At 33.1% G+C, this 60,948-nt stretch overlaps 5 protein-coding genes and 1 long non-coding RNA gene across 6 annotated transcripts; 3 read left to right on the top strand and 3 right to left on the bottom strand.

Moving 5' to 3' along the window:
* The first annotated feature begins 1,539 nt into the window (after nucleotides 1–1,539).
* LOC133312296 (ABC transporter G family member 11-like) lies at nucleotides 1,540–7,072 on the top strand. The gene is made up of 10 exons (XM_061513464.1): nucleotides 1,540–1,926; nucleotides 2,441–2,730; nucleotides 4,623–4,794; nucleotides 4,906–5,028; nucleotides 5,274–5,402; nucleotides 5,554–5,748; nucleotides 5,884–5,970; nucleotides 6,058–6,330; nucleotides 6,520–6,627; nucleotides 6,716–7,072. Exons 1-10 carry the CDS (start codon nucleotides 1,540–1,542, stop codon nucleotides 7,070–7,072), a joined length of 2,121 nt encoding a protein of 706 aa, XP_061369448.1.
* Nucleotides 7,073–9,621: 2,549 nt separating this feature from the next.
* LOC133312309 (probable mitochondrial import inner membrane translocase subunit TIM21) lies at nucleotides 9,622–13,346 on the top strand. The gene is made up of 7 exons (XM_061513483.1): nucleotides 9,622–9,905; nucleotides 9,984–10,069; nucleotides 10,435–10,613; nucleotides 10,933–10,981; nucleotides 11,760–11,879; nucleotides 12,200–12,387; nucleotides 12,877–13,346. Exons 1-6 carry the CDS (start codon nucleotides 9,764–9,766, stop codon nucleotides 12,371–12,373), a joined length of 750 nt encoding a protein of 249 aa, XP_061369467.1. The 5' UTR covers nucleotides 9,622–9,763; the 3' UTR covers nucleotides 12,374–12,387; nucleotides 12,877–13,346.
* A 2,592-nt stretch (nucleotides 13,347–15,938) lies between these two features.
* LOC133312294 (F-box/LRR-repeat protein 13-like) lies at nucleotides 15,939–16,769 on the bottom strand. Its single transcript, XM_061513463.1, has one exon. It carries the CDS (start codon nucleotides 16,767–16,769, stop codon nucleotides 15,939–15,941), a length of 831 nt encoding a protein of 276 aa, XP_061369447.1.
* A 4,399-nt stretch (nucleotides 16,770–21,168) lies between these two features.
* Nucleotides 21,169–23,335, bottom strand: LOC133312291 (uncharacterized). Its single transcript, XR_009751661.1, has 3 exons — nucleotides 23,255–23,335; nucleotides 21,600–22,465; nucleotides 21,169–21,249 (listed from the first exon to the last, which is right to left on the bottom strand). It is a non-coding gene; the product is annotated as an uncharacterized LOC133312291 (long non-coding RNA).
* Nucleotides 23,336–26,424: 3,089 nt separating this feature from the next.
* LOC133312293 (putative F-box/FBD/LRR-repeat protein At4g13965) lies at nucleotides 26,425–27,258 on the bottom strand. The gene has a single exon (XM_061513462.1). It carries the CDS (start codon nucleotides 27,256–27,258, stop codon nucleotides 26,425–26,427), a length of 834 nt encoding a protein of 277 aa, XP_061369446.1.
* Nucleotides 27,259–33,106: 5,848 nt separating this feature from the next.
* On the top strand, nucleotides 33,107–34,467 carry LOC133312316 (uncharacterized). Its single transcript, XM_061513490.1, has 2 exons — nucleotides 33,107–33,274; nucleotides 33,934–34,467. Exons 1-2 carry the CDS (start codon nucleotides 33,107–33,109, stop codon nucleotides 34,465–34,467), a joined length of 702 nt encoding a protein of 233 aa, XP_061369474.1.
* Nucleotides 34,468–60,948: the final 26,481 nt, after the last annotated feature.

Below are 60,948 nucleotides of genomic sequence, written 5' to 3'. Positions count from 1 at the left end.
TAGTGCATCTCGACTATATGAAAAGCATGTATAGGTGTCATCGCCTCTCACATGTTCTGCATGTGTGGATCTGCACCGAGAAACTCATAACCAACGTCTTTATATGGCTCTACATAACCTGTTTTAAGAAATGAAGTGTAAGCATGTGCGCACGTTTTAGTACGATGTAAAACACAAACATTGAAGATATATTACGCTTATAAAAGGGACAAACATCAATATTTTATTAAAAAATAAAAAAATTCAGAAAGTCAACCAATTTCATAATAAGTTCAACCCATTTAAACAGGCTCTCAAGCGAGATATAATTAAACGGGTTGACGGGTAAGATTGTCCCAACCCATCATATATGACGGATTAAATAGGCTATTATGCCACTTATAAGTCCCAACTCCTTCCAATCCAAATGTTAAAATTAAAATAAATTAATAAAACAAAAATAAAGGGTTCGGTGATTCGGTCCTAGTAGCGGTTGGAACCGAACGACAACTATGCCCGTTCGTTCAAACTACTTGTATTAATTGGTCGAACCTTGACATCACGTAGATAGCCATCTCTCAATCAAATCTTCTTTCAGAGGTGGTTAGTTTTTTTATTTTATTTTAAAGTGAGATTTTTTTTAAAATAAACGAATAAAGTATATAAGTTTTTAAATTTTAATAAAATAATATTGTAAATTAAATAAAAAATTAATACATCCTTAATTAATTAAAAGAAAGAGATAGCTAGGTATATGTTAAACCATACAGTCCTAGGTAGAGGTGGCAAAGTGGGCGGCCCGCCCCGCCGCCTCATCCCGCCATCAACCTGCCAAAAAATGAGCCAGCCCGCCCTGCCCCGCTTTTGAAAGTGGGCTGAAAAACTCAGCCCACACTGCTCCACTTTTCAGATAGGTTGAAAAACTCAGCCCGCCCCGCCCCGTTTGACGGGTTGGACGGGTTGGCCCGTCGAGCCGAGCCCGTTTTGCCGGCTCTAGTCCTAGGTCATATAAAGCACATTTGTGTGTAACAACTAACAAGGAGGAAAGAGAAATGAGGGTTGAGCCGTGAGCAAGCAACAAACAACCCTAGACTTAAAATTGGGGGTGGATTTGGCATTAAATGCATTTACCAACAAGCAGCTGAACCCATTAACTGAGCAATAAAAGGGTCGGAAGTTATGCTCTGAGGCCCATGTTGTTCTCTTTTCCTTGTAGAAATTAAATGATATCATAAACTATGAGTTGTTGTAATACGTGCTGTTTGTCTGCATTCCTTATAAATGTTTGAGAATATAGTCTATTTGCTCCAAATCAGTTCCTCTGATTCATGCCAAAATCATTCCCTTTTCTACTAAACCAAGGGGCTCTTTTTGCATGGGACACCCCTCTTCAGTCATCTTCCCTCGGTCAAAACTCTCACTCACTCACTCCCCCATCATTCATTTCTCATTTCACCATTCATACTTCTTCTCTGCCTTTTCTCTCTTTAACTCCCTTAATTATACTTCTCCTTTTACATTTAAATTCTCCTCTTGAGCAAAACAAAATATAGAAAGTGAATGATGAGAAACTCAGAGCCAAACCATGTGGGTATGGAGATAGAGGCAAGCAAACCAGCAGAGACAACACTGCCTGGTTTGAGCCCTCTAAGTGAGACCCTTTGGAGGAAGAAGACAAACACAGAATTCATTGGAGATGTATCAGCTAGGCTCACTTGGAAGGATTTGACTGTGATGGTCACTCTCAGCAATGGAGAGACCCAAAACGTTTTGGAGGGTCTAACTGGATATGCTGAACCTGGAACCTTCACAGCACTCATGGGTCCTTCAGGTTCAGGCAAATCTACTCTGCTTGATGCTCTGTCTAGTCGTTTAGCAGCAAATGCCTTTCTCTCAGGCACCATCCTCCTCAATGGTCGCAAAGCCAAGCTCTCATTTGGCACTGCAGTGAGTCTTTTGACTAGTGTTCCCTCTTGCACTTGTTAGATTTAGATTTAGTTACTAAATACCTTTTTTGATGATCTGAGCGCTTTTTTATACTCACTAAATTTCACGATATTTGTTTTAGTCCTAATAAATAAAAAGGCTCATCGTGGTTCTTAAAAAATAAAATTTAAAATGGACTCATTTAGTTAAAATCATGATCCCTCACAAATTTAAAAAAAATCCATATTAGTCCTTAAAAGGATTAAAATATGTCCATTTTGAATTTATTAGAAATGACCTTTTTATTTGCTAAGGACTAAAATGGACATCGTAAAATTTGGTGTATTTACTCTTTAGTTTATTTTTCAGATCATGGTCTAGCTTTGGTTGGTTACATTACATACCTTACAACATAATAATAAATGCTTGTTCTCATTGTTTTATTTTCTGTTTTCACTTTTAAGTATAATTTTTTGCTATTTTGGGAGGTTAATTATTGTTAAGAATTCATTGTATATATGTGATTCGAACTCAGGCTTATGTGACACAAGATGACAACTTGATTGGTACACTAACGGTACGAGAAGTGATTTCTTATTCAGCACGTCTGCGACTGCCTAATGAGATGGCATGGTCAGATAAGCGAGCCCTGATTGAGAGTACCATTGTAGAGATGGGTCTTCAGGATTGTGCTGATACAGTGATTGGGAACTGGCATTTGCGTGGGATAAGTGGAGGAGAGAAGAGAAGGGTTAGCATTGCCTTGGAAATCTTGACCAGGCCTAGATTGCTTTTCCTTGATGAGCCCACTAGTGGACTTGACAGGTTCACCACCTTTCATTTACTTTTTATTCTTGTGCCAAAGTGCTAACTATAGTTAATAATCACTATTTGTGCATTTGTTCACTTGTTTCACTTGTTAGGTTTAAACTCATGAAATCATCCCTTTATTCAAATACCTCAGTGGTTTAATTTTTGGCATCTAAGTTGAAGTGATCTCAAATTTATATGCTTAATTGTGCAATTTTGTCTTTGCACCTTAATTAAAGTGATCTCACATAAATTTTGATTTAATCACGTGAAAGTGACAACATGCGAGTATAATGGTGAATCTTTATCTTCATTGAAATATCTTTGTCAGTCTCATATTAATAACAAATTTAATATAATTAATTTTTTATGAAAAGAATATACTGATTACAGTATTAACCGTTTCTTTTTTGAATTCACTGTGTTTTAAGCAAAAATAAAAATAAACACTACAAATAGTAGCTAACTAAAAAAAATTAAAGTTGGTCCAATTTTTTTATTATTTTACGTGTGTAAAATTAACCCATGTCACACAGGCATAGACATGTATATATATAAGACCAATATATGAAAGCATGTTTTCGATGAGTATTTAATTTTCATCTTTAAGTTAAGGAAATAAAATATTACATTTTTTATTAAAAATATGAATAATATATTTAAAATAAATATTATAATAAATTTTCATAAAAAACGTTTCCTTGTAAAAGAACTTGTAAGTGATGGCATTAATCTTTCTCTGTTTTCATTTTTTTTCACTGTAACTTATTTTGTTTAAGGCGGTTGGAACAAGTGGCTAGTTGAAAGGGTACGGACTTTAAGTATTTTGTCTTTTTTAGTTGAATTTTAGGAGCTATATTCATTGATGTATAGTTTAAATAATAATATTTTTTTACTGTAAAAAAAGAAAGCTTCATAATGGCCGTGTAAATTTTTTTTATCTTCACTACTTTTGGTGAAATTTATTGATTAAATTAACTATTTTTTTTATATATATAATTTTATAATTTATGCCTTCAACATTGTAGTAGTTTACATAGCCATGGTGCCTGTTCAACTTCTAAAGGAGGCTAACATAAAAATAGAATAATGTAACACGAACTGAAAGTTGTGTTACATTATTTATTAATTTTTTTTGTATTTATCTATTAAAATCTAATTCTAACCATTTATTTATTCATTAAAAAGTTAGATATATAAACATTCAATAATGTAATATAGGACGAGAAAAAAAAATCAGTGATTTAATTTTTTTTTGAAATGTGGGTCAAATGATATATTCGCTTATTTCATTCATTAATATTTGTTAGAAATTAGATATGCATTTTTGTGTGTGTGTGAATATAGCATTCGGTTCAGGTCTTTGAACATATTTACACAAAAACATTACGTGATATATTAAGGTAGAAGCTACTTATAAGCTAAAGCTATAAAAAAGAGCTTAAAAAAAGAAGTTAAAAGCAGTTTGGAAATTACATAAAAGTTTTAACTTAAAAATTACTTAAAAGCACATATTTTAAGAAAGTTATCTCTCTCTATCTTTATCACTCTTCATTTTAAAAAAGAAGCACACAATTCAAGAAAAACAGATAAGAGCTTATAAAAATGCTCCTGCTAAGAGCTTTTAGTTTTCAGTTTTTTTTTTTCATTATAAAAAAAAGAGCTTTTCATTATAAGAGCTTTTCCCAAAACCTGTTTGGCCTAGCTTATGCTTATAAGTAGCTTCTAGCTTAAAAAAAGAGATGATGCTAAATAGTCTTTGATAAACAATGCATGGTCAAATACAAAAAAAAAATTAAAAAAAAATGCATGGTTTTTGTAGTCTCCTATTGATTAAACTTTGTGAATTAGATATGTCAATTTCTGCTGAGTTCATGTCTTGTATGGGAATATTGTGTTTGTGGCAGTGCTTCGGCATTCTTTGTGACTCAGACATTACGAGCCCTGGCAAGGGATGGACGAACTGTGATAGCTTCTATTCATCAGCCTAGCAGTGAAGTGTTCGAACTATTTGACCAATTGTACTTGCTTTCAGGTGGCAAAACTGTTTATTTTGGCCACGCTTCCGAAGCATACGAGGCAATAAGCGCATTATCCACTTCTTCCTCTTCTCTAATTTCCTTAAATGTGTGCTATGCTATGATTATGAAGAAATGCAACTTTATGATAATTATAAGTTCAATTATGCAGTTCTTTGCACAAGCTGGATTTCCATGCCCTGCTTTGAGGAACCCATCAGATCATTTCCTTAGGTGCATCAATCGTGACTTTGACAAAGTCAAGGCCACTCTTAAAGGGTCCACCAAACTGAGGGTATTAATTAACATTTTCTTCTTTATTACTAGAGCTGGAATTTACTTTTTAAGAGTACAAATGAGTTTTATTTGAGAAAAGGTTGTGCTTACTTCTCATAGGGTGATGTGAATACAAATTCCAAAATCTGTTTTTTGATAAAAAAAAAATTTGGCACATTATTTTTGTTAATTAATTACATTGTGGCATACATTTTTTTCATTTTTCTATTTCGTGAATTTGCTAATACTTCTTGAATCTCTCAGTTTGAGGGAAGTGACGATCCCCTTGACAAGATCACTACTGCTGAAGCTACCAGAACTCTTATTGACTACTATCGAACTTCTCTGCATTCTTATGCTGCAACACAAAAAGTGGATGAGATATCCAACGTAGTAAGTTCTTTTGTTGTAATTATTTGCTTATTAAAATCACCAAATTTAGCAATGATGTCATTCATCATCCTTGCTGTTTCCTGGAGTCAATTCTCTAGTATTGGATCTTGTAACCCTGACAGTTGAATATATTCATTCTCACACGCTGCAGAAGGGAACCGTGCTTGAAGCAGGAGGAAGTCAGGCTAGTTTCTTGATGCAGTCTTACACCTTAACCAAACGCTCATTCACCAACATGTCAAGGGATTTTGGTTACTACTGGCTTAGGCTTGTAATCTATATTGTAGTCACCATCTGCATTGGAACCATTTATTTTAACGTGGGGACGGGCTACACCTCAATTCTGGTACTTCCATTTATTATTTGAGAGCAGTTCCCAAGTTTGCTTCCAGTAAAATCAATTCATATAACTCATGGAAAATGGTCTTGATCACTCTGGCAATAAACTTTTGTATGTGTTTTGTTTCTTGCTGTGGCATAGGCTAGGGGATCGTGTGCATCTTTTGTCTTCGGTTTTGTCACCTTCATGTCAATTGGTGGATTCCCTTCATTTGTTGAAGACATGAAGGTAATTTTTTTTCTCCCTTATGCAACTTTTGGCCATCATTATCATACTTATATAATGCCATAATCTGATTATCTCTATTAATGGCAGGTTTTCCAAAGAGAGAGGCTTAATGGCCATTATGGGGTCACCGCATTTGTCATAAGCAACACATTATCTGCAACGCCCTTCCTAATATTGATAACTTTTCTCTCTGGAACTATCTGTTACTTCATGGTTCGCTTGCATCCTGGCTTTTGGCATTACCTGTTCTTTGTCTTGTGCCTTTATGCCAGCGTTACAGTGGTTGAAAGCTTAATGATGGCCATTGCCAGCATTGTCCCCAACTTCCTCATGGGTATCATAATTGGAGCTGGGATTCAGGTATTCACCTATATTCATCCAAATCAATGCTCTCTTTTATTTAACTCCAAAATTCAACCATTTTGCATTAAATCTACTAAATAACTGGAATAATTGTTAGCAATGTTGCATGTGTAGTCAGAACTCTAAGCTATGACTAGATCATAATTTACTAATAAATTTTTTTGGGGGGTGTTTTCCAAATATCAGGGCATATTCATGTTGGTCTCTGGCTTCTTTAGGCTCCCACATGATATCCCAAAGCCAGTTTGGCGCTACCCAATGTCATATATCAGTTTCCACTTCTGGGCATTACAGGTATAGACACTATAATCAATTGTTGAATGGCATGTGCTGCTGCCACTGTGGTCCATTTTGATGATGAAAAACAATGAATTTGTTTCAGGGACAATACCAGAATGATCTGAGGGGCTTGCTATTTGACAACCAGACACCAGACCTTCCTAAGATACCTGGTGAATACATCCTGGAGTATATCTTCCAGATTGATGTGAACCGATCAAAGTGGATAAATTTATGTGTAATCTTAAGCATGATTATCATCTACCGCATTATCTTCTTCATTGTGATCAAAATCAATGAAGATGTTACACCGTGGGTTAGAGGTTATATTGCTAGGAGAAGAATGCAACACAAGAGTGGAACCCAGAATACAACTATTGCTCCTGATGTTCTCACTCAGTCCCCATCGCTGACAACCTACGTCTCGAGTCAAACAACTGGGGTTGCTCACAAAAGATAGAGCAGACAAGATTTGTTCTCAAGTTTGAATGAACAACGAAACTTTCACTAGTTGAGATAGGAATAGCTTTCATAATTATTTTATTATAAGTTGTCTTTGTCTTTAGCAATGTTGACATCCTCTAAGCTTCTCCAGAAATGAAATTCTAACGCTTATCATAGGTCATGAAAGTCATCTGCTTGTAATTTTTTGCAACCGAATGCCTCTGAAACCTTTGTAGCAGAATTGAAGCGTACATTATTACATTTGCTTGGTGATGATATTAATAAATAACTAATTCATTAATATTCTAGTACAACTGTACAAGTCAATTATAAATGTTGATAATAAATAATTAAGTCATTAATATTAAAAAATGAGATTAAGTTTGGAGCCAACCCGCAAAGCTCGATATTTGACTCTAACTTATAGGACTTTTTTGTACCTCCTATAATTTAGTGGGTTAGATTAGGGCTGACTTTCGGGTCAAATTTTATTTCTTTATCAAAAATTTTATTATTTAAAAATATAAAAAATATATAGATTTAAATACTTTTACATATAAAATAAATTATAACATATATAATATAAGTAAAAATAAAATTTTCAGCACTGATATGTTTTAACAAAGAATTTTATCTGCACATCAATAAAAATGAATTTTCTATTGACCGTTTAAGTACGTTGTATATCCAAATTTACACTAAAACATAATAAAAAAGATTTATTTGTTAAAAAAATATTTAATGTAATATATATGATAAAAAAATGAAATTTTATAAAATTATAATACTTTTGGATACTTTAAGGGGCGTTTGGTTGAAGAGAAATTTTATGAATAATAGGGAAATGATATTGATAGGGAAATGGTAGAAAATGATAGGAAAATGAATTTAGTAGGAAAATATAAAAAAAAGTTATTTGGTTGAAAAAAATTTAACTGAGAAAATATAAAGTTTATGTGTAGTCGTAGGTAAAATATAGATAGGAAAAAAGTTTAAATCTACGAAAATATCCTTGTAAATTCGAATGTGTATCCCTGGCCATTATTTCAAACGTTCATATGTCTACATCTCCGTCTTCCTCCCTGTCTCTCTTTCAAATGCTGCGACCCTAAATCCAGCACGGTGAGCATTTGCTGTGAATGGGCAGTCAAGTTGGCAAAAAGAAACGCAAATACATTAGAGCGGTGCCGATTTGTGGACAGTAGAGATTGACAAGCAAGCCTCCACCATCAGTGGGTAAGGGTTGTTAAACTTGTCACTGCAAGCATAAACATGGTGTTCACTTTCATAATACCCATCAATACATTAGGGGGCATTCTGGACAAATTTTTCATGTTACTTTTTTCCTTTCCGGGCAACTGCGAAATACCACCTCAGATTTGGATATCTAAAACACTGTTTCCAATCCTATTTTTCATGCAAAATCGGATGACTGGGTATTCAATTGCCTAGGCATATTTTTGGTGAACCTTCTACCAAACGATGTCTTCTTCAATTCCCTATCTCAGTTGTCTGGGTATTTCAAATAAAAACTGCAACCAAACGCCCCCTAACTTTTAGAGCTTTTTGTTCGTGCGAGTCATTATTATTGAAGTCTATTAAACTCTACGAGTTTTTTGACCCTATCCATGTGGGCTAAGGTTTAATGAGATGATTTGACGCATTTTGACATCACTTAATGGAACTGGTTTATAATTATCTAGCTGTGGTAGCGATAAGCCACTTTCTATTTATTTATCCATATAAAAAAATTATAAAATTAATTGGCCTTATAAAGAGGATACGATTTATACGAATGACATTTGATTATAATGTACACGATTAATGACTCTATTAGATATGATTATATACATTTCGAAGTTAGTTTTAACATTTGTTTTAGGTTCTTCATTTCTGCTGACTGATGAAAAATTTTGCAGCAAATATATTATAGTAGGATACAGAGTCAGATTTTAAAATTAACAAAAAAAAATAAAGTGTTGCTGACTAATGTACACGATTAAGTGTTGCTGCAAATTTTCTGAACTGCAGTAACTGGAGAGCTATTAACGCCTTTTTTTTATACATATAAGTGATTTTGATATTTTAAAAAAAATACGCTTGTGTAATAAGCACAAAATTAAAATGAATTACCTAAAAAACGATTATGCTATATAAATATCAAAGGGAGATAAAAGAGGATAACAATTAATAAAGATTATTAAATTGCTCATTATTGTAAATGTGTACACCGATATCAATTAAATTTAGCGTAACAATAAGTACTTGTTTTTATTTATTTTTTCTAACGAAATCTTTCTTATTTTCATTTCTCGTACGCTGAATAATAAAAGTATAAAACACCTGATTTTCTTCACTTATAAATCAAGGAGTGAGGTTTATGTAGATTCATATAAAAAGAAAAATAAAATGAATTTGATCCGTATACATAACAGTATAGAAAATAAAATTATATAAAAAACACTAATCCCATCGATCAATTGCCAAAACATGCTTGAAATTTAACCTAACATTATAAACTTAAACTACAAGAAGTAAAGTAAATTTAGCCCTCACACGTAGCAGGAAAACATTGAGAAAGGATAATAGTAGTACGCGGCGCCGTTTTGGAAGTGAGGTGTCTGTGACTGTGAACCCTCTTCAAATCCCTGCTTCCTCGTTGAACAGAGTCTCCGTCGTCCCTGTTTGTCTGTTGGCCGCACGAACGATGTTTCGCAGGATCGGGTCCCATCGTACAGCCTTGGCGTGGACCCATAATGCATTCCGAGCTTCCTCCCAAGTTGTCTCCTCCGAAACGCGTATTCTCACGCGCCGCCACGCCCCAAATCGACTCCTCCCGTGCTTTCTAGGTACCGACCATCACGTTTGAATTCGACTATGCATTTACTCTATTTTTCTTTCGCTGATTTCTTATGCTGTTGGAGCAGGAACCCGAGAAGACCATGGATCAACCTCCTTTGCAAGGTTCATTTCTTCAAAAGCATCAAATGAACGGCGGAAAAGTACAGATAAGGTTATAATTTTTTGCGGTTAATCCAAATGTATGATTTTAATTAAGGAATAATGTGTTGGTATAGGTTCCGCTTGAAAATAATTTCCAATCTATTTTTTTTATATACTTCATCCTTTTTTTAACTGTTTTGGATGTGGCCATTCACTGTGAGGTTTCATGTTGCATTGTGCTTTTGTCAGTGCCATTTGATACAAGAGTAGCCCAATTAATCCTAGAAAAGAGGATTTTTCAAAAAATAAAAAATAAAAAAATTCTTAACATTTCTCCAGTACCCATAGAATGTATGTGTTCTATACCTTTCACTTTGGTGCAATTCACAATTAAGTTAAGTATCTTAATACTTTTATTTTCCATTTGTTTTGTAGACCAGAAAGGACATAACAAATGTTGAGGATCCCTTTGATGCTCCGACATATAATATTCCGGAGAAGCCAGTAACATTTGTGGAGGGGGCATCCTACAGTGTCATCATTCTTGCAGGGCTTGGAGTTGCAGTTGCTGCGGGATATGCTGTTTTCAAGGAGCTTATATTTCAACCCAAGGAGTAAATACTTTTATTTTCTTGCTCAATTTATATTATCTAAAAGGAAAATGCTAGATAGCTAGAACTTTTGACTGAATGAGTTGGCATGCTTATTGGTTATTGACTTTTGGATTGATGACTGGTCCTTATCCCCTTATTTTATCCCACGACCACCCTTGATTTTTATTTTTATTATTATTATTATTTTTTGGAGAGAGAGAGAGAGAGAGGGGGGGGGGGGGGGGGTGTAGAACTGTTCTTTTTAAAAAATGTCATGATTCATTGTTTTAAGCTTTTCTTTTTCTTTGGTTTTACTCTTATTGTTATAAGCTGGTAACAGGTACAAGATCTATAGCAAGGCTCTCAAAAGAATTCAAGATGATGGTCAGGTGAGTGATGTTTTACTTTCATATAAACTTTACTGAACACACAAAGAACCAAAATAAAGCATTTCCATGCAAAGGAACTTAGGCATTTGAAAGGTTCAGGCTTACATCCTCAAGTGTGTATTGGTTGGACATCAAATGAAGCTGGTCATTCTGGGGATTTCCATTTGTAGGGAGAAGCTATAAAAGACAATTGAAATTGGGAGATGGAATGGTTTTCAAACAAATCTTGACAGTATTTAATGTCTATCTTCTATGTTTTAGGTTTGTTATTAAGCTAAAGCTCAATGCTCTGTCACTTGAGTGAAAATAACAGATGATTTGAAGACTTGTGCCTTGTAATATCTAACAAATAATCATGGGGACAACTATCTATCTAGTCAGTTATTTTGGATCCTTTCGATATATAGCTAGGCGCAGTTGTCATTAAATAGGTGGTTGGAATTGGGTGAAGGGGTCTTATATCCTAAAGTTACCAAGGTTCTGTATTCAATTTGAGCACTTCACATTAAATTATAAGGTGTGAACCTTTATATGCTTCATTGGAGACAATGGTTCCTGCTACATTTTTTAGAATGTAAATGAAGGGGGAGAGAGTTTATGAATCTTTTTATCTCGTTTTAATTATTGCAAATACCAAATTCTATCCAGAAAAAATGCACACGCCAAAGCGCTAAATCAATCAATGATTTGTAAGTTAATTTTTTATGATGAATAGTAGCTGATTCTCTTCTTGCATGCTCATTTTATGTCTGCTTGCACTGGACTTACTTTGCACCAGGTCAGAGTGAGGATTGGATCCCCAATAACAGGTTATGGCCAGGAGAGTAGAAATCGTGCTGCCCGCCAAAGAATTCCGAACAGGGTATGGACTGATGAAGATGGTGCTGAGCACGTAGAGGTAAATTTAAATAAGTATTTCGTCAAATTTATATGCAGATGCATACACATTCTATAAGAACTATTTTCTTACGCTCCTGGGGTAAAAAAACTCCTTAAAAAAAGAAATGTGTAGAGATAAAGATGAAAAAAGAAAGGAAAGAAAAGAGGCGAGGTATGGTAGAACTTCACTCAGTTCACTGGATATATTGCTGTATTAATTCTCTGTGATTTTGAAATTCTTAAAATTTCTTTTATGGTGGAAGATACTTATTGTTTAGCAGCTCTGTCATTTCTATTGATAATATGATTCAGGCTCAAATATGTCCATTTGGGTTACAGGTTAATTTCTATATCCGGGGGCCCCATGGACATGGAAAAGTATTCTGTGAGATGTTCAAAGGTCCAGCTGACAATGAATGGAAGTTCACATACTTGATTGTTGAGATTAGAGCACCTTCCCCAGCACAATTAATTCTGGAATCATATATTCCAGCTTACAATGCAAACAAGTAGCTAGATGAGAAAAGGTTTCGTTCTGCACCATTGTGTGATTACTCAGTCTGTAGATACTAGATAGTTATCTGTGTTTCTGCTTGATATTGTGGTTGTTCACAACACAAATTGTAGGCGATAAGACTGCTGCACTATGCTTCCCAGCTCCCCCAGCCTTGGATAAGAAAAGGATAGAGTTTATATATATACACACACACAAACACACACACAGACACACACCCTGCACACAGTTCATTTCCTTAATGAATGGCCCAAATATCTCACTTAAGCTCTTGCTTACATTGGCTTGTTTATGAATATTGGGTTATTGGCACTGGTCAATGCTTTTGTGTGTTTTGGCTGTGTAATATCTCATACATGTCAACCTTGCAAAATATACTCTTAATTTGTTTTTGCCAGAAGGAAAGTTTCCTGTCACCTTTTGCTGTTTTAGTCCAATTCATATTTTGATGTATACAAAGAGAATTTTCTTAAGAATTCTAATTGCATAGTAAAATACGCAGGTTTTTGATATTTGGTCTATTACTGGAGGCTGCATTTTTTCAGCGGTCAGCATTGACCATCTTAGCCAGTCCATGTTCCGTGAGGGACTGAAAGTTTGAAAGAAGGAAAGACCATTAAAGAAGTTTAAAATAATATGAGAAACTGGATCCCAAATCTCAAATCTCAGGTTCAGTATTTTTTTTCTTTTCATTTTGGACCTGCAGATGAGGAACAGTTTTGGGCAAGGATCTTAGTAACGATGACCAAAGAGATTACTTTGTCCTTGATAGCAATTGAGAATGCCATCTATTTCCAATTTGTTTTTCCGGTCGATTCCACATAGCTTGGTTTGTGAAGTACATTGAGTAGCTCGAAGTAGCATGCTAAATTTTTAAGGATGAATATAAGATTTGATGTTCCTTGTTACCGCAGAGATACTAAGAATGTTAGACTAATTCCACCTAAATTTGACACACCAACAAGAATCAATATGTGCTATAATACTAATTGGCAAATTAATGCATCTATTTGTGAGCTTGCTCTGCATCACTTACTGAAATGATTAGTTTACTTGTTTTGTGGACGCTCTTGATTTTCGAGATGATTGGGTGAACGTTTGTGTAATCGTTAGGCAGAACTCAAATGTCGCATGAACTTCAATTCAGAAATCATAGAAGTTAGCTAGTTAAAAGATTATATATATCAGAATCAAGAAAGTAGAGTTGAATAACATTTTCATTTGTTAAGTTTTCCTTTGCATGCTTTAGGCTATTTTCCCTGGCAGTGCTGTTCACCCTTCTCTGTCAGTCATGACTCCTGACCCCGAGATGTAGATATTTCAAACATCGAATTGTAGGAGTATTATTGTGAGTGATGTTAGCATCACAGCCCCCCCCACCCTTAGTTGTGAACGAATAACGACGTAGGCATGTCACTCTTAGTTGTGAACGAATCAGTAGTTCATTTCTAATGATATATGTCATTAGCTAGTTAGAATCAAAGTCATGTTATTTAATATAATAGTTTATAGCAGAGTATGGCTTGAGTATTGTTTAAATAACTACATTCTTTTACTATGCTGAAACTGGGGTTTCAATCACACGAGCTCATTTTCGGTACAATAGGAGTACTTATTCCTTCGCTTAAAAGGAAAAATGGGTGAAAATGATCATAAAAGTAATGGTGGTATAATAATTTTACTGAATTTATTCCAATCACGCACCCCACATGTAAATTCTCCAATTCACTAGTCACTATTCCAATTCTAGTGCTTTTTATTTTCCTATTCTTTTTGGTCTTAAAAAAAATAAACTTCGATAGCACTTCACTTTGAATTGCTATAGCCCTAAGGTGCTGTTTGGTTCAGTGTTTCTTGGAAGATGTCTATGCAAATGAAATTGGCAAAGTAAGACACCCATGTTTGGTAGACACTTTTGAGAAATTTTCTCATCTATTATATTTGCATAGCATTCAACATTTGGTGGTAGAAAGCAAGCTTTTGTCACTTTTAAGAAAGGCTGGAAGTGATGTTTCATGGTTAGCCATCTAAATGGCAAAAGGGCAATCCAAATCAGACCATAATATCCTCATATAAAGCGCAAAGAAAGAAACAAAGAAAGATATGGTCAGCAGGCGCCCGTTGAGTGTAACTTCTCTCTCATCACAAATATAGAACCAATTTGATATTTGTAGCTGAATGTCTCTGATAACATCGAATTTTTTGCATACAATTACCAGATGGAGGTTCCGTGCAAACTCATGCATGTATCATGTATCTGTCATGCTTCAGGAAGCACACATTGTAAATATAGAATGTTGTACGTCAACTAATAAAAAACTCTATGCTTCAGTAAGCACACAATTTGATATATGTTCTGTTCATGAACCAATTACTCCTAATTTGTTGAATACATTACACCAAGTTCCATTTAATCATAAAATAGACGATGGGTTTACTTGTATTAATATTAAAAAATTAATAAGGGGTTACTTTTGTAGTTTTATATCATTTACTCATTAATATTTATCCTCAATCAAACATAGATTTCAAAAACTTTAATCAAGTTGTATGTTAATATTTTGCCCAACCAAACAAGTTTTTTTTAACTTTCCTATCTAACTCACTTTCCATGCAGATCCCTGGTAATGTGGTTTTGATTTTCCTGGTATAAAATTTTTTCACCTGTACCAAACACGCGTAATGTGGTTTTGATTTTCCCAACGGTCATGTTTCGTAAAAATGGCATGCCAGATGATTATAAGCACCGTCGAACTGTAAGATTTATAAGATCAAAGCATTGTTACACAATTTTCCTCCTTTTACAGGAACAACAACAATCAACTGCAACTCCTACAACACTATTCTTTTACGACTTTATTTTTTACTACAAAAATAAGTACATACTTATCATAAAGCATCAATACATATGATCAATAGACCTCAGTTACAGATCAAATGTGCTGCTCCACTCAATATCCAATTAACTTGTGTCGAGGCATTCTCCATTGAGCAATGAGAAACACTCTTCTATCTCCTTCTACAGCTGCAAAATTTCATACAACAGATATATGAATAGTAGGGTATTATCTTATCATATAAAGGCGCAATAGCTAAACCTCAGTAAAACTGCACACATGGAAAAGATTTCCCAATTTGCAAATTAAATCCATTCCTACAATTGCAAATTACATACATATAGAGAATACCAATTCAAAATCACAAGCCACAGATTCACAACCTCTTTCAAAACCAAAAGAATGTGTAGAAAATAATGTTACAATCATTGCAAGAGAAAAAGCAAAAGAACTAAGCATAATTCATAGATACAAGAAACTAGTATTCTCATCTTTTATTCCATACAACCATGGCGATCATTGTCTTCAATCACTGACAAAAAGACTATGTAAAATATCTTGATTCCATTGTTATGGTTTCTGACTGAATTAATAATGTTCAAAACGATACTAATCTACTGAGACTTTTAGGCCTAAGAATATTTCATTGAGCAATGAGAAAAAGAAAGCATATAAAAAATCTTATTTCATGTTACCTGTAGAGATCTGGACAAGGTGTGTATTCATTTTATTTTAGTGAAGAAGATTGAAGCTCAACATTCACCCCTTCCTGTCCACGCAATGGTCGAAAAGGAGAACCGTTTAAAGTGAAAGAACTTAGATTAGGTGTAGATATTTCAAATTTGTAACCTGGATTATGAGTATCATTGACGGTCAAATTGGCAAGTGTAGTGTTGGTTATATTGAGGATTCCTGGCATTCTCAAGATGTGAGAGTTATGAGGGACTAATTCAAATTGGTCAATGAACAAAGTGTTTAATTTGGTACAGATGGAGAAGGGTTCAGCATAACCATTGTTATCAACAGAAATCCCAACATTCACAAGATGCAAACTTACTAATGCTGGGAGCTTGAGAGTCTTAGGGATTCTTGTTCTTCTTTTGTCATCGTAACATGAAACTGAAATATGAAGGGACACTAAAGACTGACAAGAAAAGACACACCAATCCAAACCAACATTATACGGGACATAGATCTTCAAATGTTGGATATTATGTAACACGGCATAATTCATGAGACTGGTCAGAATACGATGTGGAAAATAACCATGGCGATCAAAGTTGAGATCATGCAAGGGATGATTGCCATCACGGCACGACACAATCCCAGACACAAAATCAGAGAAAAGAGAAGGCTTTCCAAAGTCCGAGGTATGTAGTGTAAGATTAGGGATGGATTTCCAGATATCCTTCCACCGTCTTGACAAGATACAAGTCTGAACAGCATCTATTATCTTCATAAATGACAGTATATGAAGCAGAATTGAGTTAGGCAAGTTACTAATCCTGTCATTTTCACTGATAATAAAATTCTTCCTCCTGCTCTGCCTCCGCGTCATCATTTTCCCTATTTTTTTTAAAAGTAATATCAAAGATACAAATTCAGATACGATATGCAAGTTCCAGGCTCAATAAATTTCTTACAGATTCAGAACTATACATAAAAAAAGAAGAAACAGAGGCTGAAAAACTCAAGATTTAGCTAAGGCATCTCTCAGTTGTAAATGCAGATTCAGTTCATTTTTATACTTTCTTAGACGTGTGGGCCAAAAACTAGAAAATGGTGTCTCTTGACTATGCCCAATTGATAAAGTTGAAAGGGTGCGAACAACTATCAAAAGGAAAATTCTAGTTCATGCAATGAGAAACAAAAAATTACTTGAATGGAACATCTACGAAAGAGGAAAAGAAAATTCAAGGAATGAAAATACCTTGTAACTTCAACCGATTCTCAACTCTCCCTCCTAAGACAGTCTCTCTTAAGCTCATTTTTCTCTAGCATTGAACTGGAACGAATATATAACGAATGCATGCCGAATCTTAGGCCGAAGAAGTGGAATGGAGAGTGTTACTTTCTCATTTCCAGCTTCCGCTTCTTTGTCAACAAGTGAATGTGATGTAAGATAAAACGTTAGACTGGCGTGAAAGTTGCAAGAATTTCAAACTCAGGAACTTGTCGGAACTTGTAAGTGCTTGCTGCCGTTTTCTTTTCTTTACTGTATGAATATTTTTAAACAATTTCTGTATGCATGGAAGACAAGTGTGGCAGCTATAATGTTCAATTTGTCACACTAGTTTCAAAAATCATTATTATTTTTTTTAAAAATTTATCCAGTCTTTTACTATCTTAAAAACCGTTTAATTGTGCGCTTTGACTTGGAAATCTAAGCTTCATAGCCTTTATACCCTTCTAATGTGAAATCTAACACCTAATATTAGTTTAATTCTTTTGATAAATTATTTACCACTCTAATATAAATGAAAGATGCATAAAATCTAAAAAGTGTCCGGTGCATGAATTGTGCGAAAGTCAAAAACGCACTTGTGCTATGCAAGACACGCATAGAATGTATGTGTAACTTGAATATGTATGATCATGATACATGTCTTGTATTGCATTGATTTTTACACAAGTCACAAATAGAGATATGCACGACTTAAACGCGTACCCTCCTTGTGTGCGTTTTACATATATTATATTAAAAAATAATTTACCAAAAAAAATTATATAATGATGTATCTGTTTTTTTGCATAATAAGGTCAAAAAGCCTAGCTTCCTATGCTGACTAGTTTTATCTAAGAGCCAAATATGTTCATGGATGGGTTAGACTCACTTTGAAATTGAAATTAACCCCTTCGATTAGATTTATTTAGGAATTTGAGTCAAACTAGATAGAACCCTCAAAATTTCTCAAGTATATAATATTAGATCATTTTAAAAAAAGTAATTCACCTAATTGGATTTATTTAACTAAATTTCATTAATATTATGAGTTCCACAAATTTTTAATTTTATTAAAGGAAAGATTTATTAAAATCCTACCTTGGTTTTTTCAATTTCACTTTGTTAGAGTTGTTGTTATTTCCTTTTAGTTGCATTTTGTATTTTGTTATTTCTTGTTTTGATATTTATTTTTGGGAATCTTTTCATTTTTTTTTTTAATTTTTTAGCTGGAGTCATAAGAAAATTGGAAGATTGAAAAATTCGATCCGATTTACAAGGTGTAAATTTGAGCCCAATTGACCTATTTCTTCATCCTATTTTATATATGAGAAATATAATTGTAATGTTATGGGAAGAGAAACAGTATTTCCTGCACTAACATCGATTGCCGTGTTTAATTTTTTTTTTTTTTTTAAATTTATGGTCCCATCTAAAACTGTGTCAGCAGGAACTTGATCCTGTTCATGATATTCGCACCTCGCTTTATATAATTCATGAGATTGCATGATGAGGATTTTACAACCCTAACTTATACAGTCCACCAATTACAAATTTTATTTCTTCATCTAATTTAATAACTAAAAAAATCTTAAACCCAAATTGTATACCAAATATTCTGCCCCCCCTCTTTATCCAAATTTTATCTTCTCTATGCTTTCATTCTCCTATCACTACCAAATGGCAACAGAGTCCATCTGTTGCTTATAGCTTCAAAATAAATTGTGTCCTCTATACCATTCATACATGAATTTTCAACAACAAACATGACATAATCATTCACCCAAATTTATCTTCTTCTTTTTTTAATTAAAAATAAAAAACTAAAAAAAATTACAATAGCTTTCATAATTTATGAGGACTCCAGAAAATAAAATAAACTGAGAAAATGGAGGAAAGAAAATAAGCCAGGTTTTGGAAGCCAAGTTAATCACCTCAATGACATCGTGGTGCACAATCTTCGTGTAATGGTGGATTCTGTGCTATCTTATCTGGACAGTCGTCACTGTGCAAGTGTGTGTTCAGCTATGCTGTTACCATCATGTTGTAATTATAGCAAATTGCAGAATGCTTGCACTATGCTTCCCAACTCCCCCAGCCTTGGAAAAGAAAAGGATAGAACAAATAAAGAAAATGAAACAAAAGTGAAGGAGTTGCAGAGCTTCTAATTCTGTTCTGCTTTTGTGCGTTTTGGCTGTGTATTATCTCAATCATGTCAACCTTGTAAACTATACTATAATTTGTTTTTGTTAGAAGGAAATATTCCTTTCATCTTTTGGTGTTTTAGTCCAATTCATATATTTTGATGTACCTAAATAGAAGTTGAAGAATCATAAGAACTCTAATTGCATTGTAAAATATGCAGGTTTCTGATATTTGGTCTATCCGGTGGCTGCAATTTTTCATCCATCACATCAGCATTGACCATTTAGCCAGTCCATTTTCCATGAGGGACTGAAAGTTGAAAGACAATTAAAGAAGTAACAAATAATAGGAGAAACTAATCCCAAATCTCAGGTTCAGTACTTTTTTTTTCTTCCTTTCACTAAGAACCTGCAGATATCAGGAAAATTTTTGGGCAAGAACGATGACCAAAGCCATTACTTTATCCTTGATAGCAATTGAGAATATAATCCATTTTTTTTTTGGATATTAAAAGGAAAGAATATAATCCATTTCTAATTTGTTGTAGCTGACAATTCCATATAGCTTGGTTTGAGAAGTACATTGAGTAGTTCGAAGTAGCATGGAATATATGAGGTGATTGTAGCCAAAACAAAAATTTATTTGAATCATATAAGATTGATGTTCATTGTTACTGCAGAGATACTAAGAAAGTTACACTAATTCAAACTATTTTGCCTCACCATCTAGAATCAATTTGTTAGCTTGCTCAGCATTACTTGCTAAAATGGTTGGTTCACTTTATTTGTGGACGCATTTGATTTAAGAGACGATCAGGTGCAAGCTTGCGTAATCATTAAGCAGAAGTCACATTTCACGTGAATTTTAATTTTGGAAATCATAGAAGTTAGGTAGTTGAATTATTATATATATCAGAATCAAGAAAATAAGTTAGTAGAGTTGAATAACATCTTCATTTTAAGTTTTGCTTTGCATGCTCTTGGCTATTTTCCTTGGCAATGCAGTTCCCCTTCCGTCAATCCTGACGCCAGATGTAAATATTTCTAACATCGAATTGTAGGGGTATTATTATGAGTAATGTTACCAACACAACTCCCATTTTTTTTTTCTTTAACAAGTAAGGACTCAGGCATGTCACTCTTAGTTGTGAACAAATCAGTAGTTCATTATTCATGATATTTGTTAATAGCTAGTTAGAATCGAAGTCATAGTAATTATGTTATTTAATATAAAAGTTTGTAGCAGAGCATGGCATGAATGTACTAGTTTGTTTAAATAACTTCAATTTTTTTCCGATGTTCATATTGAGGTTTCAATCATACGTTCCAGTGTTTTTGTTTTTGTTTTTAAAAAAATAAACTTCAATAGCAATTCAGTTCCCCATGAGTTGCTGTAGCCCTAAGGTGGTTTTGACTTGCCCAACTATTATATTTCGTAAAAAAGGCATCCCAGATGATTATAAGCACCGTTGAGCTACAAGATTTATAAGATGAAAGTACATTTACACAATTTATCTTTCTTGAGAAGATTGAAGTGTTGAAACCAATCTTCACCAACCAATTTAGTCCTCCAAGTGTACGTTCACTAAAGCGAATATTTGCTCTAGAAATCACACTAGTGATATCGATATAGCAAGCGCGAATGTGGGAGACATTTTTAGATCTTTCTAGACCTATAAACTCCGTTTAAGGGCTTTGAAATAGTGAAAGCAATGTTGGTGGTTGTAGAAATCCCAATTTTGTACGTGGTATTTAAAAATGATGCATACGGCTGAATTAAGAACCAAAATTATAACTTTATTTTTTACTAGAATTGTCATTAAGTATCAATACACATGATCAATAGACCTCAGTTACAGATCAAATGCACCGCTCCACTCAATTTCCAATCAACTAGTTTGGGGGAGTTCTCCATTGAGCAATAAAAAACACTCCCCTGTCACATTCAACAGCTGCAGAATTTCATACAACAAATATATGAATGCTGGGTATGATCTAATTATATATAGTTACAATAGCTAACCCTAAGTAAAACTGCACACACGGAAAAGATTTCCCAATTTGCAAATTAAACCCATTCCAACATTCAATTATTGCACTCGCTGGTAAATTACCTACTTATAGGGAATTACCAATTCAAAATCACAAGCCGAAGATTCACAACCTCTTTCAAAACCAAAAAGAATAAATGTAAACAATAATGTTACAATCATTGCAAGAGAAAAAGCAAAAGACCTAACTAAGCATATTTCATTGAGCAATGAGAGAAAGAAAGCACATAAAAAATCTTACTCGGTGTTACCTGAAGAGATATGGACATGATCAGTGTATCCATTTTATATTAGGGAGGAAGATTGAAGCTCAACATTCACCTTTTCCTATTCGTCCAATGTTTGAAAAGGAGAACCGTTTAAAGTGAAAGAACTTAGATTTGGTGTAGATATCACATATTTGCAAGGCAAACTATGAGTATCATTGACGGTCAAATTGGCAAGTTTAACATTGGTTATATTGAGGATTCCTGGCATTCTCAATATGTGAGAGTTAGGAGGAACTAAGGAAAATTTATCAATGAATAAAGTGTTTAATTTTGTACAGGTGGAGAAGGGTTCAGCATAACCATTGTCATCAGCAGAAATCGGAACATTGGCAAGTTGCAAACTTACTAATGATGGAAGCTTGAGAGACTTAGGGATTCTGGTTCTTCTTGTTACATCATAACTTGCATCTGTAATATGAAGAGACTTTAAAGTTTGACAAGAAAAGACACACCAAGGCAAACTTATATTACAAGGGACATAGATTTTCAAGTGCTGGATATCATGTAACACAGCATATCTCATGAGATTTGTCAGAATCTGAGGTTTAAAATAACCATGGCGATCAAAATCAAGATTATGGAGGGGATTGTTGCCATCACGGCTTGACACAATCCCAGACACAAATTCAGAGAAAAGAGAAGGCTTGCTAAAGTCTGAGGTATGCAATGTAAGATTAGGGGGGGATTTCAGAGATCCTTCCACCGTTTTGACAAAATGCAAGTTTGAATAGAAACTTTTATCATCATAAATGACATTATATGTAGCAGAACTGCATCAGGTAAGTCACTGAGCCTGTCTTTATCACCGGTGCTCTTCATCTTCTGATTCTTCTGCATCATCATGTTCACTGTATTTTTTTTTCCAAAGGAAGATCAAATTACAAATTCAGTTAGGATATGCAAGTCATGTACTCAGTAAATTTCTTATTGATACAATTAATATACAAGTAAAGAGAGAAAGAAGCCATGGCAGAAAAAACAAAGGGCTGTTTGTCATGGGAGAAATTTTTTTTTACTAAGGAAATAAAATTAGTAGGAATATAGTGGAAAAATAATTTTGGTAGGAAAATTTAAAAAAAGTTGTTTTGTTCGTCAAAAGTTTACCGGAAAAATTGGGTTAAATTTTTTGAGTGTATGTTTGGTTGAAGATAGAATATTAATGGAAAAATTGTTTGAAAATACTAAAATACATTTTTTTTACTGTTTTTAAAAGTGAGTTACCATTGTGTGTACATAGTGCATTGTGAGATGGGTAATTGTGTCATTATATTTGTATTGTATCACTTTAATAACTTCTCCTGTTTTTTTGAATGAATACCACCTTCCCAATTGCTTTCTTCAACAGTGATTTTGTTGCTTGTTAACATACAAACCGGTTTGGGTTTGCCTAGTGAACTGTCATTGATGGGTAACAAACATGAAATAAGTGAACCAAACTTTAATAGGAAACAATGGCAAACTCCTGAACCAAACACCACCCAAAAGCTATCAAAGTCATCTCATTTTAGGGATTTGAAAAACTAGAAAAGCGATAACTTGTTGTTCATGCCAAATTGCTAATTTCGAAAGGATGCATAAGTTATCGAAGGAAGGTTCTAATTCATGCAAAGGAAAACAAATTCGAAAATTGGAAATACCTTTGTGAATTCAACAGATGCGCGACACCGATCGAGTCTCTCCTATGTTCTCCATTGTTTATTATATTTTTTATTTGTCTCGTAATCTTTGAGAATCTTTAAAAATTTTAAAATATTAAATATATCATAAAATCGACAATTTGAATGGGATCTTATAAATTAAAAACGAAATCAAAAAATTAATCCATTTGATTATTTTTTTTGCAAAGTAGGAAAGAAAAAGAAAGATTGACAATTATATTATCATTATTGATAATAAAATTGATATTTTTTAATTTATAGAGATTTTGAAATATCTCCATATAAATAAGAATTGTTTACCTTTTTATTTTATATTTATTCTCACAACTCTATCCTCTCTATATAAACTTTATTAATTTGATAGCATAATTTTATTATTAAATTATAAATATATATTAATTTAATTAAATAATAATTGAAAACGTAAATGATTATATTTATATGGTGATATTTTGAAATACCTATAAATTAAAAATTGTCTTTAGTGAGAATATGACTGTATGGTTATTGCTTTTTCTTTTCTTTCCCTATTTGTAAAACAATAAATATAAAAAATCAATTGGAATGATTTTTTTGATTGAAAAAGGAAAAATCAACAGTTAAATTGTAATTATTAATAGGGTTTATCGTTTGTATATCACTCCACAATTACGTGATTTTGGGAGTTAGGGTAATTGATGAATGGTATTTTGATAAAATTTATATAGTAAATAAACAAACAAAAATATCAAAACACCCTTCATTAGTTTCGCTAACTCTTAAAAATGACGTAATTTTGGGGTGATATTACAAACAACAAACACTTATTAATAATAAATTTAATTTCTTTTTTAAATTTTCACTAAATCAAAAGATAATGCTAGAATAATTTATGATTTGAAATATTATTTAAATTAATGAATTTGATTGTATGATTACTGACTTTTCTTTTCTGCTTGAAAAAAAAATCAACTGGATTGGTTTTTTTAAACAAACAAGGAAAAAAATTAATAATTAAATTATCATTATCATTAATAAATTTAACTTTTTTTTGTTTGAATTTTCAAGGAATAAAAGATAACGCGAGAATCATTTATGATTTTAAATATTATTAGAGTTAATGATTTAATTGTGTGATTATTGACTTTTCTTTTCTTTCACTATACAAAAAAATAAAATTAATTGTTATCAAAAAAAAAAAAAAAAAAAAAAATTAATTGATTTTTTTTTTTTAAGGAGCAAGGAAAAAAATCAATAGTTTAATCGTGATTATTATATAGTAAATTTAATATTTTTATTTTATTTTTTAAGAAATAAAAAAAGTCAAGACTCAGTCATGATTTTAAATATTATCTAAATTAATGAATTTAACATTAATTTTTGTTTTAATGCTAATTGTCTGGCCTCTGCTCAGCATTTATGAGTAAATGGGGAATTTGGAATTTCTTGACTAAATCATTTATTTGATTAAATACCCCATTTGAATAAACTTACTGGTTTGTTTAAATAACTAGATTTTTTTACTATGCTGACACTGAGGTTTCAATCGCACACACCATACGTAAATTATCCAGCTCGCCAGTTACTAGTCATATTCTAGTCCTTTTTTCTTTCCCTTTTCTTTTTGCTCTTAAAAATAAAATAAAAAATAAACTTCAATAACCATTCACTTTCCCATCAGTTGCTGTAGGCCTAAGGTGGTTTACCCAACGGCCATATTTTGTAAAAGAGACAGGTTATATTTATAATTTTTTTTGTTTACAAATTATATTTTTTTTTCTTCGAAAAAATACTAATTTTACTATGTTCTTCCGAGAAAAAAGAATGTAATTTGTAAAATTTATCAAAAAAAATTGTAATATAAAAATTGCATGCCAGATGATTATAAGCTACGTCGAACAATAAGATTTATAAGATCAAAGCATTTTTACACATTTTTTCTCCATTTACAGGAACAGCTATGAATCAACTGCAACTCCTACAACGGTGTTATGAAACCCGGACTGACCCGGCTGGATTGATCCGGGAACCGGTAAATCGATCATATAACCAGTCCGGTTGAAGCAACAGATCGGTTATGTATCAGAACCAGTGTGACCCGGTCCGACCCGGCCGGTTTTCATGAAAACCGGTGACCCGATCGGTTAACCGGTGACTCGGCTCAGTCCCAAAACAAAAATCTAATTTTTTTTTTCAAAAAAAAATCATAATGGACATATTTGAATATTTTTTTTGCTTATTGACTTACATAAGTTATGTACCTACAACACTAATTTTATCTCAATTATGCACTATGCAGAAAAATTTGATTTGATTTATAGTTAGAGATGTCGTTTCTTTAACCTAAAGTCCTGTATCACGATCATTATATTTTTGCTTGATCTTTTATTGGATAATAATATGTCATTTATTATTTTTTATATTAAAATATTTGAAATTTTTATTATTTTTTTTAGATATTTGAGTATGTTTATAATTTTTTAATGTAAATTATAAAATTGTATATAATTATCAGATCATGCGGTTGAATCAATGACTCATTGATTAAATCAGTGACCCAGTACCTTGACCAGGTCAATGACCGGGTCGATTTTAATAATACAGGCTACAACACTATTCTTTTAAGACTTTATTTTTTACTGCAAAAATAAGTACATACTTGTCATTAAGTATCAATACACATGATCAATAGACCTCAGTTACTGATCAAATGCACTGCTCCAGTCAATATCCAACTATGTTGTTTCGGGGCATTCTTCGTTGAGCAATGAAAATTACTCTTCTGTCTCCTTCTACAGCTGCAGAATTTCATACAACAAATATATATTAACCGTAGGGTATTATCTTATCATATAAAAGCACAATAGCTAACTCAGTAAAACTGAACACATGGAAAAGATTTCGCAATTTGTAAATTAAATCCATTCTTACAATCAATTATTGCACTTGCTAGCATATTACATACTTAAAAGAGAATACTAATTCAAAATCAGAAGCCACAGATTCAAAACCAAAAGAATATCTGTGAAAAAATAAGGTTACAATCATTGCAAGAATAGTGTAAAAAAATTTTAGGCATGAGAATATTTCATCGAGCAATGAGGGAAAGAAAGCATATAAAAATCTTACTTCATGTTACCTGTAGAGATCTGGACAAGAGTGTATCGATTTTATATTAGTGAAGAAGATTGAAGCTCAACATTCACCCCTTCCTGTCCACGCAATGGTTGAAAAGGAGAACCGTTTAAAGTGAAAGAACTTAGATTGGGTGTAGATATCACAAATTTGTAACCTGGATTATAAGTAACATTGATGGTCAAATTGGCAAGTGTAGCATTGGTTATATTGAGGATTCCTGGCATTCTCAAGATGTGAGAGTTAGGAGGGACTAAGGCAAATTTATCAATGAATAAAGTGTTTAATTTGGTACAGGTGGAGAAGGGTTCAGCATAACCATTGTCATCAGCAAAAATCGGAACATTCGCTAGATGCAAACTTACTAATGCTGGAAGCTTCAGAGACTTAGGGATTCTGGTTCTTTTTTTTACATCATAACTTGCATCTGTAATATGAAGAGACTTTAAAGTTTGACAAGAAAAGACACACCAAGGCAAACTAATATTACATGGGACATAGATTTTCAAGTGCTGGATATCATGTAACACAGCATATCTAATGAGATTTGTCAGAATCTGAGGTTTAAAATAACCATGGCGATCAAAATCAAGATTATGGAGGGGATGGTTACCATCACGGCTTGACACAATCCCAGACACAAATTCAGAAAAAAGAGAAGGCTTTCTAAAGTCCGAGGTATGTAATGTAAGATTAGGGAGTGATTTCCAAAGATCCTTCCACCCTCTTGCCAAGATGCAAGTCTGAACAGCATCTTTTATCTTCATAAATGACATTATATGCAGCAGAATTGCATTAGGCAAGTCACTAAGCCTGTCATTATCACCGATAATAAAATTCTTCCCCTGGCTCTGCCTCCGCATCATCATTTTCACTATATTTTAAAAGTAATATAAAAGATATAAATTAAGTTATATGCAAGTTCCAGGCTCAATAAATTTCTTACAGATACAGAACTATACACAGCAAAAGAAAGAAGGAATGAGAGGCTGAAAAACTCAAAAATTTGCAATCATTTCATTCCAAATGCAAATTCAGTTCCTTTTTATGCTTTCTTAAACATGTGGGCAAAAAACTAGAAAATGGTGTCATCTGAATATACCCAATTGATAATGTTGAAAGGGTGCAAAGAGCTACCAAAAGGAAAATTCTAGTTCATGCAAAGGAAAAAAAAAAAAAGAAGGTACTTGAATGGAACATGTCAGAAAGAGAAAAAGAAAATTGAAGGAATGAAAATACCTGTAGCTTCGACCGATTCTCGAGTCACAGTCTCTCCTAAGCTCTTTTTGGCTTAGCATGAAACTGAAATGAATATATAACGAGTACATGCTGAATCTTAGGCTGTAGAAGCGGAATGGAGAGCGTTACTTTCTCATTTACAGCTTCCGCTACTTTGTCAACAAGTGAATGTGATGTAAGATAAAACGTTAGACTGGCATGAAAGTTGCAAGAATTTCAAACCCAATTGTGGGAACTTGTGTGTGCTTGCTGTCGTTTTCTTTTCTTTACTGCATGAATAATTTAAAACAATTTCAGTATCCATGAAAGACGAGTGTGACAGCTATAATATTCAATTTGTCACACGAGTTTCTAAAAGCCTTATTATTATTTTTTAAATATTTATCCAGTTTTTTATTATCTTATAAATCCGTTTAATTGTGCGCTTTCACTTGGAAATCTAAGCTTCATAGGTTTTTTACCCTTGTAGTGCGAAATCTAAAAGGTATATTAACAGTTTAATTATTTTGATAAATTATTTATTAATCTTATGCGAGTGAAATGTAGATATGGAATTTGTACGTTTAAGTCGTGCAAAATGATTATGAGCTTTAAAGTTAAGCAGCACCCTATACTCGACTTGTGCAATAGCCAAATATTGCTCGCACTCTAAAAGATGTGCATAGGGTGTGCGTGCGACTTGAACACGTACGACTAGAATGTGCATCTTGTACTGTGATGATTTTTGCACATTTCGTCTATGTAGGTGATGCACGATTTAATCGTGCACATTCGCAATTCGCATTTTACTTGCATTATATTAATAAATAGTTTGTAAAAAAAAAATTCAAACTGATATTAAGGATAGTGTAAAGAACCTTGGGATACACCACCCCAAAAGCTAGCTCAAAGGGTGGGAGTGTCCAAGACCTTATAAACTCCACATTAGTTGCACATACAACCAATGTGGGACTATATATCTCAACACGCCCCCTCACACGAGAGCCCATTGAGCTTGAAGAGTGGACAATGCAACAGGCCCAGCCTACCTATGCTAAGAAACGCCACAAGAGAAAGTGGGGGGCGGCAAGACTCTGATACCATGTAAAGAACCTTGGGATACACCACCCCAAAAGCTAGCTCAAGTGATGGGAGTGTCCAAGGCCTTATAAAGGCCACATTAGTTGCACATACAACCAATGTAGGACTATATATCTCAACAGATAACATATTATGCCTACTCTACGTACTCATTTCCAACACTGTAAGATCAGAATCGTAAGAGAAGTGAGAAATAATAAAGGTTAGTTGAGATTCTAATTAATACAATGATAATGGAGATGAGCATGTAGAATATGCATGAAAAAAAGTTGGGCATAATATTATAATATATTAACTTTTGTGCATTAGAAGGTTCAAAAAGTCAACTTGACTAATTTAACAATGCTAGGCTCCCCACCTACAATAAATCAATAATAGGCTCCGAGCCTACATAAGCTCCTTATTTGTAAATAAATCGTGATGCACCAAGATTAACATTTATTACTGTTAGCATACAATGTTCTGATTAAGTCACATTCCAAAACTAATTTCAAAAGCATGAAACATAATATATACATTTGTCAAAATCAATTAGGGCAATGATTTTCTCCATCCACATGTGATAACAACTCTTTCCTACAAATACATGGAATTGTGTGTCAAATTTATTTTTATTTTTTTTTTAATTTTTTTCATAAAATAATGGTCTCACCATTTTGTTTCAATAGGAGATAAGTTTTTTATTCCTGTAAAATAAGAAAAGTTTTCCCCAATCAATTAATCATAAACATATCACAGTTTCATAGATAAATTCACTAATATTAGAATGCTTCTCAAATATTCAATTATAAAATTATAAACAATTCACAAATCCTTAATTTCCATGAAGTTTCTTAATTCCATCAAAATGAAGTCAAATATTATATAAAACAATAAAGTGGCAACATAAATAATTCCAAAAATTCTATATTTTCTAGAGCATTCAAATAATAATGTAAGGTCTTTCAAATACTCAAACTTTGAAAAATAAATATAGCATAAATTTCGTAATGTCGTTTCAAACTATTTCTCATATATTAGCAAAATAATAATTAAATAAAGCAAATCGCCTATGTTGTTTTATGCCACCTCCTCCATTAAATTTTTTAAGTACCAAGCACCTATATTTTCATTCATAATGCCATTGTAAAATAAAATAAAAAATAATTTTAAAAATCAAAATAAAATAAATTATAGTTTGGACCCCACTATTTATTTACAAATATCAAAGATGACGAAATAGAACTTTAAGATAACTGTCGACCAATAATATTACTGCATGTCATAATATGTTACCATTGTTTCCAAAAACGAAGTGTATCCTTCGCATCACTTCTACGCATAGCCCATGGCTCAGATTGAAATCAATTATTATTAATTTATGGGTTTGGTGTTTTTCATTTTAAATAACATAATGTTATTTTAAGAGAGAGATAGACACAAGAAATAAAAATCATGAGAGAAAAGTGAGTGGTTTTTTTAATTTAAATTTTAAATAAAAAAATATTTTCTTGTGTCTATCTTTCTCTTAAAATAACACAACTTTTTGTCATTTAAAATGACAAACACATTCCCCTTAATTTATTATTATAATTATTAGTATTAAAATATAGAACACACGCTTTCTTACAAAAGTGACGAAGCTTCACGCATGTTCTTCTCTCGATTGATGCGTTGTCTTCTTGTCATTGGTTTTATGACCAACTTAATTTAGATTATGTATATAAATATCTATAAATGTGTGGCATGCCCTCTTCTCAATCCCACAAGCAATTTGAACTGGATTCATTAATAACTTTTCTCTCCTCTGTGATTAAGCCACGAGAAAGAACACAAGATGTAATGAGTCATCACCACCTGGGTCTCTTTTTTTTTTTTATTATTATTTCTAGCTAGCTTGTCTCCCCAATTAACTCAAACATTATTTGATGCATCTTCCAATTCAATCTCTTTGAGTTGATTTAACCATCATTTGTCATCTTGGGTGGCCTATACCTGTTCTACAGCATAATATTTCTCCCCTTGAAACCTAATGTAAAACCAAGAAGTTTTGCCACCATATTAACCTTGCCAAAAGCTTCTTTGTAGTTGAACTATCATGATTCAAGTAAAACCTCTTGGCCATAACTCTTGGGTTTAGAACATAAGAAGGTGATATTCGGGTTTTGGGAAATGATGATGGATTAGCAAAGGATAATATAGATATCGGGGATGGAAAACATGCCATGGTTTTGGTTTCCTTGGAATGGTGTTGATGGTTGGAATAACCAACTATAATTTTTGTGTTTTGCACTATGTAGTGCAACAAGTTGAATTTAAACTTTTCTGAACAAATGTTTATAGTCTGAACCACGTTTGATTAAATTTTTTTTATTGAGATGACATATACATAACAAAACAATTGCTGATTTGTTGATGAGATTTTTAATTGGATAAAATGATAATATGAGTGATAAAATGATGTATAATTCTCTTTGACGGCTTCTGTGGCAGGTCATGACTTCGTTATTCCTTTTATCTGCTATAACGTGCCAGGTGTTATAGTTTGGATTAGTTTTTTTTTATGCCCCATCTCCTTAAAAGCATAACTTAAACCAAATATTTTTTTTCATGAAAATTCTTAAAAAATTAATATTGAAAGGAAGAAAAAAACTATAAAAAGTAATTTTTTATTAAAAGTTTGGCTTCCAACTCATAACTTCTGGCCTATTTTAAAAAATACACGTTATTTATATGATTATATATTCTTGTTGAATGCACCCCATGTAGATATAAAACTTAACCTGTTAAAAAATATTTTTGTTTTCTAACAATTATTTCAATTCAAAACTGGATAATATATCAAATCCAGCCAATTTATATTACGAAAGTCTATAAAATTTAATTAGTTTTATTAATAGAATAGACGCTATGAGAATCGAACTCGTAATTAACCACTTAATCTCGTTGTTTTTGGTACGATATAATAAATCAATTACCTAAAAGTGAGAAGTGAAGCCTATCAATGATTTGACTCTCTTCTCTTAAAGAGATAATTAAAGTTGAAAAAAAAAAATCAGTACTTATCTCTAATGATACAACAAGTGTGAATCCGTACACCACCTCTTTTCCCGAATGTAAACTATTTTAGGTTTAATCAATAACTCTCTCCATCTTAATTGACATCTATGATAACTACACTAAAAACATGAAAATTTGAGGATCAATTGAATATTCGACTTAACTGATGATTTTGACTTGTAATTAATTAAATTATCAAAATATTGTCTTTATCTTGAAAAATAAAAGAAACATATCTTGTCCTTACCAACTTTTCACGTTAATTTTAAATTTTAACATAAAATTGCTTATTTCAAAGGGCATAAATATAGTATTATTTAAATATACATAAGTAGTTAGCCGTGGATTAGTGATAAAAAATTTAAGGTTAGAAATTAAAATCTCAATAGTATAATCATATTAAAAACTATATACAATAAGTTTTTTTTTTTTAATAAATCATCCTATATCCAATCATCAACGGATGCCAATTAATTCGGTTTCGAGTGGGAAAGGACTCCGAAAGGAACAAAAAAATTTCTTTTAAAATTAAGTTGATATTAAAATCTTTTCGGGGATGGCTTCCCTTCGAAATTTAATCTTATTCAAACTTCTTTGCCAACGTTTAACTCTAAGTGTTGGCAAAATGTGAGGAATACTAAACAGGAAGCACTTTTTAAAAAAAAAAGTAATCTCTAGTATTGATATGCTGCCAAAAATACTCTTTTAAGAAAATAAATATAAACATCACTATCACTTCTTATTGGTGCTGAATATAAAAAATATTTATGAGTTTCTTAAATAATAGTTTGAGTTTTTAAGAAAATAATAAAAGTGCACATGTTTGGATTAATTTAATATTAAAAATATTTAAAGAATATCCTGAGAATTTTTGGAAAAATTAATTATCTTTTAAATTTAATCTCTATTGCCACAGATTGAGGTATTGAGCTAATAATTGAGTAAACTAAAATTAATGAGAATAAAAAATATTAAAAAGAAATACATCTGGTGACGCCTCATGTGGTTATCCCACGAGGGCAAGACAAGCGGAGCGACGACTCAAGCTAGTCCTAAATTGCATCAGCGGAAAAGTTTTTTTTTGGATTTATTAACACAATTGTCTGAAAAGTTATTTTTTGGACATATAGCGCATCAGCGGAAAAGTTAGAGAGTACTATATAAATGCAACTTCTTAGTTGAAAAACAGAGACGAAACTTATATTCTAGTGGGAGAGTATCTTGCAAGGATATATATATATATCACTGCAAAGAGAAGCAGTACGTACTGAAAGCTCACACACACACAACGTACATATATATATCGACCCTTTAAACTTCAGAGAGATCGAAGGGAGAAAGAATAAGCAGAAAATTAACATGGAATGGAGGAAATATTATATGGATGTGATGCTTGTACCATTAGGATTTCTTATGACCATTGGTTATCATGTTTGGTTATGGTATAAGGTTCGAACACAGCCTTCTTCCACCATAATCGGAATCAATACTCATGGAGGACGCTTCTGGGTCCCTGCCATCTTGAAGGTATACAATCTTGTCTATGAAAACATTAACAAAATATATTATAATTTGATTGTTTCCATTTTCAGTAACTATTTTTTTTGGGGAAAGCATGTGGAACTAATCTGTGTTCCTAATTCTAAGACTTGATAATATCCAGCTTTTCAATTCTAAGTTCATATGAGTTATCATATATATATACTGATCTCTCTCTCTCTCTCTCTCTCTCTCTCTATATATATATATATATATATATATATATATCTCATGAGTTAAGAGTTTCTCTGTTTCTGATATATACTTGCTGTATGAATAATGGATAGGTATTGATATGACCAAATTAACGATTTTGGTTTAAGATCTACCACTATTTCTTACATGTTTTAGCCACAAAAATTGACGTCACCCGTTTGCATGATCAAAGCTGCAGTGTTAACTAGTTAATTTGCTAAATGAGGAATTGTGAAAAAGCATATTTTACAAATTAAACGTAACCGTGTCCTTGGAATATAATCATCTTTTATTCTTAGTACTTATAAAATATTTTACTATATGTTAAAAAATTATGATTATTTGGATGATATTATTAAAGTAACTTTTCAGATTTTTATAATTTATCGTGGGCTTATTTTTTCAAGTTATTATCAGAGTTAGTATCATTCGCATATTTTTGTTCGTGACAGGACATTGAAAAGAAGAACATGCTTGCAGTTCAATCTCTTCGTAATATGATAATGGGATCAACACTTATGGCCACTACGTCTATTCTCCTCTCAGCTGGCTTAGGAGCGGTCATAAGCAGCACTTACAGTGTAAAACAGCCTCTGAATGATGCTGTCTATGGAGCTCACGGAGAATTTATGTTAGCACTTAAATATGTGACAATCCTAACTATATTCTTAATCTCATTTTTCTGTCACACTCTGTCGATTAGGTCTCTCAACCAGCTGAGCATCCTCATTTGCACACCACAAGATGTCATGTCCATGATTACCCCCGAATATTTGACTGAGCTTTTGGAGAAGGGGATTATTTTGAACACTGTTGGCAACAGGCTTTTCTACTCAGCACTTCCTCTATTGCTTTGGATCTTTGGGCCTGTGTTGGCTTTCTTGGGTTCTATCGCTATGTTACCAGTGCTTTACAACATAGACTTTGTTTGGGGAAATGGGAAGGGAAAGATCGTGAAGAGTGACAAAGGGAACGATTATGTTTGATGTATTGAGCCTAAGTAACATGAAACAGATAGAAAATATGTGTATACGTCATTAGGTGCATCATTTACAACTTTTTAAGTTGTAAAGGTGTTTTGTTTGTATCTCTATCTATCTTCTTGGAATTAATTTTTAATAATTATGTTTATGAATAAGAAGTTTGATACGAAAAAAGTGTATCTTTTCGTCGTCGAACGGATGTATCCTTACGTGTTGAATGAATGTGTTGTTTCGCAATTGTTGGGTAGTAATTTTCACAAGAAAGAGTTATCGTTCTCAGTGAACAGGTTGAAGTATTTTCTTTTTATGTTTCTGGATTAAAGATTCTTGAATTGGAACTCAATTAATTTTGTTACAGCCTTATCAATTATTAAAATCTGATCTAAAAAGTAAATAAATGATTTATCAATGTTAAAAGGCTTCTGGGTATATCTCAAATCATGGATGACAAAAATATTTGCATTACTGCAAATTCGTACATTGCTATGGCAAGTTTATAACAGTTTCTGAGTTACTACAGCAAGTTTAGCTGAAACTTTCCAGATTCAACAATAAGGATCAAGAAAGACTTTTCCCAAAGCTTCTTAAATCTTTATAGAAATTCATATCAGAAAACACCTTTGATTATCCCTAACCAAAAGGGTTCATTTAACACTTAACAAAAATCCATTTTCCAATTTCTTTTTGTTGAAATACTCCAAGTCCCATTCCCATGGATTTCTTGAGTTAAAAAGATGAAAGTATCAAACGAATGAAATAAAAGAAACAGTAACAATGTACATCAAAAATTTCACCCTATCATTTTGACAAACCCAGAAAAAGAAAGAACTAGAAACCCATTTTTTAAAACAAAAAATCAAAGATTAAAGAAAGACAAACATGCATTCAGAATTAAAATCAGAGTAAATCGTACAAATCAAAAGTACCGTTTCCTAAACTAGAGCTAGGATTATCTTGTGAAAATGTAGAAGAACTCTTGCATGCATATCCTTGTGATACTTTGTCACAGTGCTTCGAGTTCAAGAAGAAAGAAAGAACACATTCAGCTTTCATCACTATCTCTCAATACTCAGATTCTTCTAAAAAAAAGAAACAATAACGAACATTGAAAAAATCTCTGGATCTGAAAAACTATTCTAGTTTAATTTTTTTACAAACAACAAAAGGAACTAAAAACTAAAAAATTCTAAAAGCTAATAGTCGTCTACCTTCTTGTCATCCAATAGCTCTGAATTGTTCCCTCATCCAAAAAATTTGATCCATGTGCCTTCTTCAAAAAATACCTAAAAAATATGAATAATTACAATTATTAGCAAAAATAAATTAACTTGGGCTTGGTTATTTCCTTTTTGAATTGGGCCATATTTCATATTCTTTCAGCCCATTTTCCTGTAATTGTCAACCCAAAAAGATATAAAATAATATAATAATTATATAAATAATTTAGTGCTAACAGCTATCGAATATATTTCTTTTGAATCTTGACCTTACGTTTTCTATAAATAAATAGAAAATTAGAATTTTGAAGATGTTTTTCACATTGCATTTGCATTTGCATTCTTCTACTCTAGTGTGATTGGTCAGACATAGGTTGAGTTCGATGAGGCTATTCAATATGGAAGTGTCGCCACAAGAATAGAGGTAATCCGTTCTATACTGGGAGACAATTGTCCACGAATCTTGGGCATCATATAGAGGGAATATTGTCTTAAGGACACAATATCTAACACTTGGCTCAGATTTTCCCTTGATGCATTCGTATGTTTTTGTACAGTACGTTTTAACTTTGTGTTATTGCATGTGTCAATTTCTTGTGTGTATTACATGGAACTGTGTGTATTGTTAAAATGATTTCTCTAACACAGATTATTCTTTCTCAATGATTTTTAATATCATATGGATAACAATCTTAAGACTATAAGAAACACACAATTTGATGTGAATTTAGGAACAATGCTAACAGATGCAATCCAAGTCCAATTTGGTAAAATCTTGAGACTTGAAGAAAAAGAATTCAAGGAAACACACAATGGGTTGATTCAAACATTGAGTGTGTATTTCAACTTAAATATCAAGCTGTTGTGTTTTTTTTTTGTAATTTTTTTATACACCTCTTTCTTTTTTTAGTTTTTTCTTCTTCAGCCTTAACATAGTAAACAAAATTGTCAACAACAAGCACTCTTTTTTTTTTGTTCAAACACTGATACCTCTGATAATTGGAATTTGTAATTTGGGAATGAAAGTTTGAAATTGTAGTGATCGAGAACGAAGCTAGACAAAATTTCCATCAAAACAAGCTATTAGTTAACACACTAACAACATACTACTCAAGGCATGCACATGAATTGAAAGGATAAAAGTTTATGAACAGTGATGAATATAGAATGAACACCAAGAACACAATTTCAGAAACGAATGAACTGAACAAGAAATTGAAGGAAACCAACAACGAGAAGAATAAAAGAATTAGAAATAGACACAAAAGCTAAAACAAAATAGCACTATTCAAATTTAGCAAACAAAATTTAGGGCAAAAGCGTTACCAAAAGGTTTAACTCAATTCCAATCCTAGAATTGAGCTCTGGTACCAAATGATATGAATCAACCCATTGAATGCTTCATTGATATCTTTTTCTTCAAGTCTCAAAATTTCTCCAAATCAGACTGGGATTGCACTCCTTAACACTGTTCTCAAATTCACATCACAATTGTTCCTCGAACATTGTTGGTCCTTTATTTGTGTCCATTTTGGCTTTGGACACCTCCTAGTTCTGCGGGTGCATAAAGAATACGACCTTGTAATATTATCATAGAAGTGGTCCTCACTTCACACCCTGGTGCATCTCAACATACACTGTCTGAACACTTCAGAATCAGAAATAATTAAAAGTATACTTGCTTACCCTCTACTTACGCACTGCCTTGTCTAGGAATGAGTATGAGTTTTGAAAAACTCCACAATGTTTATCCGTCAATCATCACTTGGTTTTCTTTTTGAACCTAGTTCATGGGATCGCCACTCTTCTAGGTAGAGTGTCCGCAATAATCAACATTTTAATGTCCTTAAACCCATTCCTTTCGACATATTATACATCAACTCTCTAGTTGTACCGTTTGTTAGCGGATCTGTAATTATACCACTAGAGAGTAATTACCTCACCATATCACGTCTCCAATATATATATATATATATATATATATATATATATATATATATATATATATATATATATTGAGACTTACCATTATATAGAACACTTCTTGCAATTCCGACTGCTACCTTACAATCATAGTGGACGCACATAACAAACATGATTTCAACCAATTCCAAATATCCACAAGGAAGTTACACAACCACTCGGTTACCTCACCAACTCTATCCGAGGCAATAAGCTTTTGCTTCCATGGTCGACCTTTTAATACATGCTTGCTTGGATGATTTCCAAGACACAATCCCCCACCCTCCCCCACCAAGTGTGTACATATACCCACTTATAGACATGGTGTCACTAGAGTCGGTGATTCAATCTGCATCATAATCGATATGCACAATTATTATGTACATATCTAATGAACACACAGTCCACTGTCTTTGGCCCGATCTTAACCCTTTTTGGTTTCCAAATCCTGACCTTTGCCAAACACCCCCATACTCTAAGATAATTCAAGGAAAGCTTCTTGCCTTTCCAAATTTCATAGGGGATGTTCTTTGTTTTCTTGTGGGGTACTTTATTGATTATATAATTTGACATTAAAATGACTTCGCCCTACAAATTTTATGGTAAAGCAAATGTCAACAACATAACATTCATTATTTCATTCAATGTCCGATACTTACTCACATCACTGCATAAGTAAGGGTGTAAATTGGTCTGGCTAGGCCAGGCTTTGGCCTTCATGACATAGTTATACGTAAAAATTTGTTGAGCCTATCTAGCTTAGTAGCCTATCAATGGCTTGGTTTATAGGCCAGGCCAGGCCTGCTGTTTAAAAAATAAAAAAGCCTAATATGGCCTATAGGCCTTCCAGGCCTACCAATTATGACATATTTATAAGAAGAATATGAAAATAATAAATTAGGGTGAGAATATGGCATAAAATTCTCTTCTTTTTAACTAGAATTTCCAATGAACGAGTTGGGGCTTGGAAGGAATTAGGGTGAGAACTGAGAAGCGACGCACAAGAGAAGGAATTAGGGTTGGGAGTTGAGACTTAGGATAAATGAATAATAGTTAAGATAAATATATCATCTTATTTAAAAAAAATTTAATAGGCCAGCCTATAGACTTCTAGACCAGGCTTTTCATAGTTGGCTTATGACTTATTTGTTAAATAGAATCTTCTACAAGCCTAAGCATATTCTAATTTTCAAAAAGATCAAGCTAGACTAGACCAAACATACTTAAAATAATTCTACCGGGACTTCCAATGTGGCTTTGATTGTGATTACCATAATTCACCTTTAAGCTGTTTCGCCATAAAAGCTTTTCTCTTTTTATGGCACTAACATGTGCTTTTCAGTTCTCATGCCTTGAACAAAGTAGGCATTAAATATAATAATGTTGGTTGGACACAAGCCACCAGTGTTGAAAAATTCGAACTTATCCGGCCGAGTCAACTCGGAACCGGTCCAGATTTTCTATTATACCAGACTTGTAATTGAACCAGTGTGAACCGGTATGAACAGGTCAATTTTTACAAAAATCGGTGATTCGACCGATTTTATTTGAACCGGCCCGATCAGATTTTAAAAAAAATTACAATACGGTGAGTGGTGGAGACAAGATCGGTGATCCTGGAGGAGGAGGTGTTGCTCAAGGCTTGGGACTTCTTCACCACGTCACTGAAATTCTTCTCCTTCAAAATAACAATGTCCTTCTCGTCCACCTCCGCCTAGGGGTGGCAATACAGGTATTGACCCGCGGGATGACCTGGGACACGACCCGTCAAAACGCGTGTCGTGTCAACCCACGGGTCACTAACGGGTCGTTACGAATTGTAAAAATATGACTTTTTTTCGTGATGGGTCACGGGTCAACACGCGGGTTTGTGTGTCAACCCGTACAAGGTTATTTTTGTAATTTTCCATGAGTGATATAAAAATTCCTTTAGGATAGGGGTATCCATATTTGTCTCTCTCTTGCCCACAGCCACACACCGCTAGTTTTTCATCAGGTTAGAAACAAAGTCTGGTTTCTCATCTCATCTTTCTCTCATTTTCTTTTTGTTTTTGGGAGTATAATATTAATATGGCATGCCAAACGAGCTCTTTAGAAATCCTTCATAAAATAAAATATATAAGATATAGATGAGTGGAACTAATTAATAAGAAAGAAATTTGAGGTGAAGAGAATAATGGACATAACAAATGCCGCTGATGCGAGGTCGGCAAGTATACCGTTCGTTTCAAGTAATAAAATGATAAGTAAGATATCGTCCCACGAGGATTAATGCACCAATGACTAATTTTTAACTATTCCCTTTTTAATTGGAAAAGAAAATTGGTTTGATTGTGAAAGTGATTGGTTGTTGTAATTTTAAAATAGAATTTTACAAACAATAAAATTCAAAAGCATGCAAGAATGTCAAGAATATCGAGAAAGTATGAATTGTGAAAAATCGTAAGAGAACTGTAGCCAGGATGCACTACACCTCCGATGCTCCCTTATATTCCTAAATTGTATTTTATAATTAACTAATTTTTTATCTCAGACAATTCATTATGTCCCTATTAAAAAGTTGAACCCTAATGTCTTAGTGATTTCAATCTTTTAACCCTATTAGAATCTTAGTGTCCTAGTAATTCCTCTTGAATTAAGCATTAAGCAAATCAATTAAAAGTCTGCAATCTATGTAAGCCTATGTCTAGGTCATGCACAAATTGTTATTCTATTCTTGTCCAAATTAAATCCCCAATATGTCTATTGTGAGTCATAACCATCAAAACCCTATAATAGAGCGATCAATTCTATCAAAGATATGGAAGAATTAACACAGGTAGAATAAAACTAACTGACTAATTAAATTATAAAAATAATATAGAAAATATAAAGGATTCACATCGGGTCTGTGATCCCAACTACAAAATAAAATTAGCCAGACATATTCATGTCTGACTTAAACAAATTAAAAGAATAAAAATTGTTCATAAAATCAGTAAAGAGGAAGAAGATGGAAGATCAATGGTCTTCGGTCTTCAACTCCGTCAGAATCCTGATCTCCAGCGTGAGTCTCCGAGAATTCTCTCAATTCTCTGATTCTCACAATTCTCTCCAGCCAAAGATGATGTCTCTGGGGGCTGAATCTCTATTTATAGACGTTGTGCCTCTTTGTCTAGAAATCTTGATCGTATCTTCATTGTATATCTTGGGTCTAATCTCCTCTGATACAGTCTGAGATAAGCCTAAAATTTATCACTTGCCTCTCGCGCTACTAGCGCCAGGTTGGCGCTGATAGCGTGGAAGTGTTGTTCTAGATACAGTAGCTTCGTGCTACAAGCGTGGATCCCATGCTGATAGCGCGGTTGGCAAAAATGGCTGGCGCTAACAACACCAGTACCACGCTAGTAGCGTGGTGGCTCTGGATTGAAAAGTGATGCTGGCGCTAATAGTGCCAGTTCCACACCAATAGTGCGATGGCTTCAGACTTGTGCTTTCAATTGGGCTTTTTTGTTGTCTGTTTTCCTACAAAAATATAAGAAAATCAGTGACAAGATACCTGATAAAGATTTATCAATTTAATAGCAATTATAGCTCTTTATATTCATGATTGATCAAGATTCTTTCTCTCTTTGGCTTAAAATCATATATATGTTGGATGTATATAAACCGCAAGGACTGGAAGTCAAAAATTGGGGAGCAAGAAACCTAGCTTGGAGATATGTCATTATATTATTATTTTTATTCATTTATATATTGATATATATATATATATATATATATATATATATATATATATATATATATATATAGTCATTGTTTTTCTGACAGAGTATAGGGAAGAAAAATGGATCGAAAGTTGAACTACGTCATTGTTTTTCTTAAACTTTGTTGTGTCATAGCTTCTAATATAATTGCATTGCAGAAGTGTAGGTCTACAATACAGATGCACAAAGCTTTGCAGGGTAAACTACTTCTGTCACTTAAAATGGATCCTATAATGAATCAAAAGACAATTTCTAGTGAGCAATATCTTATAATGAATCATATAACAATATTCGTATACACGGACTGCACTATTTTTTCCCTCTTTTGAACTGCTTTATTAATGGTATGCTTAATAGAGTAAAATGAAGAAGGTGGAAATCATTCAGAGAAGTTAAATTTTTTCACCTTCTGATTTTTAAAATTTTTAAATCATGGTTAATAATGTACACTTAAATATGTTGAACTTTGCTTACTTCATTTGCATAAAAGGAACGAAAATTCTCAAAAAACACAAGCTAGTATATATTTTTTTAATTTATTTATTTTTTTTCAAAAAATCTCACTTTTTTTTTTAAATTTCAAATTTTGTGAGTCGTGTCCGAGTTCGTGCTTTTTGACCTGTTTACTAAACGTGTCGTGTCGAGTTGTGTACGTGTCGAACGCGTGTCGTGTCGGGTTGACCAGTATTGCCATCCCTACCTCCTTCTTGTCATAGCCAGAGAAGTCACCGAAATTGGTGTCATTGTCAAAGTGTTCGTGGTTTGGTGGTGCGAGGTAGGGATGTTGTCTGGTTCGTCGAGGAAGCGAAGACCTTCATCGTCAGCGAAGTCTTAGTAGAAAATGAGAGAGAAGGAGGAGAAAAAGAGAAGAGTTGAGTGAAAGCACAGGAACACTGATCCAGATTCAGAAATGCATCAAGAGAGAGAGAGAAACAAATGTTAACTTTAGGGTCTTTGGTTAGTTAACTTCATCAGTGGGTTTTTTTTTTTTATCATAGTTAATGTTCTCATTTTGCTCTGAATGTACTGTAAAAGAAACAGATGCATATGATTGTGGATGTGTGATGTGAGACTTAATTGACTACTTGATTTTCAACTTTCAAGTGGGATTGGGAATGGAAATGATTCTCTTCTTTGGTATCTACGACGTCGTTTATCATAAAAGTAATTTTTTTTAATTTTATTTAAATTATCAGGTCATACGATTTAACTAGTGACCAACTAGTTGAATTAGTTACCTAGTACTTCGATCGATTCGATCACCAAGTCGAGTTTAATAACATTGTAAGTCATCCACTATCATGACTTTGTTTTTTTTTTTTTTTTTGGTAAACATGGCTCTGTTCATTTATTGGGATTAGTAATTGACAGATTAATAAGGGTGGTGTGTTCTAACACCTTGACATATTGGACTAAGACTCTAAGAGTGTGTTGTCAAATTTTCTGTAAAGATAAAATTAAAAGACTCAACGGTTTAAAGGGAATGTATTTTAAGTACTAAGATTGCATTACAAGAAAAATATTAATATAATAAATAAGGGATGGTTCTTTTGACTCCAGAGTAAGACTTTTAAGTCGTACTCCTCATCTAAGTCGTTGATGGATGAAAATCAACGGTTGTTATTTATAGTGTAATTAATAATTAATTAATTAATATAACTTCCTAAACTATAACCGTTGGATGGACGAAAATCAATGACTAGGATGAAGAGTAAGACTTTTACTCTGGAGTCAAATGATCTCTCCCCAATAAATAATAATATATTAATAAAATTATCTCCAACTGATGGAAATTTCTTTGATCCACTGGTAAAAATCAAAACAATTTGCTTGTAAAACATACATTTGGCGCTTATTTGCTGTATATAGTTCTCATTTGAAGAAACTTGAAGTATCATTGCAAGATAACTTACTGCTTTCCGTAAATTTTATTTAAAACTTTATTAATATATCAAACCAATATTATAAAAATTGGCCCGGTCAATGATCCGGTCGAGGTACTGGATCACTAGTTGAACCGCATGATCCGATAATTATATGTAATTTTATAATTTATATTAAAAATTTATAAACATACTCAAATATTTAAAAAAATGATAAAAATTTCAAATATTTTGATATAAAAATAATAAATCACACATTATTATACAATAAAAGATTAAATAAGAATATAATGATTGTGATATGGGACTTAAGGTTCAATAAACGATATCTCTAACTATAAATCAAATCAAAATTTTCTGCATAATGCATAATTGAGATAATAATAATATTGTAGCGTTACGATTTTATTTTTGTTGAAAATTTTCTTTTGAATTTTTTTTCTAGGACCGGGCCGAGTCACCGGTTTTCACATAAACCAGCCAGGTCACACCAATTTTTATGCATGACCAGTTCATTGCTTCATCCAAATTAATTATATGACCGATTTACTAGTTCTCAAATCGACCCAGGGCCGGGTTGGTTTTATTAACATTCATGCAAACAAAATAAATTAGTTTATAATTCCACGACTTGGACATGACTATCTAGCTTAGTCATTAAGATAGCATTATCCATATCATATTCCCAATTCTAACATCAACATGGTTTTCGTTTTTTCAATGATTTATAATACTAATTTATGTTGTCATCTTAAGAACGTTCTTTTTTTTCTTTTTGACTTTAAACATGTTCCGTTTTTTTTTTTTTTTTTTTTTTTTTTTTTGATATCTGTTCCGTTTTTTTTTTAAGTGTATACTTTAAGCATGTTCTTTAACTTGCGACAGACTGATTCTTCGAATTTCTACCTATTACTAAGTTCACACAGCCATATCAAACAGTAATATATACAAGATCTTACTATGGCTCTTAACTTCAATTTTTAATTTTCCGCGAAACTTAGGGAGTGCAGAATATATATTTTTTTCTTTTAGTTTGAATAACAAAAATGATGGAAAATAGTATTTAATAAAACTGATTGCTTGGGAATACAATTTTTTTTATTTCCTTAAAGTAAATTCTTAATATTAAATATACTCTATTTATGAAAAATATTATATATTAAATGCATAATCTATCTAAGTATAAAAATAAGTTATTAATTATTTTCCAAAAAAAATTTTAAGCACACACTTTTTAAAAAAATAAATAAATATCCATTGTAAAAAAGAAGAAGAGAGAGAATATTGCAATACACATCCTATAGAGAATCAATTCAATTTCTTCGTCCACTAAAAAGGTTATCTCCATTAAAAAAATGAAAAAAATATACATGTGACATGACTATTAAAAAAGTATCTAGCCCAGCAGTAGCAGAAACAATTAATTATACTAGCTAATGAACCAACTGATCCCATTAATTAATTAACTCAATTGGACTAAAACCTGTTCAATAATGATAAATTAATATCATTCAAAGATAACAAATTTAAAAAATGAGATTATTATTTATATCAATTGCTTAATATTATAAAATATAATTGAACTTGATATGTTATTTATGGTATTCTTTTAATTTTGTAAGTATTTTAATACATTAAACCAAATTTTGAAATGTAATTTCAAACTTTATTATTATATTAGTTATTTAATAACTTACAATTACTATGCACGCAAAGTTTGGAATGGAGAAAGGGGTGGAGTTCACTTTAAAAAAATATAAAAAATTAAAAAATGATTGGCACGGATATTAAAGTAAGAGTGATAGGAGAAGATATTTTTTATGCAACATGAGAAGTCTTTTTTCCTTTATTTATATCTATAAATAAAACGGATTTAGGTTGGGCGCCTTGATCTCTGGCATCACGTACACTCTCAACTAATGGACAAGCTAACAAGACGTATTTTTATTATGTTGATATCTATTATATTTGAAGGGGCCTAGCCTATGGCACTTACTTTCCTTGGATTCTTTTCCTTTTACATTTTGCCTGTCTGCTACAATTGTTATCCTATGAAAATATAATTCGGGAAATGACGTTTATTATGTAACTCTTTCTAAGCAAATAATAATAAACAAAGAAGACGAATATGAAATATTTTGTTGACTTTATCACGTGGTGACTTTTTTTTTTTGGGTACAATTCACGCGGTGACTTTTAAAACAGACAAGGACTCTCTAAATTAGTCTTAACAGTAGGGTCCATATCTCTAATAAGTTCTAATATTACTTACTTAACAGTAGCTAGGGTCCATTCTAATATATTAATTCTAATGAGTAGTTCTTATCTTTTTATTTTATCTAATAACCACTCTTAAATCTTGTTGAATTCTGTAAAACATTTTTGTTTTTGAATGATTAGCATTACTATTAGTTAAAGTTTGTTTATAAGAAGAAGAGAAGCTCAAAAAAAAGATTCTCAAACATGTACTTATAAGTATTTGGAAGTTATGAATTTGAGAGAGAATGATTAAGAGATTTTGAAGTATTACATCAAAAGATATTAGATTTGCAATATTCAACAATGTTACCCTGAAAGCAAGACAAATCTTAAAGATAATATAAGTTATTGAGCTCTAGTCTCCACGGACTCAAATAATGGGCTTGTATGTGAACATGTTGAACTATATAATTAATATAACACACACAAGTCGCTTGCAACGAGTTACACGAAATTACAATAAATATTACATACGCAAATCACAATAAAAACCAGATAGCACAATATGAAATACGATGACTCACATTCGACTTGTAAATTTAAAAGTGCCCCAAGCTTCGACGCATGATGCAAAGGGTTTCAGGAATGGAGGATCAGTATTACTTAGAACTGCATGTAAATTTTAAACCACTGGGGAACAGAGTATACATAACAATTAATATATTCCGCAGCATAAACATAACAATATATATATCCCGTAGCATAGGAGATGAGAAACAGAAATGCAATTATATGACAGAATATCCATAAGCATATGGATACAACATGTGATTATGTGATTATCTTCTTATCAGCCGTATGCGACTCAGGCCCAGAGTTAGGCTTAAATTCAGGCTCGGGTAGAATCAAATGGTACATGAAATCCAACAAATGAATTTGCTTGAGACTTGAGAGCTATGTCTATGTGGGAAGTGGTCAGACCGCTGTTGTCATGTCAGGGCAGCTGTAACTGCCGAAAAATCTGTTGGATACGGAAGTATTAGAAGTAAATTATTATAATTATTTAGTGTACAGCTAATCATAGACTTAATTATTCTTTTAGTGGGATTTTTCATAGGTAAATAATGATACTAAACCTTAATCATTATTAAATATTTGGGTAATAGTTAGGTCATGTTTGTACTTAGATTGGTTAGTAAAAAATGTACCTCCCACTGCACACATGAAAAAAGATTTCCCAATTTCTAAATTAAATTTATTCCTACAATCAATTATTGCACTCGCTAGCAAATTATATACTTACAGAGAATACTAATTCAAAATCACAAGTCACAGATTCACAACCAAAAGAATATCTGTAAAAAACTAATGTCACAATAATTGCAAGAGAAAAAGCAAAAGAACTAACTAACCATACATCATAGATACTGGAAATTAGTATTCTCATCTTTTATTCCATACAAGAATCATCAAAGCTTAGCAGTGGAGATCAACCATTATTCTTCTTCTAGTCTTCATATATTTTCTTTTATTTAATTGCTTTGTTTAAACTAGCTATGTCTGACTAATTTTTCTTGTAGTTAGGAATATGGATCCGACGTGAATCTTTGTTTTGGTTTAACTCTTTTCATTAATAAACTGTCTCTAGTTGTTTCTGTTTATCTTGAATTGCTTGTATAAATTCTTATATGACCTGGCCAACCATATAAGAATAAAGAGGGTTAAGGTTCACAATAGACATATTGTGATCTTAATCTAGATAGAGATTAATATCGATTATTGCTTGATCTAGACATAAATTGATAGAAATTGCAAACTTTTGTAATTCATTGCGTGTAAGGCTTAATTTGAAAGGGGTTTCTAAGACATTAGGGTTTCAATTAGGTTAAAGGGTTAAAGAATTAACACATTAGGATTTGACCAATTAATTCTTACATGGTGAATTGTTTGAAACAATTGGAATAGAGAGTTGTTGAATTGTATAATGACCCTCACATTTATTATGGATTTAATATTGAAAGATAATTATAAAGAAAAAGAAATAAAGTCACCATTGGTGAAAAAAGAGTTAAAATGGCAGTTAAGAGGTAAAAATACGGGTAAATAAAGTTATCCAAAAAGTGAAAGTAAAAAAATAGAAACTTGACTAGAAAAATATTCCAGTCTAATGGGTAAAGTTTGGTAATGAATGGAGGTGTGTAGATAGATAAGCTTACACCCGCTGATATAATGAACTCATTTAAGTGACTCAAATGAGTCACTATTCACATTCTCTTCTTTGTGTTCCGCGGACAGAGACAGGCGAAGGAAATGGAAATAGAAAATATTGATGGAAAATTTTCCACAATTCATAACTTGAGCTAGAGACCTCCAAATCACTTCGTTCCAAAGCTAAACTTGTGAAAAATTTCGAGAGGAATCCATTGGTACCAGTATTTCTGGGTGGGTTTCACTGTAGAGAGAGATCTTCTCCCCCAAAGATTTCGAATTTCATGGAAAAGATGGATTTTGATGGAGCTTGAGGCCATGGGAGTTTAGAAACTCATCTCTCCTTTGTTCTAGAGTGCATTATGTTAAGAAATTCTCTTCCTTTTCATGTTTTTATGAAGATTGAATTTAGGTTTTCATTTTGAAAATTTGATTTGATTGAGCATGTTAGAGCTTGATTCAAGTTTAGCTCATGTTGAGAAAAGTGTTTAGATGAGAATTTTAATGGTGAAAATATATTTGGAAAATTAAAGATACTGTATTTTTGAATAGTGTCGTATATGTGAATAGTGACGTATACATGAATAGTACTGTAGAGATGAACAATACCGATTATATATGAATTAATGAATCTTGGATTAGAGGTGTGTGATAAGCTTGAATTTGATGGGCTAAAGCATTGGAATGATGAAGTTGGCATGATTTTCTTTATGTGCCTCTTAGCCATTTTCCAAGGAAGTATGTGCTATGAGCTACTTTTTTACAAAGTGAGCATACTTTTATGCGTGAAATAATATTCTAAGGTGTATGGACCTTCGCTTTGGTGAAATAAAAGAGAAAATAAGGTAGCTCCTTTGTATGGCCTTAAAATGAGTTTTGGCCATTTTCAAAGGAGGTATATGTTCGGAGATATTGTTTCGCAAAGTGAGAACACTTATATGCGTAAAATAATTTATATAGGTGGCTAAGCTTGGGTTTAGACACTAGACAAAGAGAAATCTTATAGCTCCTTTGTAATGGGCATTTTGCCTTAAATTGAGAAAAATAGGCTTTTCGGTGCTAAGAAGAGTAATGAGTGTTTTAAAGGCCTTTTGGGACTATCCTAAGACTAAGTGAATATGTGGAATTTTGTAAGGATTTGTTGAACAAAGAACCACCCACTCATGACTTAATATGATTAAGTAAAAAGAAAATAAACAATAAAGTGTGTGTCTTGTATATTTACATGGCATTATATCATTTTACTGAGTTTTGTGTTGAATTCCTTCTCTAGGTGTACCTAGGGACTGTGAACGTTTGGATTCTCGTGGAGCAAGATAAGTAGCTTATTCTTCAAGTAAGCAAATTGTAAAGCTTCAAGAGGTAAGCTCTATGTTTATGGGGTTCGCTCCTACTTTGTGTTTCGCCATAGTGTACGGACTGTGGTCGGGTTGTATGATATGTATGAGATACATGATATAGATGCATTCATATAGAGCTATATGATAATATGATATGTTTTGTTTTGATGTGTTTACTTTGATATGTGTTAATATGATATATTTTGTTGAGTTCCGCTTGGGGTCTACCCTTGGGAACACGTACACTGATTCCCACTTGGGGTCCTCCCCTGGGATTGACGGTGTACACATTTGTTATATGACTTGTTCTGATATGATTTATGTATTGATCTTTGGCTGTAATTGACTTGTATGGTACACTGATGTCTTCTTGGGTTCCCCTGAGATTGATGGTGTACACCTCTGATATGTTCTGGTTCTGCTTGAAGTCCTCCCTTGGGAACACGTGCGTTGATTTCCGCTTGGGGTCCTCCCTTGGGAATGATTGCGCACGCCTCTGATATGTTATGGTTCCGCTTGGGGTCCTCCCTTGGGAACATGTGCGTTGATTTCCGCTTGGGGTCCTCCCTTGGGAACACGTACGTTGATTTCCACTTGGGGTCCTCCCTTGGGAATGACTGCGTACGCCTCTGATATGTTTTGATTCCGCTTGGGGTCCTCCCTTGGGAACACGTGCGTTGATTTTCGCTTGGGGTCTTCCCTTGGGAATGACTGCGTACGTCTCTGATAAGATTTGTGTATATGCTTTGTTTAGTTATGATATTTGATTATATGATATGTTATACGAGATATGTTCGATATAGTATGATATATGATGTTTTGTATATTATGTATCTGACTGTCATGCAGGAAGTGAGCCCAGGGTAAGGAGAGTTCTCTATAAACCTGGAGCTTACTAGAGATTCGTCTCTAACCTCGTTTGGGGATATGATTTCAGGAACACAGTTAATTGAAGAGCCTCATGGGACAAGGACACTAACCGTGGCTAGAGGTACTAGTATGAGGATGTGGAGTTCTGGGTGGCCGGAGGCTACTATTTGTTTTAGACGTATTTTTAGAAAAGATGTATTGGTGCATAGTGTTCATATTCGATACATGTACATTTATGTATTCAGGCATGATGAGATGACTGTGTAGTATTCAGTTATGTTATGTATTGAATTGGATGCTATTAGATTAGTGGCACGGAGCCAGGTTCTGCATGCGCCCATAGATGGGTGTCTGAGTATAATTGCATGACTGGTACTTCTGGAGATATATATTGTTTAAACTGTCTATCAGGAACTCTTGAGAGTGGGATTGGAAAATCCCCAGTTGTCCGATTTACAGAGGTTACTCTGTCCGATTTTCGTTTACGCCTAATAAGAAAAAGAAAAAGTTAACTCGTATTTTCGTAAGTTAAGTCTTCCGTTGTTTCTGCTTGTATCATATGTATGTTAATTGAACCGGCTCGAGACAGGGATATTACAAATTGAATTAAATCATAAAAGGGTAATCGGAGGTGAAGTAAACCTTAACTACATTTTTCATTCTTGATTTTAACCCATCTTTAATTATTAGAATTCTTTTCTTACGTTTAATTGTTGTCTGGCATTTGTTCTTTTAATTGTTTTCTTTAAAATTGAATTTCTATTATTCTTCTCAAACCAAATTTGATTTGTCTAACTTAAGTAAAAATAGTGAACTAGTGTTTGAAACATTAATACTTGTGGAAACGATACTCTACTAACTTCTTTATTACTTATACGACCGATATACTTACCGTGATCGCAACAGTGTTGTCTCCTAGCAATCAAAGTACTACAAAAATGTGTTGCACTTTCGAAGACCGAAGTAGAGTACGTAGTCACGATTGAAGCTAGCAAGGAGATGATATGGATGAAAAAGTTCCTCCTTAAGCTCGGTCATGCACAAGACAAATAGAGCTAAAGTGACCAAAGCATTATTCATCTAGCAAATAAGTCGACCTAAGACTTCCATACTAAACACATTGATGTGAGGCATCATTGTATCCGGGATGTGATGGAGGACAAACAACTCAAATTCGTCAAAGTGCACACTGACTTGAATTGGTCTAACAAAATGACCAAGTCGGTACCAGTAAGAAAATTTGAAGACTGTTGCCAAAGTGTTGAGTTGCTGAACCCGACGCATTAAAGTCGAAATGAGAGATTTGTTGGGGTAAGTTCCTCCATCTAATGCTTGGTGGCTAGGCACACAACATATTTATGGATGCATTGGCTCAATGACCGAACACAACCACCTCAATGAATTAATGTTGCCCATCTCATTATTAGTGAAGATTCTAGAAGAAGGTGAAGGGTTCCTTCAACTATATAAACATGAGAAAATCTTTGTAATAGGTTAGTCAAGCTAAGCCAAGAGAGATTAGTGAAAACCTCTAAAGCTAAGTTTGAGTGTGAGACCTTTTCGAGGAAGAACCTTATAACCACCATTGTTGGTAAATTTTGAATGTACCTCTAGTGTGACTAGGAAGTTTGAATCTTCTGTAATCCTACTTTCCATAGTGAAAGATTTTTTGAACTATGTCCCGTGATTTTTACTTCTCTGCATTGGAGAAGGTTTTCTATGTTGAAAATTTGTTGTGTTTTTCTTCTCTCTCTCATTTCTACATTTTCTTCATCTCTACAATTTTGACTGATCTGGTGACTTCAAACTAACCTTGAAATACAGAGCTCTGAGTTCGACATGCCGACCTGCGAATTGCTTTTGCACTCCACATTAATTGAGGGGGGCCGTCCCAAAATATAGAGCCACCATATTCATTATATGTTTCTCTCTTTCAACCATCTGTTATATATACACAATGATCCCCTCGAAAGCTTTGACTCAGCATTTTCATAGCAATATACTTCGTGTACAAAACATACAAACCTAAACTCAGAGTAACTAATCATAATGGTTTTGAAACTGCCAGAACACGCACACATGCACCGGACGATCCAATGGTTTATATTTATTAAATTTATGTTACATTTCAATTTTGTTAACAGGATAAAACATTTTTTACGGTTCGGATCTCCACAGCTTTCCTAAAACTGCAGTGGATCTCAGTGTAATAAATTTCCAAATTAAAGGATAGCAAGTATAATACTCATTGACAGGCTATCAATTGTGGTGCAATAATTCGGTGATGCGGGATAATTCAATCATATGTTTCAGATTCGTTGATTTTTTTGGTATAAAATCTTAAAGTTCTTAATTTCTTAGTTTTGAATACCAATCCGGTTGGTGATAATTTCTAGCATCTATAAGTATTTAGGGAAAAGTTCACCAATGTCTCCGTGGTTTGCTTTAGAATCACCTATGCCCTTATGATTTTTTTATCACATATGCCCCTGTGCTTTGTAAAAAATAAAAAACCACAGGGACATATGTGATAGAAAAAAACCACAGGGGCATAGGTATTCTGAAGCAAATTACATAAGCATTGGTGAACTTTTCCCAAGTATTTATTTAAAGGGTCCCCAATTGTAGGAGAAGTTTTCTTCTCCTACAACCAATTAACACTATGTTTTATCGGTAAAATATAGTTGTAATATTAAAGTTATTTTTTTTCTTTCCGCCACATCAGCCGACAAGCTTCTGAAGAGAGAAAAAAATAGCTTTTAGAATTATAACTATATTTTATCGATAAGACATTGTGTTAATTTTTTCTCCTACAACATAAGAGTTATATTTCCCTTATTTAAATATGTAAAAGGAAATGGGTTTAGCGTTTAGGTTTGGCGCATGGATCTCTAGCTTCACGTGCACTTTCTTTTGGGGGATATTTGGTAGAGGTTTTTGTTCTAAATACCCAGGCAACTTCCATTGGTATTTCAGCTTGATCATGTTTGGTACAAAAGTCAAAAAACTATAACTAGGCAAAGGACATTTTGGTTTGTTTGCAAAATTTTAAGAAAATTATTGTTCCAGAAAACTACTTGCGAGATGGTACTTTGAAGTTTGATGGGAAAATGAACTGTTCCAGAAAATTACTATTGCAAAATTTCAACCCCATCCTGCAAAAGTTTTCCATCGTGAACCTTAAATTTATCTTGGGGACATACAACGTAAAGAACAAATAACAAATCCTACAAGAAGAAAAAAGTATTACGAGAATCCTCAATTCAAGCAAATGGAGGCAAATGTCAAATTTCTTCATAAACCCGTGTGAAAAAATAAAATTAAAGTAGCAAGTGATTTCAACCCGACAGAGATGTCGGGTTACTTGAATTGATATTCAAAAATTAAAGGGGTTATTTTCTTAAATTTGAATCCATTTTTTCATCAATATTTTACTTTCAACCAAATATAAATTTAGAAAACTTTAATCAATTTTTCCGGTAATATTTCTCCCTACCAAACATCTTTTTTTTAATTTTCTTACCGAACTTATTTTTTCATCATATTCTTAGTAATTGTATTTTTCTGATAAAAAAATTTATCCTCTGTCAAACGTCCCCTTAATGGAACTAACATATTTTTATTGGGTTAATGTAACTATGCATTTGTTGTCCTATGAAAAAATAATTTGAGGCATGTGTATTTTGTAACTCTTTCTACGAAAATAATAATAAACAAAGAACAATGTGAAATATTTTGATTACTTGATCACTTGATTACATATATGCGCAAATCACAATAAATAGCACGTCTTAGTACATCATAAAATTCAATGCACATACAGTAAAATTCAACTTGTAAATCATAAAAAAAACTCAAAAACTAAAACTTACATAGAACTTGTGAAATAACCATTTCTACCATAATCCCCAAATTCAGGCACATTAAGAAACATTGGGGTACGATAGCAACTGAAAATTGAGCAATACGTTTGCACAGCCATCAGACCCAAAAATACAAGAGCCGCAAGAAGCTTGAAGATATGCCAACATAAATTCCCCCACATGGTAATGGTCCTAGATTGCTTCTGTTTAATATCGAACATGTAGGCAACTTTCGCAATCTCTGTATCCAATTTTGGAATCTTTGTAGGCCGAATCCATTTGCTCATCCCATTGAAAAGCTGCGCAACGACTTCATCACTTAGCTCGGTGTGAATGATTTTCTCACGTACCAGCAGCTTCACATCCTCAGGAGTTTCTAAAATAGCACTCATTAATTCAATGTACCTTGTGAAGATTAAGTAACTGGGTTTATTCAATGACTCGTAGGCCACCAGGTTTCTCATGATGACTTCTGAGTTGACATCCAATCTGATAATGGGCAAGTACATTTGACACTCTTTGAAATCGAATTTAATGTATCATCTTTGAACTCTATGCTACCGTGGTAGCAATCGCTAATAATAGGGGCTAGGTAATTCAACTCCTTGAGCTTCTCAGTGTAATTAGAGAAGTCCTTGAACATCCTCTTGGCTGTGGTCACCTTCAATTTCTCTATTGCCTGCATCTCGGGACGCCATTGGTGGTATGGACCAAGGCCCACGAATTGAGGGGTGAAGGCTTCTGACTTGGCACTACTCAGAGATTTTGGAACACGGTAGACGCACACTTCTGCATAAATCATTTCTTGAGTCTCGAACAACTCTTTAATATTGATGAAGACCATATCTTTGTCAGCGTTTGTATTACTGGTTATTGAATTTGGGACTTCGTTAGGGGTCATGATGATTTTTCTTTGGGCTATGCGCTTCGGTGCATCACCGCCCGGTTTCTTTATGTGTTTAATAGAGATATGGAATAATCGCAGCCGTTGACTTATTTCTGTTGTCATTTTTTATAAATATTTTTCTTATGTCGTTGAAGATAAGTTAAACAAAATTATTAAGGGGACACACAAATAATTGAAAAGAGCAATATAATTTATGTGTATAGGAATTTAGTTTATCTCGTGTTAAATGAGATAAATATTACCTATCAGCTGCGAAACTCCTTTGCTCGAAACGGCGATGTAGAGGAACAAGTCTGGTGCTCCAATTTATTTATTTTTTAAGAACTTTTTTAATTGAATAATGATAATTTTATATAAAAAATTAATAATTATGAGAAAATTATTTTCATTTAATTTTTTTTAATTTTGTTTCTAAAATTGAAAAACATAAAAAATGGAAACAGCATATTTAAATCCAGTTAGAGGAGATTTTGCGTATGAATCGAGATCTGATTTGATTTTACACACCATCTCTCTTCAATAGATGACATGCATGTGAAGAAATTAAGTAGGAAAAGTGATTTCTGGAGTTGTGGCAGAAATCATTTTCTGCCTAGTAGCAATAATTTCTGTCACAACGGCAAAAATTATTTTCCCAATTAAAGTATATGGAACCCGAATGATTCCTACTCCTAAATCTTAGAAACAATGTTTTCAGCACCCAATGTCCACTCCTCCTTATTAGAAACAATAGATCTTTAATAGGAAAATATTGCATCAATTATGTTAAATAATAACTTCTGACAAAATATTTCATACCCCACTCATACTACACAAAAGAATCATATTTTTTCACTTTGTCTTAATTGATTCGAGAATCAAATGAACCGAATTAGTTTTTTCTTCCTTGACTACTAGCATGCAATTTTTTTTATTTTTTTATTTTATTCAAATCAGTTCAAAATTGGTTTAGAAACAAAATCGGTTCGAAAAAAATGTAAAACATGTTCAGTTAGCCAATTCTAACCACAAAAGTATGTTCATTTTGGTTTGACATGAAAAAAACAAACCAAACCATGCTTACCCAACTTGGAACAATGATTATGTCACAAAAATTATAAGTGATAAAACAAGTCCGATTTGTCAGGTTGTGTGTCTAACCTACCACTACCAAATATGGCCTATTGGGTTGGAAGGTCCCAACCCACCAACTCGTTTAAGCCCAACCCACTTAAAAAAAAAGGAGTGCAATCGCCAAGGGCGAGTTGACTCGTCAATTTCTTTAATAGTCAATAATCCTTTTACAACTCTTTGATCTTGTTATTCTATATTTTTCTAGGAAATATAAGTTCTTTGCTTCTTTTTTTTTTTTTTTTGTGCCAAATTCAATATATAATTAAGCAGGTTGGCGCATGACAAATTATTCGCTTTGCCACCTCTTCGATAATGATTTCCAAACCTTATTCTTTTTAATATCGATAACTAACACTATTTAGATGTAGGTGTTTTAGTATAGATTCCGTTAAAATTATGATGTGAGTAACACGGAGAAGTGCAATCCATGTGTGTAATCTTGGTTCAATTTTTATATAGATTCACAGGGAATAGACTTTAACATGAGATATTATTTCTATCTTTTTCTTTATTAATATGACAAAGTATAATTAGACTCTATCTATTTAGGGTTTAAGTTTTCTTATGTTGTAGAATTGTAGGAGATAAAAAAAGTAAAGAGAAGTTAAATGTGGATCCCATATTTTATATTAAAAAAGAAAAGAAAAATTAATTGACACGAAAAATAAATTAGTGTAGAAAAATAATGTACTCTTATGTAGCATAAGAGTATTATTTCCCGTCTATTTAATGCACGTAAAGAAATAGATAAATATAAAATTTTATATGATTATCTCATGTCAGTCTTTAACTTGAGAGTATCCACTCTCACATTCATTAAATGGCAGACATTCACTGATCTAAAAAGTATTATATTTTATATCTTTAGAACTTACTGTGGGTTTTGGTTATTTTGTATAACTAATTAAAATTCCTTACTTATTAAAATTAAGAAAAATATTAAAATTATACAAGATCTCGTCTAATTAACCATTATGAATAATTTACCTCTCTTTGCATGACGACTTTTCAACATAATAAATCAGGAGTTTATATCTCTTCTGTTGTTGCACCCAAACATTTTTTTTCAACAGAGACAATAAATAAGAGAGAGAAAATGAGATAAGTATAGAGAAAATAAAATTGATAGTCCGTACATATTTATTGTCTCCGCTGCAAATTTATTTTGGATGCAGTAATATAAGAGATGTAAATCCCAATAAATCATGCTTCCTATACTATTTTATGTAAATAATTGACGAAATTGTGCATTAAATAAAATAAATTTAAAATTGAAAAAAAAAATATTGATTATATTTACCTTTCAAAAATTCTGTCGGGTGCAAGGTTATAGTTAAACCGTATGTCATTCGTGATGTTCCTGTCGCTAATTTTTCTGTCAATTTATTTCTTTAAACTTTGCCTCTGGTTCAAAGTGGGTACCCAGAACAAGCTAGAGAAATGAAGTAGGGGAAAAAGAAATATGATGTACGTACGTAACTAACAACAGCTCGAAAATTTCACGGACAAGCAGCTTTCTTGACAAACAAACTCGAACCCCCTGAAAAGGCAAAGACATAAACTAAAAGAAAAGGAACCAAATTAATCTAAAAATTTATTTACTAAATTCACCAAATAACAAAACCATCAACGACGTATTCAAGAAGAAGATTGGAAAAAAGACACAGCAGCACCAGCAAGAATCGAGAAAATTTCTCAGGAGATCACTCATCCCAGAATTGCTCCAAGTCAAGCACGCTTAAATGTGGAGTTCTTCCGTTCCGGGTTACCGAAAAGTAGATGCATCTTGTTAGTATAGGTAGTACCAATTAATTCTTATAAGCTATCCCAAACTGTGCAGTCTCATACCTGCTCCTCAACGCTCGGGATGTTACATGCCCACCAACTTCCGCATGGTTCGTTCTCGAACCAACCGTACTGGATGAGAGGTCCTGCTCTCCACTTGTAACGTTCGGTCAGCATTGCTCCAAGTCAAGCACGCTTAACTATGGAGTTCTTCCGTTCTGGGCTACCGAAAAGTAGAATTCTTATAAGTTATCTCAAACTGTGCAGTCTCATACTTGCACAGTCTTTGGAATCCCTCTCTTTCCGGTGTTGATTCGATTCATTTATGCATGTAACCTCCGCTGGAAGCCTGTCAGGAGTCGCTCCTAGTCCATGCCCTTTCGCACCGACGATCGGGATGTTATAGGAATCAACATTAACCGAGCAGTTTCTTCTTCGTCCAAGAACAAATCATCCGTCTTCCTGAGTAAGGAGTGCGTTATTCTCGTCCCAATAGCCGCACACTACAGGGGTTGGACCCACAGGATGCTGGTCGTCTGATCGAGCACGATCAGCCCGATCTCGAAGTAATTGTTATTATTGTAAGCGCGGAACCATGCGCCGGAGAAGCTTGGGGGGATCCCAAAAGATTGAAATTTGAACATGAACTTCCATGGCCGGTGATTGCGCACGCCCGCTTTGATCCTTTATTTGATTTGTGACATGAACTCGAGGTTCGTGGACAGCGAAGATGACGTTGAGATTGTGCCGTAGTTGTTCATGGTCGTTGACTGTGGAGGAGGAAGAGCATCAACCACCAACCACGTCATCTGTTGTGTTAACCAGTGGGGAACGGGATTAATAGGAGGGACGGGAATTTTATTAGTTAATTATGTAATTACATGGCGCTTGTGGGTTCGTTTTTGTTAGAATTTGCAAATTGGAAATTAACAAAATTTGACTTTGGCTTGATTTTTACTCTTGAATTTTCATTTCCTGGTTGATATGTACTGTTTCCAAGCTAAAACTTCACCGACAACCACTACCAATAATCATAGAAACTTTTTTCGTAAAGAAAAACTCCAATACGTACCCTGAAAAGGCAAAAAACATAAACTAAAGAAAAGGAATCAAATATAAAATTATTTATTGAAATGGTAAAATAAAAGAACATCAACAACATAATAAAGAAGAAGATTATAAGAATCAAGAAGCAGCAGCAGCACCAGCTGGAGTCAACCCAGCAACTTCTTCTTCATCCGAGAATAAATAATCTGTCTTCCTGAGGAGGGTGTGCACCAACGTCAAACCCACCATCAATGCGTACGGGGTACCCTCGGAGATGATCCCCACGTGGTCGATCAGCAGCATCAGCACGAGCATGACCATCAGTGTCAGGACCACCATAACATGGTCGTTGATGGGGTGACCGAGGATGACGATCGGACCGTCGCGGAGGAATTGCAAGTAGAACATACATGACACGTAGACCGCGAACACGATGATGGAGGTTAGGTGCCACAGGCAGCTGAGGAACAGCCCCAGGAGTAACAAAATAAAGTAGTTGAGCTGGAAGTACGCCCAATTCTTCCGACTGCGCGATATTGCGTCGGAGAAGCCGTCGGGGAAACCGAACAGTCGAAGATTGAACATAATCTTCCATGACCGGTGATTGGCCAGGCCGGCTGTGATCCTTTCTTTGATTTGTGAGATGAACTCGACGTTCGTGGACAGCGAAGACGAGGTTGAGATTGTGCCGTAGGTCGTCATGGTCGTTGACTGTGAACGACGAAGAGAACCAACCGCATCTGTTGTTTGTGTTGACCAGTGGGGAACGGGATTAATGGAAGAGGAATTTTATTAATTAATTATTTAATTATATGGCGCTTGTGTGTTCGTCTTTGTGAGAATTTGCAAATTAGAAATTAACAAAATTTGACTTTGGCTTGATTTTTACTCTCGAGTTTTCATTTCCTGGTGTGTTTTGGCAATTTAGTTACAAGGAGATATATGTTGATATGTAGTGTTTCCATTGACGATTTAATTATAGTGTGTCTTCCCCCACCACCCCCTCCCACCACCACCACCTAATGCTGTTGGTGTGGTTTTCTTTCAGTTGGTTGAAAAGTTTAAGCAATTTCACAATTCAAGAGGTGAAAAATTAAGGAAATTTTCTTACTCGATCGAAAGGCATTTAGTCGGTTTAACATGAACCATGTTAAATAATTAGTGTTTACTCTTCTGACTCTTTAGTTTACACTCTCATGTAATGTTATTAAACTCAGCTCTATTGTTTATTCCGTCAACATATACTAGATCGATGGATAACGGATTATTGATTTATATATAAATAAATTAATGTTCTAACCAATCAAAATAAATTTATATAATAATAATAATAATAATAATAATAATAATAATAAGTCTAAAAAATCAAATTTGCTATATACTATGAGTACTACAAAGTTATAATATAAAAAAAAAAATCCTTCACTTTCCATGTTAGCTGACATATTAGGGTTTTAATGTAGACAATGATAGAATAACAATCTGTGTATGATCTAGATATAGACTTACATAGATTGCAGACTTTTAATTCATTTGTTTAATGCTTAATTCAAGAGGAATTACTAGAACATTAGGATTATTCTAATTGGGTTAAAGGGTTGAAAACATTAAAACATTAGGGTTCAACTATTTAATAGAAAAATAATGAATTGTCTGAGCTAATAAATTAGTTAGTTATAAATTATAATTTAGGAATATAAGAGAGGATCGGAGGTGAAGTGCATCCTGACGGCAGTTCTTTTACAAATTCAATCATTCATATAATCTCTTTGACATTCTTGATTAATTCTTGCATGCTTTTAATTATTTCTGTTTCTAAATTTCCATCAACAAATATGTTCACAATCAAACCGAATTTTTCCAAATTATATTGAGGGGAAGATTTAGATTAATATTCGGTATATTAATTCTCGAGGGAACGATCTTTACTTATCACTTTTATTACTTGAAACGAACGGTATACTTGCCGATTTTGCAACAAGTTTTTATATTATAACTATAAATTATTTGTAATACATACTTAAAATCAATAACTTTAGATAAACTTCTCTAAAGTTACTTTAAAAATATTTTTACATCATCTATCATTTTATTGGGGATATGTCTTAGCCAAAAATGATATTTCCTTCAAATGTAAGCATATTTTGTCGCAACCTGAAAGGAAAATATGATCTTTTCAATCATACAAATATCATCCTATTTTCCCCCCTTATGTGTCATAAATACAAATTGATTTAAATTCCTTAAAACGCAAAGCTTCAAACTCATCGCGTACATTTTTATTAGAGGAAACTCATATCGTACTGATTGTAGCCATCATCCCTTCTTCCTCATGAATTTTGTC

The sequence above is a fragment of the Gastrolobium bilobum genome, unplaced genomic scaffold, assembly GCF_033153095.1.
Source record: "Gastrolobium bilobum isolate Gb01-03AN ecotype WA unplaced genomic scaffold, APGP_CSIRO_Gbil_v1 utg10651, whole genome shotgun sequence".
Classification (NCBI taxonomy): domain Eukaryota; kingdom Viridiplantae; phylum Streptophyta; class Magnoliopsida; order Fabales; family Fabaceae; genus Gastrolobium; species Gastrolobium bilobum.
This window is presented reverse-complemented; position numbering and strand designations above follow the sequence as displayed.

Bases quoted from the DNA above. Each gene is read 5' to 3' on its own strand.
- LOC133312296 (XM_061513464.1), top strand. From the start codon at position 1,540: ATGATGAGAAACTCAGAGCCAAACCATGTGGGTATGGAGATAGAGGCA. The intron at 5,029-5,273 runs GTATTAATTAAC...TGAATCTCTCAG, and splicing joins AAGGGTCCACCAAACTGAGG to TTTGAGGGAAGTGACGATCC. The intron at 5,403-5,553 runs GTAAGTTCTTTT...CACACGCTGCAG, and splicing joins TGGATGAGATATCCAACGTA to AAGGGAACCGTGCTTGAAGC.
- LOC133312309 (XM_061513483.1), top strand. From the start codon at position 9,764: ATGTTTCGCAGGATCGGGTCCCATCGTACAGCCTTGGCGTGGACCCAT. The intron at 10,070-10,434 runs GTTATAATTTTT...TTTGTTTTGTAG, and splicing joins GGCGGAAAAGTACAGATAAG to ACCAGAAAGGACATAACAAA. The intron at 11,880-12,199 runs GTAAATTTAAAT...TTTGGGTTACAG, and splicing joins ATGGTGCTGAGCACGTAGAG to GTTAATTTCTATATCCGGGG.
- LOC133312294 (XM_061513463.1), bottom strand. From the start codon at position 16,769: ATGACGCGGAGGCAGAGCAGGAGGAAGAATTTTATTATCAGTGAAAAT.
- LOC133312293 (XM_061513462.1), bottom strand. From the start codon at position 27,258: ATGATGATGCGGAGGCAGAGCCAGGGGAAGAATTTTATTATCGGTGAT.
- LOC133312316 (XM_061513490.1), top strand. From the start codon at position 33,107: ATGGAATGGAGGAAATATTATATGGATGTGATGCTTGTACCATTAGGA. The intron at 33,275-33,933 runs GTATACAATCTT...TGTTCGTGACAG, and splicing joins GGGTCCCTGCCATCTTGAAG to GACATTGAAAAGAAGAACAT.